Genomic DNA, 72,089 nt, shown 5'->3' with positions numbered 1-72,089 from the left:
GTTAAAGGCTAGGTTTATCTATCCTATCTCTGATAGCCTATGGGTATCACATTTGGTCATAGTCCCTAAGGAAGGAGGAAAATGGAGGGTATGTGTTGATTATAGAGCCCTAAACTTAGCAACAAGAAAATATCATTTTCCATTACCATTTGTGGATCAGGTATTGGATTCCTTGGCTGGTAAAAGATATTTTTCATTCCTTGATGGATTCAATGGTTACAATCAGATTCAGATAGCCTTGGAGGATCAAGAGAAGACAACATTCACTTGTCCTTGGGGCACACATGCATATTCTGTTCTTCCTTTTGGGTTGTGTAATGCTCCAGCCACTTTTCAAAGAGCAGTGATCAATATCTTTTCTGATATTTCTCAAGACATTATGGAAATCTATATGGATGACTTTACAACTTATGGTTCTGAATTTGAACAAGCATTAGGGAACCTGAAAAAAGTTTTGCAGCGATGTGAAGACTATAGTTTGTCATTAAATAGTGAGAAATGCTTCATCATGATGCAAGAAGGAATAGTCCTTGGTCATCATATCTCTGTAAAAGGAATATAGGTGGAACCATCAAAGATTGAAGTCATTCAGAATATCAATGCCCCTGTGAAGCAAAAAGATGTAAGAAGTTTCCTTGGTCATGTTGGATACTACAAAAGGTTTATCAAGGATTTCAGCAAAATTGCAAGTCCCTTATATTCACTACTTACCAAGGATATAGAATTTAAATGGACCTCAGCATGCAATGAAGCTTTCTTAAAGCTTAAGCATGCCTTGACTCAAGAACCAGTTCTTAAAGGTCCAAATTCATCTTTACCATTCCAAATCCATACCGATGCATCTGATTATGCAATAGGGGCAGTCTTAGGACAGAAGATTGACAAATTGGAAAATGCAATATATTATATTAGCAAGAACTTACAGGGACCTGAGTTGAATTACACAGTCACTGAAAAGGAAATGTTAGTTGTTATATATGCACTCAACAAATCCAAGCACTATATCACGGGATATCCTATATTTGTGCATACAAATCATACTGCAATAAGATATCTCATGAATAAGCCTTTAATAACTGGTAGATTGGCTTGCTAGTTGTTATTGATGTAGGAATTTGATATCACGGTTGTTGATAAGCTAGAGAAGTCTAATGTGGTTACAAACTATCTTTCAAGATCAGTTACAAGAAAATTCTACAGTGATAGATGATGCTTTTCTAGATGAACATTTATTTCTTATCCAAGCTCATACTCCCTGGTATGTTGATATTGCCAATTATTTAGTTGCTGCTAAAATGCCAATTCATTTCTCTCCTAAGGAAAGAAGATTGTTAGTTGGAAAAAGTTTTAACTTCTCATGGATTGTTGATTGTTTGTTTTATATTGGGCCTGACCAAGTCATAAGAAGATGTGTGAGAGAAGATGAAACATATGATATCCCGCATGCATGTCATGATGAGCCATGTGGAGGACATTTTGCTGCCAAAAGAACAACACTAAAATTACTAAATATAGGATACTATTGGCCCACATTACACAAGGATGCAACACAATATACAAGGAAATGTGACAGATGCCAATGTATGGGAAGACCTACAAAATCTAATGAAATGCCATTATGTCCACAAATATTAGTAGCACCATTTGATAAATGGGGTTTAGATTTTGTTGGCCCAATTTATCCACCTTCTAATGGCAAATCCTACATTTTGGTATGTACAGACTATGTAACAAAATGGGTGGAAGCTCATGCCATGACACATGCAAGAGACAATAAGGTGGTTGAGTTTCTTTATGAAGAGATATTTGCAAGATATGGAGTACCAAGAGAGATTGTCTCGGACCAAGGACCTCAATTTACTTCAACATTAATAGTAGCTTTGGTCAATGAATATAATATAAGGCACAAAAAATCTACTCCATATCATACACAAGCTAATGGATAGGTAGAAGTTACAAATAGGGAGCTTGAGGTTATTCTTACCAAAACAATATCTATTCATAAAAAAGACTGGTCTCATAGGCTTTCAAAAGCAATTTGGGCATACAGAACAACTTGGAAAACACCAATTGGTTTTACACTTTTTGAGATGGTTTATGGAAAAATAGTAATGATGCCTATTAAATTCGAGCATAAAACTTTGAGGATAGATTTACAATTAAATATGACATTGTCTACAACACAGAAAGAAAGTATTTAGCAATTGAATACTCTGGATGAATGGAGGAAAATAGTTGTCCAGCAGACATAACTAATTCAAAATCATAGAGCAAAGTGGCATGATAAGTATATAAGAGAAAAGAAGTTTAAAGCAGGTGACTGGGCACTGCTATATGATTCAAGATATAAAGATGCTACGGGGAAGTTGCAAACCAAGTGGTTAGGTCCATATGAGATAGAAGAAGTTTTCAATAATGGAGCAGTTCGTTTGACCATAATTGATCCTATTCAGTTTAAGCTTTTAGTGAATGGTCACCGACTGCATCAGTATCATAAGCCGACCACTAAAGAGGAGTTCCTGCAACAATTTGACCAAAAGGATGAAACAAAGGTTCCTGTAGCAACTAACAAGGTTCCTGCAGCCACTACCAAGGATCCTGCAGCCACTACCAAGCATCCTGCGGCAACTGATCAACTTCCTGCTAAAATCGAGCAAAGTAATAATAGTGAAGTTCCTGCAGCCACTGCAATGAATATGCTTGTTGCTTCATAATTCTTCTCGCATCATTTCACAATAAATATTTTCATATCTTATGGGAATATTTTTCTTCGTAAATAAAATTCCATCCACGTCATTCCATCCCGCTTTCTTATCTATCATTTCACTTCATTTTGTCGTCATTTTTCGTACGATTGTAGGTATGTGCATATTGTGTTTTGTTTTAGTTACGCATTTATTATTTCATTATGATTATTCCTTTTTAAAAAATCCGCTACACTCCCCGAAATCTCATCAGCTTGTGTGGACACGTGCTAGGTTAAGTTGGGGGGTGCTTTATGATTCGGTTTCCAAAGTTATTGATTATTCATCCTTTTTGGTACTTAGAATTTATTGCATGCCATTATTGTTTATCAAGTTACTATTTCACGCAAGCAAATAATAAATTTCGCCGCCAGAATTGAAATGTTATGGAAATTTCAATTTAGCAAGTCTGTCGGATATTTTGGTTCTCTGTTTCTCAATTGCATAGTGTTCAATACTAGCAGAGTAAGAGATCGGTTGTGATCTAATCCACCATGAGCCAATAGTTCATGAGGTGTTGCTGCAGGATGCTCTTTGTGAGCATCATTTTAGACACCATGGCTGGCTAGATTACTTCTTGAAAATCAGAGACTTTAATGAAGAAATAGCTGTAGAATTTATACATTCCTTCAATGAAGGAGAAGCTATGGTTAAAGGCTTAAGGGTTATTGCAATGGAGCAATGAATAGCAGAAGTAACAGGGTTACTGCAGGAAGGGAAACTATTTCCAAAATCAAAAGACGCAAGGAGCGCCAGAGCAGAGTTCACAATTCCCACAGATGGACCTCTAATGGTGGACGAGCAAGGAACTAGAAGGGTTTCCCTGCCAGCAAAGTGGCCTCAGGTAGCTTTGTATGTTATGAAATACATTACTTGTGAAGGGAGATATTCAAATTTACATTCACCACATTTAAAATTACTTAGTCATTTACGGCATGGCCGGGGGGTGAATGTCCCTAATTTTTTGTACCACCTCATTTCTACAAGTGCTAAGGAGACACGAAAAAATGGAAATTGTTTCGTTAGCCATCATGGATTGGTTAAACTGCTTGTAGAACGTTCCCTTAGAGATGTTTCACAGATGGTGTATGTGGAAAAAGCAGGTCAATAGAACTTAAAATGTGAAAAATGAAGCCCAAAGAGACTTGTCCACACACCCACAGGACTTCTTGGTGCAAGCTATGGAGTCATGAAGGATGACTCAGCTTCCCAAGGTTGGTTCCATGGTTCTCTATCTCACAAGGTCCCTCAAACCAATTTCTCTGCTCTCAGATCACTGAGCAGAGTGGTTTAGGGATGACAAATGTAAGAATGAGGGATGCTTTGATTGATTTTAACATGAAAATGCAACCTATCTATGCATGATCCTACAAATGAAATGAACTAGATTATAAGATGACAAGATTAGTAATGATACTATCCTAACATGATATACTAGTTATGTGTATAAACTATTGATAAAAGAAGCAATCTAAAAAGATTATTAGATTAATTCATATTTGCAAAGAGAGACTAGATGTGTTAAAAATTGAGCATAAGTATGATACTAAGAGCTTGCATATATGAAAATGGAGGAATGAGAGCTCTATTTATAGCAAAAATAGGGCAATGGATGGCCAAGATTGAAAGAGTTAATCAAGGGTTGAGTTTGAAAGTTGCTCAATCCATGTTCACAATTTTCACCAATGAAATGGTGACAATTAGTAACATAGGGTTGGATGAGAGGAGATGTAAGAAGCATTAAATGCTTGAGAAGACCTCGTGGTTACCTTAGGGGGTAAGGGTTAAGGTTAGGTTAGGATTACCCATTGGATAAAGCTTTTACCCAAAGGATAAACTCTTGTGCAAAGGATTAAGGAATAACCATGGTAAAAGCAATAAATGCTTGATGAGACCCTTGGGTTACATGGAGGTTGAGTTTAGAGAAAGTCTTTAATCATGTTGGAGAGTTGAGTTAACCATTAATGGTTTGGAAGACTTTCAAAGTTAAGTTGTTGAAGCCTTCAATGGTTTTCAAATACTTTGAGGGTTTGAGAAGTGACTTCCCCTTGCTTAGGGATGTGACAATATTTAGGAGATGGGTTAGGCTAATTTAGAAGTGATTAGAAGAGTCTAGAAGGGGGTTAGGAATAGGGTTTAGGAGGCAAGCGGGAGATGTAGGATTTTACAAGTGGGTGGAGAAATAATAGGATTTAATTGAAATAAAGTTAATTTAATTCAATTTGGTTGCAATTTGGGAAATTGAATAAGTTAGATTTATTCAATTTAGGGTAAACTATTTAATTAAATTTGAATTTAATTAAAAAGTGGATAGAAGGGATTTAATTGAATAAAATGATTTATCCCATTAAATGGTAAAAGAGGTTTAGTGAATTTAATTTAAATAAATTGAGTAATTTACTTAATTAAATAGAGGAATGTGAGTGATTCAATTAAATTCGATTTAATTAAATAGAGGAATGAACATAAAATATTCATTTAGGAATATGGTCATTTTTATATGTCTACAGATGGAATGGGGAGTATTTGAGGATATACTATAGTTTAGGGTTGCAGATGCCCCTGTTGTAGAGAATCCACCGGCTGAAGAAGAAAATGTTTCAGAACCCTCTTCTCCTGTAGTTGCTGCAGAGGATGATTTGCTTGTTGCTAAAGGAGCTGCGGTTATTGTGGAGGAAGAGATGGTCAAAATGAAGGTGGAACAACCCTCTACCTCTCTTCAAACAAAGTCACCAATTTCTAGGAGAAAAGGAAAGGAATTGGAAAGGAATAAAACAGATGAAGAACCCGTGATGCTGCCGCAGGCAACTCAAATTTCTCCTACAGCAAAGAGACGTAGGACAAAAAGAAAAACTCTTGCAGCAACTGAAACCATTCCTACAGCCACTCCAAAAGTTTATGTAAGAAGAACATGGAGTAGGACCCAGAAGGCTCATCCAGCAGGTGATCCAAAAGAGGTTATTGCAGTGGAAACATCAGAAGAAGGAAGCCCCACCAATATCGAATTACAAGAAGAAGGAAGCCTTGCGGATGCTGAAATCCAAGTAGAAGCTGATGAAGATAGATTGACAAATCTTGCTTTTGTGGCTCAACAACTTGAGGAGGTTAATGAAGAAATTGGTGGAGACACTTCACATCATTTTGAGGAAACTATTGAAGAGAATCAAGAGCAGTTTGAAGAAACTGTTGGAGATATTTCACAGCAACCTGAAGAAATAATTGGAGAGATTCCAGAATAGTTTGAAGAAACTGGTGGAGACACTTCACATCAGTTTGAGGAATTTATTGAAGAAATCCCATGACCTAAGGTAACACCTATGGGACCTCCTTCATCCCTAAGCAAATTATCCATTGCTTTAACATTTTATAGACAATGGGAAATAGAGAGGGCTAGGTTGCAAGGGATTATTGATAAACAGCAAAAATAAATTGAAAAGAGGGATAGCAAAGTTGAGGAATTAGAGGCTAAAGTTGAAACAATTGCTAGTATGGTCCCCGAATTGATGCGATGTAGGGCACCTCCAAGGGTTTATTCTGTGCATTTGAAGGAGCGGTATTTAAATTTCAAATTGAACCGCATTGTTAGGGATCTTAGCCCCTCTTTAGAAACCCCTGAAGAGTTCTTTTATGCTTACCAAACCCCTCCACCAGCTGTGAAGAATTTGCTATGTGAATTCTATTTACATAACTATGTTGTATCCTCAAATAGTGAGCGGAACCCTTATTATATATTGGGGATATCCATATCAAAGCTTTAATGCCATGGATCCAGAATGAGATCAACATGGGGACACAAGCCAGAGCACATAAGGATTTAGAGTTTGACTGTCCATTGTCATTAAGGAAAGAATCAAAAGAACCAAGAGTTCTTTATTATGAATGACATAAATTACTGGTGAGGGATGATGTGAGAAAACTAGTGCTTCCAATGAGAGAAGAAATCTATCAGGCATATGAACATCTAGTTCAGACCGACAGAGCAACTGCAATAGATGTGTTAACTCAATGTTGGAATAACTTACCAGATCAATTAAAGCAGAGGGAACCTTATTCATTGGAAAATTTTCAAGCAGCTATGCAAAGAGCCCCCAGATATATACAGCTAGGCAGAGAGAAAACCAACAACTGGCTACCACTAATCTTTCAGCCTCCTATTCTCATGTGGCCACTATTGGGATGTCAGCCTACAGATCAACCCTATGATGCACTCATAGAAGAATCATACAGATGGTCCAAGATGGAAAAAATGAAGGGATTTTATTGGAATTTGGCTTCAGGAGGGACAGGTCAAGGCACCATTGGTGATTTGAGAGTTAGAGCAAGAGTCAGAAATTTTCCTTTTGCTATAGGATCAGCAGGCTCTTAAAGTTGGGGGGCATGATGAGTTGATACTTTGTTATATTTTTATCCTCAGAACTCTTGAGTTTTTGTTATCTTTTGGTTTCCATAGTAGTAGTAATGTATTGGAAGTTGACTATATGTATTTCATATGTTAAACTTGAACTTATTAAATCATGTTCTACCTTTGTCAGTCTATTCCTGCAGCCAAGTCATTTATTCCCGCAACCATGTGATTTATTCATGTAGCCATGCGGATTATTTAGGGTAATATCATATGTGAATTAATATATGTGTTAATTAAATAAAATGCGTATGTATGTCCTTGTATGTTATTTCTGTTGTAGTGCAGGTAATAAATGATACCACAGTGGATGTTCTCCTATCGCGCCTGATGAAGGAAAGGATACGTATGAGATAACTGAAGATCAAACTATTGAGGACCTGAGCAAGTGCAAGGTACGGCATAAGTGGAGTAGTCAAGCAACATCACCAATGTCTAACTTTAGAGGGTATTGAATTTGCAAATACCTTCACAACATGTAAGACTGTGGTATGGTTTAGATCCACGTTTCCTGCAACGTAGCTCCAATTATCTTCTTTATCAGTCAATCATCTGCCTCTTCTTCTAGGCGTGATTTGTGTGGTCTTTTGTAGTTAATTTCTTTTTAACAAAGAGCTCTTCTTCTTCCCAAGAGCTAGATAGAAAAGGAGAAGAATAGAGCAGAGAATTTTTTATAGTCATTCTTGAGTTTCTTTCTAAAACTATGTAATCACTTTCAGAAAAGGATGAATAAAAGTTATGTTATTCTGATATGTTAAGAGTTGTTTTTCAGAAATCCTGGTATCACTCATCCAAGGGGGCCCACTTGGCGAGTGATCCCGTGTGTTTATTAAAATTTGTTTTCTTTCTTTAGCAGCAGTAGAAGTTCTTGCATTGATTGTCCCTGCAGCCACTGGAAACAGATCCATTGATTGTTCCTACAGCCAAACCAGAACAAAGTAATTCCTATTTATCCATATAGAATTTATCCAGCGGTGCTTTTAAGAATTTATGCAGAATTCTTCATGTAGCCTTTTACCTTTTTCCACATAATGTTAGTTGCTACAGTAATGCAGAATAGCTATTACAAGAACTTAGTACATATATAGTGCAGACCCATTTCAAGTACTACGTCCCTGGGTTAACAATCAAATGAACACTAGCTATGGAAATAGTGACTTTACCAAATGAATGTTCAAACTTCGGATTGAGACTTCAATTAGAGTTATTATTCTTATTGTTGGGGTGAACACCACCCATAGGGAAAAGCAAGTGTGCAAAAGAAGAGACCAGATGGAAGAGATGCACAAATTGGACAACCCAGGATCCATTCTCAAGGAAGGAGAAATGGAGATGCCAAACCAGTAAGATCTCCCCATGCATGGCAGAATGAGTTTGTAAGTTATATGCCATCCTTTACTGGTTATTGCTATACATGTAATAATTATGACCATAGGGCAGAGGAATGTAGAAGGAGATCTAGAAGGAATGATCTAGGATCTCATAGACATCATGCATATGAGAAAATGGTATCCAGAAGTAGATACATGCATGTCCCCTCTCTTGGTTATGCTAGAAAGAATCCATTCGTTGTTTCTAGTAAAGTAAATTTTGTATGTTATAATTGTAATGGATATGGCCATAGAGAGTTTAAATGTAGGAAGAGGCACCTGTAGTCACATGGAGGCCGGTATAGCAACTATGCTCTGCAGAAAAGTGGATACAAAGCATGTGGAAGTCAAAGACCTACATGGAACCAAAGGAGAAATGTCCCTGCAAGAGCAAGAGGTCCACCGGTTTCAGTTGCTAGACAAAACAACATGACCAAGAGAAGATGGTCAAACCGGTATGTTAAGAGATTCCCCAATCATGAAGATGGGATTAATGTTGTGTGCTACTATAGCACCACTTCCGGTTGTGATGCAGAATCCAGAACTGAAAGGACCCATCAATAGAAGAAGGAAAGACCTGCTCCCAAGATGGAAAATGGGAAGAAGAATGAGACCAAGCAGGTATGGAGGAAGAAAACCATGGACCGACACTGTGCATTCATCGCACATGTGATATATCCTAAGGCTTAGAGGAGATGTGGGACCTCAGGGGGAGTAGCACATTGAATTTATCATTCACCCCCTCAGTGAAGAAGGAAACATGGAAGGAAAAACTGCTATTGGTATGAAGGAAGAAAATAAGAAGATAAGTGTGTGTGCAGAGGCTGCCCTAACTACACACCTACAGGTGAATGTTGGATCACTATTGTTGTGTCAAAGTATGATGAGATAATAGTTGAAATCAGATACAAAGTGACACAAAGGTCAAGAGTCATGGGAAGATGCTCCCGTAGTGATAGGGGACCGGTACAAGAAACTGGTATGTGGAGTTCATGTCTCGGGTGGTATTGGAAAAGACCTGAATGACATATGTTGGCCCAATGGTTGATCATGCAGGCATGCATGTATTTGGGCTAACCGATTTAATTTATGGCATGATGATGTCATTTGTATGACATTGTGAAGATCCAGGATCATGTCATAGGTTGTGGTGAAATAATGGAACTAAAAGATCATCAGATGATCATTGTTGTACAACTCAACCAATACATGAAGATGATTGGATCCCCCAACATTAGACCTCACCAGAGTTGAGAAACTAAGATATATGACTCAGGGGGAGTTCAAGTGGTTATGATGCAATAATAGCATGCTTGAACTTGAAAGGGTAAATGCACTGATTTCTCAAACTGCATATCATGGAAATTACAGTAGGAATACCCAGGAGAGTTTCATTGTTATGGGTATCTACTTGTCTTTTAGCTACTTGTATTGATAGTATGATTACACTTGATTCTAAAGAAATTTGGGATCAAATGAGAGGTGATGCAGTTTGACCAACAAGAGAGCAGTGTTCCCTTACCCATCCCTCTGTAATTGAGTATTTTAACAAATGGTATAAAATTTGCATGCTCAATTAGTGTCAGTTGATGTTTGAGTCCATCTCAAGTGATGTAACTTGAGAAGATGTAACAATAGGTATCAAAGGAGGAGAGACATCTAGTAAAGAAAACACGGGAGAAAGAACTATGTCAGTGCCTAGTAAATGCAAGGAGGAATGTTACCCTGACAGTGCCCTTTGGCATTGTTGTCAAAGGGGGAGAAGGATTATGTAGTATGTCGAATACTACATGAGTTGACATCAATGCCAAAGGGGGAGATTGTTGGCATTAGGTCATTGATGTCAACCGGTATGGGATAACTATCGGTATGAAGGATGTATGTGCAACACTGTTAAGGAGGAGTACAGGTTGAGATACCTTTGATATCACCTTGTGTTGCAGGACACCGGTAAGGTAAGGAAGAGAATGCCATTAAGAGGAATGATCACTAAGGTCACTGGTACACAAGTCAGTGCCTGACTTGTGTGGCCTTGAGTTGCAGGACACAGGTAAGGTGAGGAAGAGAATGTCATTCAGAGGAATGATCACTAAGGTCACAGGTATACAAGTTAGTGCCTGACTTGTGTGGATGAGATGAATAGGTTACCAGTACAGTGTTTCATTGGTAAGGAAAGGATGTCAACCAATAAGTGATGTGTTGGCATGAGGGAGTCAGTTTGAACAGGTGTGTAGTTGCCAATCGACAAAGCTCATGACCAGTGTACAAGCATGATAGGCAAGGTGCTTGAGCAGTTGTTTATGATGAAGAGACATAATGCTATCAAAATCACATCAACATGGGAGGAGAAGGATGAACAGGTCATCAGTATATTGTAAGGTTGCAGAACAACAAGACTCCCACCGGATGAAGATGCAGTCATCATAAGAAGCAATGACTGATAGTGAATGTACCCACTCCAGAACACATGTGCCTATTTGAAGGTTTGCCACACAAACAGGAAAGCCACATGAGTGCACTGCATGATGTAGATGACAAGGACTCACTCTCACCGATAAGAGAAACCTATCTCCTATTATGCATAGTGTACATCATAGTTCCATGAGATAAGGTAGATGAGACATAGGCAGGTGTTTGAAGGCTCACACCGGATCTACCGGTGAATCAAAAGAAGGTCTTAAGTGCATAAAATCAGGGATATGCACAAGACTGTCTAAGAAGGCATGTGGAGATGTTGGTGCAGATGATGGGTGATGAGTTTGTCACTTTGACAAACCGGTTGAGACATGGTCAAAGCTGATCAGGGAGAAGGAAAGGTTGAACAGATGTAGTTAGAGGATAATGGCCTGACTGAAGATGAAGTTTGTTGAAAGTTGATGACATGGTGTCATCAAGAGGGGTTTACCGGTATGAATGTTCACGAGTAATATGGATAAGGTGCAGATGCAAAAGACTCCCCAACTGATGAAGATGTGCATAAGATAGGTTAGCAAGAGTGTTGCTCGATTGAGTAGTTCACCGGAAGAGAAGTAGAGTGCAAGGTGGATGACAGACCGACTTGAGGGTTTAACCGGCAGGGTTAGTAAACCGACAAAAGAGAAGAACCGATTGAGTGTTTGGTTGGTCATTCCTGAACTGACACACCGATCCAAGCTGGAAGTTGGTCGACTTGGATGCCACAAGGAGATGAAGTGGAAAGCATGAAAAAGGTCAGTGGAGTATCATGTAGAGATAGGTGTCTCTACTATTGTGCATTCAATATGGATCCTGTGATTTGTGGATCGGATCAGAAGAGTGTGGCTCGAGGAAGAATGAGCGACAGAGACAAACCAAGGAGTTGGTGGCGCTTGGATCAAAGCAAGTAAATCAATTTGTGAGAAGACCTCGAGAAGGAAACAACAAAGGTACTAATGGTGTCTTTGAGAGATGCTGGTTGAGATACTGGGCTAACTTTTCTATATTTGGAAAATGTGTATTGGAAGGCACAACCATGGTGGAGATGTACAGTTGGCTATTTGGTAGATCAGATCGGACAAGATCTGATTGGATTTGGTTTGCCTCGAGGTTGATGAGGAAACCCTAACCACCCAATGTTTGAATTGGTTTTTGATGGGAAAACCAGCTTATAAATATGCAAGCCAAAATTAGAGAGGGTTGTCGCTAGATGAGAGAGTGTTGTTGTTGAAGAAAGGAAGATAGTGTTGCTGAAAAGTGATTAAGTGTTACTTTTGCATGTGAGAGTAGAGAAGCGTGAGGGAGAACCAATTTGAAGTGTTCAACTGGTAGCAGTGCAGAACCGGTAGTGTTCATACTAGTAGAGCAGAAGTGAAGGAAGCTGCAGAGAAGGCAGACATAGAACTGAGAGTATAGTACCAATAAAGGCAGTGAGGAGAAAATCTAGTAGACCAGAACAGAGGAGAGGTGAACCGTAAGAGTTTACCGGCAAGCAAAACAACAAATGAGAGCAACAGAAATGTGAACCGATGCAACAAAGAAGGTTTCTCACCGACAGAGAGAGGTATAAGAGATGGTTACAAGATTCACTTGTATTAGTAGTATTAATTTTGTATTTGAAGTTATCTTTGTGAACACTGAGTTATAGCTTGGTGCAGGGGTTTTAGTTCCTTTGGGTTGTGGACCATATATAAGCTAGGGGTTGGTGCCTTAAATCAGGGATTGTAGCTCCTTGGGTTGTAGCCCTAAACATTTTAACAAAGTTTTGATTGTGAGGCTGGATTGGAGGAGTAGACTCCAGCAACATTGCTCACTGAGGTTTTTTCCCATCTTGGGTTTTCCTCGTACATGCTAGTGTTATGTGATGGCCCTTTGTGTGTGATTTCATTTGTGTTGGTCTCCCCACTAACCGATGAGTCTGCATTAAGTTAGATCTGATAACCGATATGTTCACATAGTCAGTTAAAGGGAAAAAGTTTGAGAACCACTGATTCACCCCCCTCTCAGTGGTGCATTGTGTCTAACAATAACGCAAAAAGAAAACCAAGTTAGGTGACTCTGGTATGATTGTAAGAAAGGTTAAGGAATCCATCCTTAAGAAAGGTAACCTTAAACCCATCTCTAAATATTATGAGTTGTTAGATGATGTTGGAAAGAGAACCTTAGAGGAAGCAACTATTGAATATCTAAATAAGTACAATAGGGCTCTCATTGAGATAATGTCAAAGATTCCTAGGAGTTTGTATGATATTCTAGACACGAGGAAAGAAACAACTAGGATATAAGAAGAAAGGATAAGAGACAATGTGCTAGTCCAACTCTGTCTGGTGATAGCTAAGATAGAAGTTGACAAAATTCTCGAGGAGAATAAGGAGAAATTTAGGAGCAAGAAAAGAGTGAACAAGATAACTATTAGTAAGAATGATGAACAACATCAATAAATTTCCACAATCCATTTGACTGAGTGTATGCTTCTGGATTCGATTGTGTGAGAATTTTTGCATCAATGTTTCGGATCACACTCTGCGATCCATCATCAGGATGATAGAGAGCATAAGGATAAATGGATAAGATTGCAAACCAAGACAAACTAAAAAGGAGAGAGAGAGAGAGAGAGAGAGAGAGAGAGAGAGAGAGAGAGAGAGAGAGAGAGAGAGAGAGAGAGAGAGAGAGAGAGAGAGAGAGAGAGAGAGAGCATGATTAGGACAAGTGTCAACTCAAGAGATGGGAGGAAAATGAATGAAATAAGATAAAGAAGAAAATTCATCATGCACTCAAAGATCTCAAACTTGTCCTTTTTGGGTTCTTTCTTGGAAAATGTGCAAATTAGTTGAATTTTTTATGGTTCAAGTGAAATTTTTTGACATTGAGAGGATGTCTATTATTGTATCAGCCTATTTTTTTCCTTTTTTCATAGTGTGTCATGGATCCAACTCATATTTCTCCCTTTACTCCATTCAACTACTATGGATGGAAAAAACAAATAGACATTCACCCCAAGCACCAGAGGTTATACATAGTGACCATGGATACAATTGTTGAGACTACAATTGTTGTTGAGAAGAGAAAGTGGTTCAATAGGTGTGATGAAGCTTTTAAAACATTAAGCATATCTATTTATCTAGATATTTTCTTTCATGTTTAGTCTTGAACCACACCTAATCAAATCTAAACAATAGCGGAGTCCTTATTTGGGAAGTAAGATGCATTGACAGGTTTCAAGTTGGAGAATGAGATTATTGGCTTTAACCTTAATGATTTTGATAGCATCCATGACTTCTTCACTAAACTCACATCTCTTAGATTGCAATTAAAGCAATGCAACATTGAGAAGGAGGACTCTCAGTTGATTCTCTCCATCCTTGCCAAAGCTTGGTCCCAATTATTCAATTTTTGTTTGTACATTTTATGCCACCAAAGGTGCTCTTGGTACTCGTTACACCATGCCTTCACTTGATGAGTTTGCTTCTCAACTCACATAAGAGAAAATCAAGTTGGTTCAAATGGTTTGATTGAAGTCTTCCAAATCACAAGCTCTTGTTGCTTCTCAGAGCACCATAGATTAGAAGGTTTCACATGGTAAAGGCAAAAAACAATTTAAACACAAGGATTCCATGTAACATGAGCAACCTAATGACACACAATCACATGATTCTTCAGATTCTTCTTCCTATTCTAAGATGTCATCATCGAAGAAGCATAAGTCAAAGTGTACATATTGCACTAAGTCATGACATGATGAGCATAAGTGTTATGCAAAGAAGATTGATAAGTTGGCACATCTTTTTATAGAAGGCACAATATTCAACCATTTCCATCTAGTGCATCTTCTTCTACCACTTCAAGATCTAAACATTATAGGTCTTATTTTATGGCATGTGGTGAAGATGAGATTAAGGGCCATGCTCTCTTTGCATTGACACATTCTTAGTCCTTTGGGTGAATTCTTGATTTAGGAGCCTCGCATCATATGACATCATTAGAGTGTATATTCTCTTCTTTTGAGCATTGTTCATTTCTATAGATATTCATAGGTAATAACACTTACATAAGTGTCAATGGGGGTGGTTCTATTGAGGTTGATGCTGGCACATTTAGTAATGTTCTTTGTGTCCCTACAGTATCTTCCAATCTCCTTTCCATTTTCTAGATTACTTACAGTGGTACATGCAAGACAATTGAGTTCACCTTTGATTCAATGCTCATTAGTGATCTGCACAGTAGAGAGCTTGTTACAATTGGCAGTGTTGATCATACATCTTGATTGTATGTGTTCTCTGATTTTTCTCCCATTGAGCATGCAATTCCATTGACTAGTCCTAACTCTCATGCATCAACAGTGGATCAAAAATCTAAGAGATTTGGTCACTTGAACCTATGTGTGATTTTGTCATCCATAGTGGTTCCCGAGACTTGTGTTGATCCTCCTCCACTTCCTGCTTCTTTAGAGATAAGTTTAGTTTAGTAGGTTGATTGTTCCCTTCCAATTTTAGTAGTGGGATGAGTACTTGCCAACTATTGTAGGGTTATTTGATACATCTCACACTCCAAAAATTAGGGACATGATTGAGAATATTCAATTCCTCCTTGATGGCAACTTGAGCATTCCTTTCATCTCGTCTTCAATGCCTCCAGAGATTGTTCATCACGTATCTTTATAGTTGTTTGGATTTGCTTCACTTGATTTGGCATCTTTTGATTTAGGCAGTTCGACACGCGATAAATCTTCCATAGCATCATGACACTATTCCCTCCACATTCTATCATGGAGTTGTTTTAGCCTTGGCCACTTGATTTGTTTCTTCGTAAGGGGAGGAATGTGGTTTTATGCTCTTGGATCTTCATAAACATTTGTCCTCGAGCCTTCATCTTCGACATTGGAGCTTCCCTCTTATGGGGGAAATCTTGATTGTACTTGCGTAATCGATTTAGTACTTGGAGAGACATCTTGAGTCCTTTATGCTTTTCACATGTACTTTCTTTTTTCATTTCTTTTTCTCTCTTTTGGAGAGGAGTTTTTTCCCGCTAGGTTTTCTCCTTTTATCTAGTTGTGAGAATCACATTGCTTTGCATTGGTTTGTGTTGTTATTATTTACTAAGTTGTCATTAGTTTTATGTCCAAAGTCATCTTATATATTCTAGTCGATTATTACTACCGAAATATTCAGTCGGTAAGCACTAAAGCAGTCGGTTACAGAAGAAAGGAGTCATAGAGTTAAGTATACACCGAGTTGTCTACCAAGTAACCTTCTATGTTTACCGAGCAGTAAAGAAGGTATACCGAGTAATCTGAACCGAGTGGAAACGTGTTACTAGATTCAATGAACCTGGACACATTTGTGGAAACGTATTACAAGAATCGAGGAACAGGGAACTGTTATCACATAGGAAATTGCACTTCAAGATTTTGTATGATTTTGAGGAAGTTTATCTAATAGAATAAGTTCTATGGTTATTCATTCAATGAATCTTGTTTTGTAAGGTTGAAGCATGAACCGATCATCGTCCCAAAGATCTATTTATATAGAGTGATTTGAGAATCAAATATGAGAGACATGTGTGACAAAAGAGTTAGAAAGGAAAATCATAAGAGGACACATCGAGTTGTGACTGTTATGACTGACAGAGATATTAAGAGGTCACCAAGAGAGTCTTCAGAGAATAGTTTTAGGGATAGAGTAAACAAAAGGGTTTACTGAGTTGTTTTATCAATTATCGAGGTATGCTATAAGCAAGGTAATTTCATATTGAGCACATAGAATTTGCTATAACATTTCAGATGTAAAGTTGCAGATATTTGTAAAGATTTTATTGAATCATTTGAGTTGTAATAGAAACCTCTAACAGGGTAAAAGACTCTAACAAAGTCTATAAATTGTAAAGCCTTTAACCAGGTGCAACATTTTTGTGTAAGTGTTGTAAAATCCTTAGCAAGGTAGATTTGAAAGATCTTGATACTCCTAACAGGGTAAGCTATCAGAAATAGCTAAACATGTAGCTCTAACCGAGCAACCTTTATTATTGCAGTAGTGAAGTTATGGGTGCCATCCCCACTGCAGTTTTTCTCTCTAACAAAGAGTTTCTGCGTAACCAAAATATTTGTGTCATGGAGTGAAATGTGTATGAATGTCATTTCTATATTTATGTGTTAGCTTTATATTATGAGATCAGTAGTTTACAATTTATGTTTATCAGTAAGATTGTTTTTGAAGATGTTTTTAAGTATTGATTCACCCCTCCCCTCTTAGTACATTAGCTTTCCTAGTTGGACCTAACAATTGGTATCAGAGCTTCAATCTTGGAAAAGGGTTTAACAGCCTAAAGAGAAAGATCTTATCAATGGAAGGCTATAAACAATCTCGAAGAATTGTGAATCTTCAAGAAGAATTGGATCATGCTAATCAAGTGATTGTAGATATGCAGAGACAAATTCAAAGATCTCTGAAAGTCAGAAGAAGGTTTTTTGATGATTTACAGGACTCACAAGAGTTGGTGGAGCAAATTGAGACATCATCTGAGAATAGTATATAAGAAGACCCTGAAGAAATTATTGGTGAACTGAAAGAAAAGAACAAAGCACTGACTAAACAATTGAAAACAATAAAAAGAGAACATGAGCATTTCATCACACAGATGACTGAAAATCTTGATGCATTAAGAATAGTTAAGGGTAACATAAGAGACATGGAAAGGGAAAAACAAAAGCTAGAAGCATTGGTGTCTAAAAAGAATGATGAAATTACAAGAATGATTGTAATTCAACATAATCTTTCTGATCAATTGGGTTATGCACATCATGAAGCAAATCTAAAAGAAAATGAGAATCAAGCATTGAAACTTGAATTATCAAGATTGACCAATGAACTTGAAGCAGAGAAGAAATCAAAAGAAACACTAAAGAAAAGTCATGAAACATCAAAGATATTGGATGAGCAACTAAATATAAGAAGACCCAACAAAGATGCAGGACTCAATTACAAAGAAAAAAACCTTACCGAGAAAGGGATCAACACCACCGAGAGAGGGGAATCATCAAAGCAAACTGGAAACAAGGAGAATATCAAAGGAAAGAAGCCTATCTGCAACTACCGTGGTAAACAAGGACATACTGCCAACATGTGCCAAATCAGAAAAGGTAAGCAACCGAATGTCATTAGGTCTGATGTTTATTGTTACAATTGCAACAAGTATGGTCACACATCTAAACAATGTAGGACAAAGTCTGCTAGCAATTTTCAGAAGGCAAAATTCAAGGGTTTTGCAAAAACTGCAATAGATATGGACACAGTACCGAGAAGTGTTGGTTTAAGTAGAAAAACTATATGAGGTCTTCACACCGAGAAAATACTAGAAACTACCGAACTCACACAGATCTTAACCGATAGTATACTGCAGTACCATGGGATTACAATACAAGGATATGGTGTGAATGTTGTGGAAGATATGGACATATAAGTGCCAACTGCATAATAAGGTTTGGAATGATCAACCGAAGATCATGGAGAAATCCAGGAATGACATGCTTTCATTGTCATAAAGTTGGACACGTGGCTAAGGACTACAGAGATCAACCCAGAGGAGATAATGAGAAGATAAAAATCAAATTACAGAAAATCTGGAAGAGAAAGGAAATTGAGTCAAAAAATGAAGAAAATGAAGATAGCACCTTACCTACCGAGTTAGGTGCATCTCCTTTGAATTAATCAACAAAGGTACAAAGGGACTGCATTATCTCAAGGTTAGATCCTAACAGTTTCTATTTTATCATGCACTTAATCTCAAAATCTGCATAGCTAAGATGCATTAGCAAGTTTGAAATTCTATCTAGTATTTTGGAGTACCAGAGAAGTCGGTAAATGCAGGAAGCCTGTCTAAGTCGGTAAAAGCATAAAAGGAAGTTATTTGGTTTAGTGGAACTGAGTGCATTTAATATTTTCTTACCTAGCTGCACAAAGCCCAATAAGGTAAAATGTGTACTTAAAGTTATTCGCGCGGTCATTTTACACTTACGAGTTATCAAGAGCAGAGCTAAGCGATTCAAAGGCGATCAAACATCTCCCGAGCAAATTTCAAGGTATTTATACAACATTCTCAACGCATTTGCGAGATAGTTAACCATTCAACATCAGTTGTGAACATCTGTATTATATTTACTAAGTTGAAAGCATTTTCTGGTTAGTTAAAACCCTAAACTCTTTCATTAGTAGAAATCCAAGTTTGTGATGGCTCCTAAGGTGCAGAAACCTGTTGTAGTTGAGACTATCGAGAAGCCCTCACTGAAATATTCCTTACCTCCCAAAGTTGCTTCTGAACCCGATGAGAAAATTGCATTTTCTCTTATTCTGGATAGGGTTCTATTAGTTGAAGATGTCAGATTCTACACTAAGTGTCGTGTTGAAGAGCTAGGTCATACCGAGATCAAGGATATGTATGATGAGTTATGTACCGATGGAATCCTAGACAGCAAGTATGAACATATCAAAGTCAAGGGATTGATCGAAGCCCTAACCTACCCCCAAGTTTTCAAACCCCAATGGGTTAAATTTGTTTTGAGTAGAGTTCATGATGACTTTATGTGGTTAGAGGAGCAATCGTTCAAAATCAACAAGGAAATCATTCACATAATAACCGAATACCCTATATATGACCATGCCCGAGCACAGAAAATGATTTCACATAAGGAATTGATATCTTTAACCAGAGTTAAGTTTGATTGCAGAGGTCTTAAATTGAATAATGTTACAGATGCAGGGCTAAAATTTGCAATTAGAGTCATAGGTTATTGTTTCTTTCAATCGGCAAGAGAATACAGTGTACCATGTGCAGCCGTAGATTTGGCCTACAAGATAGTGAAAAAGGGTATGAAGATTGATCTATGTGAAGTATTGCTGAAAAACTTATTTGAAAATCTCAACACTATAAGGAAACCTAAGAAGAATAACTCGGCAAACACACTAAAGTTTGGGTCACTCTTAGTGTGCATGTTTTTCTATTTTCAAAAATTATTCCCATCAGTCGGTAACATAGTTTGGGAATTACACCGACCAATCACCCATCAAATAAATGACTTTATCAATCAGTTAGGTGATAACTTCAATGAAATTATGGATGATTACTTCAGCAAATTTCAAGAAAAGATGCATAACAGGTACAAAATTCCACCTCAGTTAGTGGAAAAATATAAGGATGATATATGTTTTGAAGTGGACACCGACTGCTGTTATATCAATGCAGTAGAGCCTAGGACTCAATCTCTATCGGCCATGGGTTATGAGATGGATTTTGATATTTCTCAACAACAAATAGATGCCCTTTTGACACTTACAAGGCATGATACCAAGATCAGGTATGGAACCTACGAAGAGGTTAAAGAAAAAGTGAAAATGAGCATAGTTGTACCGAAGGCTACAAGAAAAGCCACTAAAATGATCAAAGTGCTCACTGAGAAATTTGGAGAAGGTTCTACCTCCACTCCTAGCAAGAGTGATCAACTTGCAATTGAGGAAGAATCTGAGGCTCAAGAAGCAGCAATTACTCTGAGCACCGAGTTGCCAAAAGGCAAAATTTTGGAAAGGAAGAAACAGGATACAACAAAGGTATCACCGACTCCTCCAGTGAAGCGCCCCTACACTAGGTCATTTGCAGTATCTCCCGGTAAGAAGCAGAAAAATGTTGAAACACCTAAGGTAACAAGAACTTATAAGAAGTCAAATAGGAGACTCATTTTGAATAAAGAGTCAAGTGACACAGAATCTGAAGATGCAAGCAAATTTCAGATTGTTAAAAGCACCAAGGATGATGTTCATAGTGTGGACAATTTTTGTACAAATCTGAAACAATATGGTGGATTTGGGTCATTCAGATATGTAAAATATGACTCTAGAACTGAAGATGAGAAGAGGCAAATAGAAGAATCAGTAGTTTGCACACTTCTTAAATTCCGAGTAGTTCCCCTCGAAGTAACTGAATTTCTTCCTAAAACGTTGTATTCATAGATTGACACTAGGTGGCAATATGCAATGAACTCGGAGAAATGGGTTAGAGAAAGAGTTTTGGTACATCTCTTTCCAGATATGTCGATAGAAGACATAAGGAAACATTTGAAGAATTACAAGACTAACTTTCAAGTCAAGCAAAGGGCCTTGAAAATGATGAATGGTCTTTATCTCGAAGTTGAGAATGAAACCAAAGTCAAATGGCAATAAATATTTCGAATCAGGAATGTTGAGCATGAAGATGAAGTTGAAATAGTTGATATTACCGAGCAAGATCCTGCTGCAACTATTCAACTTGATGAGAATGTCATGGACGTTGAGGCACTGGAACAAGAGATGATGGAAGGAAATGCCTATGCCAAACTGGTATCAAGTGAATCGGTTTTGGAACAAGTCAAGTCCTATCTTCCAGTAACTCCACAAGTTTCAACCGAGAAACCTCAGGACACTAATCAAGGCAAAGAAGGTCAACAGTCTACAAAAGAAGAATCTACTTCTCAGGCCACCGGGGAACAAACTTCTCAAGAACCTGCATGCACTAAAATTGTTGCCACTGAGACCCCAAGCAACGATTCACCGAAGGACACATCAGAGGCTAAGGGAACCGACAAAAGTGTTGCCTCTATCGAGCAACCTACCGAGGGTGATCAAGCCTCCAAAGCTATTGTACTTGTTCAACCAGTGAAAGCCTCATCATCCAAAGAAAGGAAAGTGAAGAAGCATAGTTTCAAGGTAGATCTGTCAAAGCCTATTGTGTTGCCAAATGTTGACATCTCAAAACTAAAAGGGCAAGCACTTATTGAATTCAGAGAACTATGCAATGCCAAAGCAGAGAAAGAAAGACAAATGGCTATTTAGAAGAAGAACCAAGTACTTCAGAAGCTTAAAGCATTATTAACAGACATGCTACCTGAAGCTACCGTGAATGAAGATGCTGCCATCCATATGCAACTGGATGAATTACTCTCTAAATTAGAAGCATCAGGAGTAGACGCATATGAATACCTTAGCAAGTTGAAGGACAAAGAGCTAACTACCAAAATGATTGAAGAAGTGCAGAAAGCCATTACTATAGGTAAAGTCAAGCTTGTTGGACTCATTGTTGAGTTGACCCCTCAACTCAAACATATTCTTTATTTATTTCAAAAACTCTGTACATTTTCATTATTTATTAAGGATATCAAACATAAGACCGAAGTCATTGAACAAGAGATTTCAAATCTCTCCAATAAATTGACCACCGAGCCCAATTTTGTTCAGAATTTCTATACCAAGCTACAAATTCTTATGGCTCAATAGTTAGAACTTCGGAATGAAGAGCACAAAATAAGGATGGATATTATGACTCTTCAGACCTTATTTATTCCCCACTTATCATCAGTACAAGAGCAGATCAATCGGGCTACCCACCTATCCACTCAGCCAGAGGGAAGCACTTTAGATGGATTGATTTTACTATTAGATGATATTATAGCTCAAAATTCCCTAATGGACAGTGTCAAGGATGCACTCTCCACTGCTCTCACCGACGCCAGTACAAAATATAAATCTATTTTTGACCAGTTACCTCCACCTAATGGCAATTAGTTTTGATGTTTGTCAAAAAGGGGGAGTGTACCAATATAAGAGGGAGTGTACCGAGCATAACAGAGTAACCAAATGTATAGTTGAATTTGACAAGGGGAGCATAGAGCACACAATTGATCACAAGAGCATGCAAACTAAAGTTATGTACAGTATATTGATAAGGGGAGTATATATATATATATATATATTTGAGTATGTTACCATGTATTGACAATTGTATGTATTGTCATTTTAGTCAAATTTTGTAAGTATATAGATTTTGAGTTGTGACTTTGAAGGAGTTTTGTCAAACATACCAAACTAATGTCAAAAGGGGAGATTGTTATTATTTACTAAGTTGTCATTAGTTTTATGTTCAAAGTCATCTTATATATTCTAGTCGGTTATTACTACCGAAAAATTCAGTCAGTAAGCACTAAAGCAGTCGGTTACAGAAGAAAGGAGTCACAGAGTTAAGTATACACCGAGTTGTCTACCGAGTAACGTTCTATGTTTACCGAGCAGTAAAGAAGGTATATCGAGTAATCTGAACTAAGTAGAAACGTGTTACCAGATTCAATGAACCTGGACACATTTGTGGAAACGTGTTACAAGAATCGAGGAACAAGGAACCGTTATCACATAGGAAATTGCACTTCAAGATTTTGTATGATTTTGAGGAAGTTTATCTAATAGAATAAGTTCTATGGTTATTCATTCAATGAATCTTATTTTGTAAGTTCAAAGCATGAACCGATCATCGTCCCAAAGATCTATTTATATAGAGTGATTTGAGAATCAAATATGAGAGACATGTGTGACAAAAGAGTTAGAAAGGAAAATCATAAGAGGACACGTCGAGTTGTGACTGTTATGACTAATAGAGATATTAGGAGGTCATCGAGAGAGTCTTCAGAGAACAGTTTCAGGGACAGAGTAAACAGAAGGGTTTACCGAGTTGTTTTATCAATTACCGAGGTATGCTATAAGCAAGGTAATTTCATATTGAGCACATAGAATCTGTTATAACATTTCAGATGTAAAGTTGCAGATATTTGTAAAGATTTTATTGAATCATTTGAGTTGTAATAGAAACCTCTAACATGGTAAAAGACTCTAACAAAGTCTATAAATTGTAAAGCCTTTAACCAGGTGCAACATTTTTGTATAAGTGTTGTAAAATCCTTTAGCAAGGTAGATCTAAAAGATCTTGATACTCCTAACAGGGTAAGCTATCAGAAATAGCTAAACATGTAGCTCTAACCGAGCAACCTTTATTATTGTAGCAGTGAAGTTGTGGGTGCCATCCCCACCACAATTTTTCTCTCTAATAAAGAGTTTCTGCGTAACCAAAATATTTGTGTCATGGAGTGAAATGTGTATGAATGTGATTTCTATATTAATGTGTTAGCTTTATATTATGAGATCAACAGTTTACACTTTATGTTTATCAGTGAGATTGTTTTTGAAGAAAAGTTTTGAAGTACTGATTCACCCCTCCCCTCTCAGTACATTAGCTTTCCTAGTTGGACCTAACATGTACATGAATACCTAATCAATCCTTGTTGTCAGGATTCATTCATGCATGCATTTTGCATTCATTATTAGCTCTTTAGCTTATCCCTATGTTAATCTTAAGGGGGAGTGTTGGAGTAATTAGGACGTTTATCTAATTATTTATTAATTTGGTCCTCTAATTAGTTTTTCATTCAAGCTAAACTTAGGTGCTTTTTATTATCTAGAGTTTTCTTTTTTAGCTTTAGTTCAATCTATAGTTCAACTTTATTTAGCTCCTACTTTGCATTGCTTTAGTTATCCTATTTTTTTTATCAGTAAATAGGATATATTTCTATTAATCATTCAAAAATAAAAACATACATCATTTGATTTCAAAAACATACATCGAAAGTTTGCATTATCAACAATGTTTAAACCCTTAGGCCTGTAATGACTCCTCGATCGAGCTACCCACCCCTTAGCAAGTATCTAAATTACATTTAGATTTTCAAAAAAGAAACATAAAAAAAGTCATAAACAACTCCCTATCATGGGGCAAGTATGATCTCCTTGTCTTTCCTGGTGGGTACCATGGTTTGGTTCTTTTCTGTATCCTTGCCTACAATGTCATTATCTTGCTCCTTAGGGGGGAATCCTATCCATAGCGTCCACTTAGGTTGTCTCTTCCACTCCTTCCCTGGCTAGCCTTGCTTGCGTTTGGTTGAAGTGGAACTTTCTGAGTGGGAGGGCTTGGATTCCATGCTTCCCCATTTTTCCATCTCCATTCTCAATTCTTGTTTCTCCCACGACCTTGAAAACTCCTTTACACCATGCAAGCCAATCTCCATCACAACTCGCCTTTCCTCTTTGTTGCAGTTAGCACTCCAAAAAAAGTATGGGTGCAATAGGGGTTCGAAATCACTTGCATGCATCCATACACCATTTAGGCATACAAACCCGACACCATCTCTGGTCATGCGAAGGAAGCTATCTAGCCATCTGTACCATCCCTCTCTCACACATCCCTGAATCAACCATTCTGCATCCTCCTTACTTTCTAATTCCAAGTACCATGCAAAAAACATGGATGCAACTTCAACGTTCATTTGATACTTGAATTTTCCCTTCAGATACTTGTCGCCAAACAAAATCTTCACTCGCGTGAGGAATGTGTGTTCCTCAAAGAGGAAGATGTTTAACAATCTCTCATCTGAAATTGGCCCCCAAAAAGCCATCATGGGCCCCGAAGCTTTGAAAGAGAAGTTTGGTTCCATGTTCTCTGCTTTGCTCGCTTATTGTTTGAAATGAAGAGGTTGTATCAATGAAATCCTGTTAGCTTCTGCCTATGGCTTAGGCAAGAAGCTAAACCCACCAACCTCGCGTACTCTCAAGGATAATAACTACACTGCCCTCTCGAAGCAAGCCAGAATTAAGGGAGGGATATGATGGCTTCCTTCACATGTGAGGGTAGGTGTATAATGTCGTCACATTTTTCTCTTGCCACCCCAAATTGAACTATCTCGCCCTTTCTTGCCATAATGAGCCAACTTTATATCAACCCACTTCTAAGATGACCGTCCTTTTGTCCTTCACATTAATGCCATCTACTTCCCATCTTTTCATGGCAACTTACCATTCAAGCATCTATCCGTTGGGATGGCATATCTCCCCTTTAATTTCGCCAACTTGGAGTTCAAATGCTCGGTCGGCACATTTATCTGCTTCTTGGTTCCCTACTCTTAAAGTGTGGGATACATTGAAGTCCTGGACTTCGCTAAGGATGCTTCTTACCCATTTCACCTCCCTGTCAATCCTCCAATTTAGGGTTTCACTTTGAATTAGAGCTTGTGTTATGACTTGTGAATCACCATCCAAATGGATCTTCTCCACCCGTAGTCTTTTGCCAAGATGGATTTCCACTAAAGCAGCTTTCATGTCCGCTTCATTATTGGTGCCTTGAGGTAGACGTAGTGCACCTTTGGCCAGAGTCACCCTGTTACTATCTCTAGCAATGCATCTCGCACTTGATGGGCCCGGGTTTCCCTACGACGCCTTGTCGAAATTGATCTTAACCCATCTCGGCTCCGGTGGTAACCAGATGCAGTCAAGGTAGGGAGATCTAATGGAGGACATCCCCGCCTTGTAGCCTAAACACAAACACCATGCAAGATACATCAGTAATTGGTAACACAACATAGATAAAGCAGAAAGAGCAACTAGTAACGCCACAAAATACATAATCGGTAAATAGTATGAATAATTCTTATAATAGTTTAACGAATTACATATGCCACATGCTGGACCACAGCCCAGGATTACAAAACACTCTTACAACTTAGATCTATGATCCACAAATCATCATCCGGTAACAACTTCCACTATTCTACACTGATCCGGACCTCAGCCATCCCGACTTCAGTCCTACAAGACCAGAATCTCTCCAAACACTACATCTTGCTCGATCTCTATTTTCTCTAATCTCTATCCTTTGTCTTCCGTTCTGAAATGAATTTCTAAAATTTCCCTTTATACCATCTGCAAGCATTAACAACTCGATCAAGTCAGCCAAAGACCAACCGGTTCATGATGAAATGTGTAAACAATAACATGTCTGCCCAAATCACCAAGAACATCACAAAAAATGTTGAAAACTTCACGTGGTCCTCCGGGAACATCGAATAAGGCTCAAGCAACATCGATCAACGATCCGCAAGTCACAAGAATCAACCACAACCCAATTTGGCTTCGCTCCACACACTGCAAGATGAACCAGTAAGAACACACAAATACCAGACCAATTCGAGAATCAATATCTCATCGGAACCAAATCCAAATGCCATGAATCTCGAATATGATAAAGACAATGAACTAGGGTGATAAATCCAAATCCACAACACTAAATTCTCAAACATGAAGAAATGCTACGATCTCCAAGAAATTCCACAGTTAACTGCTCCAATCGGTTTGAACTACTCCGGTGCTCATGCATCAAAGTAGTAGAAATTGTTCTAGAAAGAGGAGGATTATCGCTCAATGACCCATTAACGGGTGGGAATTTAATGAGGGGCCAATGGGCCTGAATGCTACTATCCCAACTATCATATGGAAATTTGCTTTCACTTGTTTTCCTTGTCACAGTATTAACCAATTTTGAAATGGATCTTTCAATTCGATTCCATATAGGCGATCTTCACTCTCCTTAGCTTCCTAAAAAATCTAGTGATTACGCTCTTTCGAAACCTCCCATAGAAGTGTTGATGGAGCAATATACCAAATACTAGAATAAGTTGACTTGTGGTTAAGATATCTCTAGCCTTGAAGCCATGATTTGAGATTAGTATTGATAGGAGTGCGCCATCCTAATCACTCCAACAACTTCATCCAACATTCTCGCACAATTGGACAATGCAGTGATAGATGCTCACAAGTTTCCTCCTACTTACACATGATACATCTAAAGGGGCCTTTAAAATCTAATTTGTTTGGACATTCACCCGTCAGAATCCTGCCTCTTGCTGCAAGCCATATGAATGATCCATCTTCCGGTAAGCAGTTTGCATTCCAACACACATGAGTTGGCCAATTCTCATCTCTTAGATCCATGTCCACCATGCTATATCCTAATTTGACTGAATATTTTCCACTTTTCGAGCCTCACCAGATTAGCTTGTCTTCCTCTTCTATTAGTTTGATAGGCCTACTTTCCAAATTTCTTTGAATCTAATCATAGACTCCTCATCCATATCCAATTACCTCAGATTGTGTCATGTCCAACTTATCAGCCCCTGTTCCTCTTTTGGTATCACATAATCCGCCACCTTGGATCCCCACCTTTGAACAACCACATTCTTAATTGCTTGTAGGGATTCATCACTGTCTAACACCAGATGACCCTCCTAGGAATCCTCCCAAAAATTTGCTCACATTCCATTACCAATTCTCCAAGATAGATGATTGGTTATGATAGAGTGACAATCCAAAAGAAAATTCCATATGGAAGATCCTTTACAAGGATTTCTAATTGTTAGAATATGATTTTCCTCCTAGTTGTCAAGGTACTTATGAGTAAGTATCTTAACCCATTTCTAGTTTGGTTGAGTGTACATCATCCATACTAATTTTTCCCCCATTGCTAGATTCACTAGGTTCCATGTTCTTATACATGCACCTCATGTTTGTTTATTCCTGCAAATTTTGTTCTATGCTAATAGGAGAATCTTTTCCTGCTCTTCAGTGTCGCTCCAAAAGAACCAACGCATTCCCTTCTCAATTGTCTTGATTATCTTAGTCAGAATTCTCAAGCATGATATTGAATACAATGAGATGGCCAAAATCACCACTTTTAACCTTACTATTATGCCTATTGACGATAGCCACTTTCCTTTCTAGCTCTCCATATTATGCATGCAACTTTCTACTAAATTATTACAAAATGAGGACTTGTTTTCACCTTCAAACAAAGGCATTCCTAAAAATTTTCTCGGAAATCCTCCCAATTAAATACCCAATGGTCTTGACCCTTTGCACTTTTCTAGGAGTGTTGAAACAATAGACGCCAAATTTATGCCAATTCACCTCTTGGCTTGAGATTTGCAATATTTATTCAACATTGCCTTAATAACATTTGATTCTCACACTAATGACTCTCCCAATAGCAGGGTGTCATCCACAAATTGAGTGTGGGTGACAACTTCAGTTCTCCTGGCTATGTAGATACCCTTCCAACGACCAACCAATCTACTTTTATTTATCATTCCGCCTAAGGCATTTGCCATGACGATAAAGAGAGAGGGTGAAAGAGGATATCCTTGTTTGATACCTCTTGATGATGGGAAGAATCCTTGGGGGGACCTGTTGACTAGGACCAAGAATCGGGGGATTTCCATACAGCTTCCAACCCATCCAATCCAATTTGGATGAAAGCCAAATTTATCCATCAACTTGAGAAGAAAAGGTCTTCGAACATGATCATAAGCCTTTTTGATGTCTATTTTGACCAACATTCTATTTGTCTTTGTTTGTTGCATTGAATGAATAGCTTCATGGGCTATTATGATACCTTCAAGTATGGATCTACCAAGCATGAATCCACTCTTCTCTTTTGAGATGATAGTCATGAGTATGGCTTTTAGTCTGTTCACCATAACCTTTGCAATGATTTATACATAGTGTTGCATGAGGAAATTGGCCTTAAGTCATCAAAGGTTTGCAAAACTTCCTTCTTTGGGATAAGCACAATCATGGTATTATTTAACTCCTTGGAAATGCATTTCCCAACTCTCATCTCCTCCACCACCTCCCACAAGTCCACCTTCAAAATATCCCAAAAGTATTGAAAGAAGAGGGGTGGGAATCCATCTGGGCCTGGTGCTTTGTCCCCATCCATTGAGAAATTTGTCTTCTTGACTTCTTCTAAAGAAACCTTTCTTGTGAGGAATTCATTTTGCTACACACTTACCAGGTTTGGGATGACATCTAGCTCTGTTTCTGCATCCATTGGTTCTCCATCTTTGTTTTCTAATAGGAGTTCCATGAAGAAATTGACTACCTCATTGTTGATTTCTTTGCTCTTTGTTAAGGTTCTACCGTCTTTGCTTCGTATCTCTAGAATTTTATTGAAACTTCTTTTCATTTTCACTGACTTGTGAAAGAAGCTTGTACTGCAATCCCCATCCTTGAGCCAACATTCTCTAGATTTCTGCCTCCAGTGTATTTCCTCCCTAGCAAGAATCTCTGATAGTTTTTGATGCAATTCCTTTTCCTTTTGAAATTTTGTCGCTGACATTCCCTGCTTCATTACCTGATCATTTAGCTTCATTAACTCATCGTCAATTTTACTCTTGTCTGCAAAAATATTCCCAAAATGAACTCTATTCCATTCTTTGAGTTTCTCTTTGACCAATTTTAGTTTTTGGGTTACTTTGATGGCAGAAGTTTCCCTTGCACTTGGAGCCTCATTCCACCACATGTTTATTAGTTTGTAGATGCTCTCATCTCTTAACCACATCTTCTCGAATTTGAAGGGGCATCTAATTGGAACAGAGTCATGTTGAAGGATAAGAGAGATAGGGAAGTGGTTTGACCCAGGAGATGGGAGGATGGACACTTCCCAATATGTTTGTAAATTATGCCAATTCCCAGATAGGAGAAAATGGTCCAATTTATGGGATATAAATTGGGCTCCACCTTGCTTGTTTGTTCACATCAACACACATTTCTAAATTCGGGATCTATAAAATTATTTTTTGTGACGAAGTTATTGGAATTCCCCTGTGATTTGTTATAACCCCCCACTCCTCCCATTTTCTTCGCTAGGTTTTTGATAGCATTGAAATTGCCTCCCACAATCACCAAATCATTACTTAAGATAATTAAAAATAAAAGATGTGAGACCATACCTCCTCTTTTTCCTTGATTGCAATAGGGCCATAGCCATTGATCACAAGAAAGGATCACCTTTTAATAACTGATGTGATCTTGATGCCTAACCAATATTTATGCTGTGCTGCCTTCCACCATTTGTGCTTTCCATAGAGTGAGGATCCTACTAGACATGCCCTCTACCTCCACAGACACCCCCTCCCATCCTTGCCATGGGAATTTCATACTTTTGAGGTCATTACCTTTTAATTTGGTTTCTTGGAGAATAACTATATCCGGTTTCGCCTGGTCAATTCCCCAATTGACCATGCATCTCTTGTCAGGGGCGTTGAGGCCCCTGACATTCCAACATAGGACCTCCATTGCTCTCTAGGAAGGGGCCCTCCCTTTGCGGATCTTAATTTTCTTTGTCCCATGGCATTGCCAACAATAATGAGAAGTTATTGCTTAGTCTTCTTCCCTCTCCTTTTCTTCTCCCCGTTCTTTGTTTTTTCAATCATAGATTCAGATTGCTCTATTGTTCACCTCTCCCTAATATCTTCCTCCTCTTCAACATCAAAGGGGTCTTCTTCCTCCCTATTAGAATGATGGGGGGACTCAAAACATAGTCATCTCGGTGATCCTCCTCTTACCGTTGTCTTAAAGTTCTCATCTCTTGGGGAGTCAACGTTTCTTGATTTCCTCTTTCCTAGCACTGTCATCTCTGGCCTGGCTCACTTCAGGGGTGATCTTCTCTGATAAAACTTGCACATAGTTATCATCTGGTTACCCTCATGTGAGACTCCCATTAAACATGTCTTTGTCACGTGACCTTCTTACCTTGTATTGGCTATAATCAGTCCCATATTATTCGTTCACTCCAAACTTGCCAAAATTTCCTCTGAAAATGGGTGTGGCTATCCAGGATCATTAACACTAGTTCCTTCCTTCTCCTTTTCACCGACAAGAGTGATATCAACATTCCTTTTCTCAACCTCTTCCTTGACATTTTGATCCCCATTAATCTCCTCTGTGTTTTCCTTAATCCCATTCGCTTCCATATCTTCTACCAGTGGATGGGTTGTGCCCAACTCATGTTACGTAGGCTCCAAGTTGTTGTGTGGGTCTTCCTTCCATGCAACTTTTGAGGGTGCATCTATTGACCTCCCTACTTTTCTAACTTTTTGTTTACCCTTCTCTCCTTTTCTACACTCATCCGTTTGTGACCCTCTTTACGACATACCTTACAGTGTTCCATGTTGGCTTCAATCTCCACCTTCTGGATCCAAATGCCCTCATTTGAGATTAGTTCTAACTCTTGTGGTAAAGGGGAAATTGGTCTCCACTGGATGTAGATTCTAGTATAAATACTGGAATCGAGTGGTCTATTTCTTCGTCTGATTTGATAAACTTTCTTAGTTTATCACCAATTCCTTGTAGCGTTTCTTCTTCCTAGTATTCCCTTGGCAGGTTGTAGAGGCATATCCACATTGGTACTTCTTCTAATTTTTCCTTTAAGGGGTCAAATTTTGGCTCCCAGTTTATTAGACAAGCCCCTATTCCTCCCATCATGTATGGACCTCCGTTTAGTATAGATTCCTTGGAGGATCCATCTCTACAGACAATCAGAAAGAAACCATTTGGGAGAAATTTTACCACGATGCCTTGACTCCATGTTTCCTCACACCACCACATTACTTTGGGCAGAGCTGGCCATTTCCCAATCCACTTGATGAAAAAAGCCCTTTCTCTAAAAAATCAAACTACATATCTCCATCCATCATCTTCAATGCATACGAAAATGTGTTTCCCCACCCTTGTTTGCAAATTTTTTACTTTAGGACTTTCAACACGTTTATCCTCCCTGGAATGCCAGATCTGTCTCCAAGATTGACCCTCATTCAACCCTCTGTCGTCTTTCCTCTCCACCTTCCCCTCTGTCCACTCATGTCATGATTGTCGTCTAATGATTTTCGGTTGCTTCAAGCTCCTCTCTGCATAGCTAGAGGGGGGAAACTGATCCTCCCAAACCTTTTTCGTGGGCCTCCATGGCAAAGATCTCCCTTTCTGCAGACCTCTCCCTCACCCCCTGAAAATACGACCGTTGCACTCTTCAACTCTCCATTTCAGAATTTTGTTATAGTTTTCTATTCAGTTATCCTATTTTTAATGATTAGGGCACTCTCTTGTTTTCTATAAAGCAATTAATTAATTCATTGTAATTGAATCTCCAATATTCTTGTGTGCAATAATATAGATTTTTTTGGTTTTTATTGAGCATATAATCTTTGCTTGATCTCTTTTGTGTGATAGGTTTTTTTCTTGTAGACGATTCTTGATTCTTATGGTTTAATCATCAACTTCTAGAGCCCACTCCAACCTCATATTTTTTCAAATTTATTTGATTCAAATTGAAAAAAATTAGATTTAACAAATGTACATAATAAATATCAATTAGAAGACACATAGCAAATATCAAACTAGTATATCTATATTTAAAAAATATATGTAAAATATGCGGAGAGATATCTTAGGATATGTGTAAAATAAATATTCTTCTAAAATACTAAGCACCAAAAATACAATTCCATTAAAGTCCTGCATGCAAAACGCTGTGAATCTAGTTGGAGACAAGTGGCGAGGGTTCTATGTTATTGGGAGTAATAGAATAACACCTCCACAAAAGCTGAGAAATGACATATTTCATGCATTCACCCGTCATTTGCATGTCAAATTGTTTCAAAAATGATTTTTTATTTACGGACATTTTGATGTCATTGTAAATGCCTCTTGACATAATGAAAAGATATATGTAGACATGAATAATATAATATTTCTAATTAAATATATCACACTAAATATAAATAAGAAAAATAATTATATAATTATATTAAAACTTTTCTTAAAAAACTCTTTTAAAATATTTAAATCTTACTTAACACTAGGCTTAAAAAGCCGGCTTTTCCATTAGTCATGTTTCCCCGCACAACCTCGCCGGGACTTTCAAACGCGTTTCCCACTCCTCCTTCGCCGCTCGGTTAACACAGAACTTGAGCATAGCCGTGCACAACTATTTTCTGTTTGAAGCCTTGATACTTCAGTTTGCTTGAAAATGGTGCGGGCGCTCAAGCTAGTTGACCACTTTTGCAAGCTTGCAGTTGAGTCTTCATCATCATCCAGGTAAATATTTACACTCAATGAACACCCCATAAGCATTGCATGTAATGGACCATGTATTACCCATTTATATGAAATGGGTTTCCATTGCCCTCGCTTTAGAGCATATTTTACCACTGCTGTAATCTGTGCTTGGGTAAAATCCAAACAAAATGATAATATTCTTCTCCACTTTTTACAAGTTATAGACCTAATGAACGTAACATAGAAAGATTGCTATGGTAGTAGTTCATCCTTTTTGCCTTTCAATATGATATGTTGTGCTCATTAGCGGGTTGTGAAAATTGATCTCTTACTTCAGCAAATTTGATTTGTCCCAAATTTATGCTGAGCCAAAATCTCAATAATCTTGTTCGCATGTTGAATCTGGACATTGAGATCATTAGTGAGTGCTCGAACAAATTATTCTCTAAAATATTACATTAGCTTTGTCGGGACATATGGGATCTGATTTTTCTAGTAGGTGAGCTTTTATTTTTCAGGCGGTAGAAAATTCCCTTGATATTCAAATCAAATAGGACAATGTTTGCTTTGCAACACACCTCTTCTTGATATTCTAAACGCGGAGGGCGCTTAGTCAATTTTTTTTTTTTCATATGCTTCAAAATGTTGCTTCTTATTTCTAGAATTTTATCTATATCTTTTTTCTCTTGGGATCATTTTTAATCACTACCCTTATTTTTACCAGTAATGTACTTAGATAGTACTTAGGGTTGTACCATGCACCAAGTATGACGCATTGACATCCCGGTGGTTCTGGTTATTTTATGCCTCTAGTTAAAATCTTCATTCATTGTAAGTCTCATTTGCATCTACCCGCAAAACTTGGTTACTGTCAGTGCTAAGGAAAATGACACATGGAGTGTAGCAACACACCAGAATTCTTTCAAAGCTAATGTTAAGAATGGTTGAAAAAAGTCTGGGTGCTTCTGGTATAATGACAAGGAAGGGCACTTTTGTAGAAGAGTGGTTTAACAAATTTTGGGTAAATTCAAGTGTGATACAGTTGTGAGTCTTAAGTATGCAGCATAAACTTATCCCGCATTAGAATGCAGGCCGAGCTTACCACTCACCATACAGAGAAGTGCTAAGCCAAAAAAAATAGACAAGGAATGCTGCGCAAACAAGAAATAATTTTGATGTATAGAAATATTGGCCATGTTTTGAGCTTGTTGATATTAATTTGCAAGTAAAATTATTTATATAGTGCAAATCTTTGCACCCATTACAAAGAGTTTAGTTTGTTTGAAGTTTTACAGATAAAATTTAGCAAGGCAACTGAAAGAAAGAATTTAACTTTGTTTAAAGTCTTACAGATAAAATTTAGCACTTTCAGTTGATATAATTTCAGCTTCTTTCTATTGTTTTAGTGTTGTTATAATTTTTTTTTAAATAACTTTTTAAGCAGCTGTCTCACAGCCTTCCCCCCACAGTCCTCAGGATCAGGGAATTATTTTTGCTGTTCTTATTCTTCTGTTTTGCTAAATACTTAGGAAGACTATCTATTAACATGAACATAATTGGAAGCATTGCTTGCAACAATTTGCATGATATTCTCCACTTTTAGGTCCAACACGTTGGAGTCTGCTGGGTCAAAAAGAAGTGGTATCATCCTCACACCAAGTTTATAGAAAGAAGAGATACATGGATTGCCCTGTACAAAAAGCTGGTGTCTAAATTACTCTAGCTACTACAGCCTTGAGGATCTCTGATGAAGAATATTTTTATGTGGAAAAAGAACACCTTACTAGGGTGTTAAAGGAGAAAGGATACAAACAAAAACTAGTTAACAAGGTGTTTGAAATGCAAGGGTGGAACGGAAACCTAAAAGTAAAGATGATAAGGATGTTTATTTAGAATGGAAACAAAAGGCTTTTCTACCCTACTTACAGAAAACAACAGACAAAATCACTAAAATCTTGAGATGAAAAGCTATAGAAGCCTTTTTCTTACCTATGAACATCCTGCAGAAACAGTTAGGCTGTGCAAACTGCAAAGGACAATTTTGACTCTAAAAAGAGTGGTGAAGTCTATAGGATAGAATACTTAATAGAAGACCACACAATGGGGAAATGGGTAGGCCCATCTATACAAGAGTCACAGAACTTGATCAAGAGAAAAAGCATGATATCATGGAAAGATCAGCGTTGGCTGAACATTCACTCACAATACAATATGATATTTACATGATTAATGCAAAAGTTTTGGCTCGAGAGAATCATTATGTGAAGCCTATTTACTAGAAACGCGACGGGAGACTTCTGTTTCGCGTTTCGAGGGCCAAAACGGGTTTCCTGTTACAGACGGCCGTTTTGAAGCGGTGATTTTCGTTTTTCCAGCAGTTCCCGATAAAATTTAAACAAAAGATTAGACATTTTTATCTTTTCCCCAACTTGGAGGTGGAGTTTACATTAGTTTATAAATGCCAATAAAGCTCAAGCTGGAGTTTATAACTGCCAATAAAGCCCGAGCTGGAGTTTACATTAATTTACAATTTTTGTACGACAAGTTAAACTATTACACACTTAGTTTTCTCCTGGTGGTTTTATTATACTCATTGTGTGAAGTGTTTTATACAAATTATTTTAAAATGAAAGAATGAAATCAAATATTTTTTAAGAATGTTCAAATTTTTTATAGAGATGTGTTTTATAATCTTTATTTTTAAAATTAATTTTGTTATATTTTACAAATATATCTATACACACATCTGTACATATATACGTACTTATATATAAAATCCGTTTCTTATACGCAACCTTTTAAAATTTCGTTTCTCGTCACGTTGCAGTTGCCGTTGCGTTTCTCATTTCTCGTTTCTGGTAACATAGATGTGAAGAGACACTACACTTTTGAGTAGCTATAGAAATAATGTAACAGGATAGCTATATTAATGGGGATTATATATAGATGGTTGGTGATTCTTAGAGGTCCCTAATGCATAATCTTAACCTTAGGCTTACACATAATAATAAATAAACCTATTTTTAATTTTCCGTCAATGAGTTCTAAATGGTTGACTATCCTCTAAAAACCGTAGAACTTATTACATCTTGTATTTAAGAAAGACCAAGTGTAATTGAAAATAACATATTGTTGATCTTATAATTTCTTGAAGAGGGTTCTTGAACAATATTCAAACATTGGAATGATACAGTGTTGTATCGAGACATATACTATTATGTTCACCTGTGAAAATCTCAAATCTTTAATTAGCACAGCAATTGAAATTTGATCTGATTGGGTGTTTTGAAATGCTTCTGCTACAATTGCTTTTCATTACAGGGTAATGAAATGATATCTTAGTAAACCAGCATCAACAGATGGAAAACCGTTCCTTTAATAATTTATTAGAATGGAAAAAATCTGGTTACAGACGAGCATTGTGCTGTATAAAAATGTATGCATCACAAACAGGTCAAGTAACTGGTACTGATGTTGGTATCATTTATAAAATAACATTCGTAGTTTTGGAGTGTCCTGTAGCCAGGAGACCATTGTCCAGACTTGATAATTAGGAGTTTCCATGTGTAATAGATATTTCTGACAATTTATTCTGCTCTAACACGTGCAATCATCCTCTGTGTCGCACATATTCATGTTTTCCTTTGTGTTTTCAGTGGTCTGTTGGTCAACATGCCAATGTTGGTTAAAGATAGCTTCTCAAAACCACGTACTATTTCTTCAGTTCCGAGCATTTCCACTTCTGGTGAGCCTCTCCCTTTTTCAGTTAGTTGCTGTTTCTTTAGTATTAGTTCTATCTGATCTGTAAGTTTTATGATGTGGTCCAGAATTGGATGATTGTGAATTGAAAAATAAATCTCATTTCTCAGGACAACTTGGCCGAATTTTTGCTAATCACACATTTTACAAGGGCAAAGCTGCACTACGTATGGAGCCAGTAGCACCAGAGTTCTGTCCCTTGAATGCAGGAGGGGATGTGGGTTGTTTCATACAAATTTCAGCATGTTTTTATAATTTAATATTTATAACAGCTATTTTCTTGGTTGAAAGTTTTTAATTTACAATTGATAGAGTTTCTCTGTGTTTTTTTATTGCTGCACCATAAAGTCTGGGGCTCTTAAAATCTCAAGAGCAGGCACTCTTATGCTTGAATTTGCTCATTCTGTTGGAGAACGAAAATATGATTGGAATAAGAAGCAGGTACGGTTCCTTATGCTTATTGTAGTCTGGGGCAATTTTTCTGTTTTCATTTAGAGTTTGATTTATCCCACTTCTTCCCTTTAACACAGTTGTATATTCTAGTTGAAATACTTGTCCTTCATTCTTAAACATACGTATTGCTAATTTTATTAGTTTTAGAATTTTTACATCAGAGTTGTTAAATAACATTTGGACCCTCTGATTTGGCAGTTTTGTGCTTGGCCCTGATTTTATTTTTTTATGTTTCCGAGATATCTTGAAATTTGTTATGCTACAGGTTAAGGGTAAATGCTTTTTCTTTAGATATTGACATAAGGCAATCTTTGCATATATGATCTTGCCATCTTGCAGATGTTTGCTTTATCAGTGACTGAGCTTGGATGCTTAATAAGTCTGAGTCCAAATGAGTCGTGCGAATTCTTCCATGACCCTTTGATGGGTAAAAGGTAAAGAAACTCCAATAAGACTTGTGGATCCTGTCTTGACATTTGGAATTAAAAGATTCTATATCATATGAACCGGTTTTACAGAAATAAATATTAATCAGATTTATGGATCCTGTCTTGACTTTTGGAATCAAAAGATGTACCTTATGAACTGGGAATACATAAATAACTACTAGCTTGCAAACCATGTTCTCTCAATTTGCTTCCTCCAGGTCATTAGTTTGTCATAAATCTAGTTTAATTCTCTCCTATAATCATGATTATTCATCTCCAAGGTTATAATTTTCATCAGTATTTGAATGATGCACAGTGGTTCAGGTAAAATACAGAAAGTCTTGCAGCTGACACCGCGTCCAAATGCCTCAGATGCTTCAGGATATTTCATTAGATTAAGTAAGTTTTTCCACATTTTCAACTTTCAAGCCTGAAGTAGATATGTGCTTTTGGTTGAACTGGGGGGGGGCGCATGGACTGATTGATTGGTATCATTTTTAATTGAAAGGATGTTCATATGAATAGCTGGTCTTATCAATGCTTAGGTTTCAAAGTAAGCTTAGCACGTGGTAGGTCCTCATACCTAGTGAGTACTTTCTTATATACCACCTTTTAGAGTAAAATGAAAATTTCAATGTTTTTAACTTGGGTATAGTCATAAAGTGAGCACTTTTGGACATTCACTTTGAAAGCTCTCTTCTTTTAATCTATGTTACCAGATCCACTTGTAGATTGGTTCGATCCAAGTGCGGTTCAAATTGGATTCATGATGTGGTTCAATTTACTTGTGGGTATGGACAAGATGTCGTAGAATGGGGTGGGTTCATTTTGGACGAAACTGTGCAAGCGCAGGAAGGATCTGAGGGAATTTCACTTTAACTTGACATTGTTAAACAGATTTCAAACCCTAAAATTTTCGAAAACATTACAAACACCAAGACAAATTTGTATTAGCTCATTGCTATGGCAAAAAACAAATACTATTCCAAAAGGCTAAACTTTTATTTTCCCCTTGTTGATTTAACAAAGGGAGTTGAAAATTGATCTTTGAAGGTTCTACAATGGCTACATTACCCTTCCTAAGTATTTGCAAATGTCCATCTATTGCCAAGAAGATCATAAAATAATATTTTCTGGAAGAGGTAAGTTTTGTCATTTTTTCCCCTTCATTTATGTTGTATAAACACTAAAGAAACTCTTTGCTTTGTTTTTCTTTAGTTTTTCTATGAAAGTATCACTAAGCTTAAAATTTTGAAAAAGCTAGGTTTCCTATGATATTTTGTATTTTTAATATTTTATTTGTTTTGAATGCTTATTTATAAAATTTCTTGCCATAGGAATTACAATTGCAGCTAGCTCTGGCTCCACAAGCCAATCTAAATTCAAAGCAGATCCAAGTTCTCTATGGAAGTCTATGAAATTCAAAACTCAGCAAACTTCAAAGGAATCGTAAAAATTCTTTCTCATTCATGCAAAATTTGCCCTAATATTTTTTAATAGTCTTTGTCCTCTCTTGGCACCTCTCACGACTATCTCACTCCCACCAGACAATGGATCAATAGAGATTTTCCTTTAGAATGAAGGATGACATGGCTCAAAGACTTGTGATAACTGCAGTTAAGGATATGACAACTACAACAATAGCACTCCACACCTAGCTAGGCGACAAGGACCAACAAATCCACCATAAAATAGACAAGAGACAACAATAATGGCACCCCTCAAAAGACCCCTAGGGCTCTTTGGTTTCTAACCTCGATAATTGCTCAATTCAAATTTCAAGCCTAGAGGGGAGTGAGCGAGGGCTTCAATATTTAGATTGCAATTTTTAGGTTTTGTTTTTGATAAATTTTTTGTTTTCTAAATAAAATTTAATATCTCAATATTTTATTTTTTTATCATTGAGGAATTGTTTTTTATTCAATATATTAAAATTAGATTTTTAATTATTATGTGTTTATTATTTATATATTAATAACATTGAGTTTTTTTTAAACATATTTTAGTTATAATGTTTTTGAATATTCAAATTTAATATAATATTATTTTATTTTTGTAGATTTATAACTTTTATTTAGACGACGGATTTAATCACAATCTTTTTTTTTAAATTTTTTCTCCTTATCGAATTTCATTTGAATTTTAGTGTTGCCGAACATGAACTTGAACTCAAACCTTGTGACATAGGTTGATATGAAACAGTCGGTTCTAGGTGATGGCGGGGTATCTGGATTTGCTAGGTGTGTGATGTTAGATATTCAATTTCATCTAGTTAGGTGAAAGTCCGTTTGTGTGGAATATGTGGACAAGAAATAAAAGCTTGCTTGGAAAGAATGGTGTACTTGTGCCATTGAGTAAGTGATATAACATATATTATGGAGCAAGAGCATGTAGATGAACTAATAGGTTGTAGAGCAAGTCATCTTTTAACAAAAATAAGATCAAAGAAAATGAAGCTCCTTATGGCTTCCATCTAATCCCAATGTTGTGGTAGAGAGCAACCCATTTTTGGCCTGTCTTGAAAGTGAAGAACCCACTACAAACAAAAGACCAAAGGCACTTATAGAAATTGCATTTCAAAATGAGACTCAAGACATTGCCAATCAACACATAGCAAGATGTACTTATGCAAATGAGTTGGCTTTTAATGTTCACTCACCATATTGGCAAGAAATGATGAAAAAAATTAATGAGGCTCTAAAAAGGTATAAGGGCTCAAGTTATGAGAAAGTGTGTGGCACCTTATTAGACATAGAGGTCAAGCATATAAAATATTCATTTAAGCTCAAAAGGGATTTATGGGCTTGGACAGGGGTGTTTATTGTTTTTGATAGGTGGAAGGATGCTAAAATTCAACCCGGTTAATGTCATAGTAGTGTCCACTAAAGGGGCAATGATTTTGAGAGCCATGAATTGTGGGGGTTAGGTGAAGGATGGCTCATTTATTGCAAATAATTCTAAAGTTGTTGAGTTGTTGGTTGAGGAACACTATTCACATATCTTTTGGACACTTTGTGTGGTACACTCTCTCAATCTTATGCTATAAAAGATTAGAATAAAATTGATTAGTTCAAAAAGTTGTATGTAGAGGCTTAAGGAGATCCAAATGTTCGTCACCAACCACTAAATGTCAGAAGGCATATGTAGATCATTTTCGACATTGAAGATATTGAGGGAAAGTGAATAAGTAGAAAATTATATATTTTAATTTCACTTTGGTTACTTGATTTTTTTTTAAAATTTAGTTAGTTAAGCCATAATTTGATTGTGTATTCTAATTTTTCTTTAGTCTGTGTCCAAAACAATCGTTTTTATACGACTTGTGAAAGTTCGAGAGACATTTTCTAGCATGTTCATTAGCCAAAACTGGACTCTATGGAGGCAGAATATACCGAGAGGGCAACAAATATTAAGCAAATGATCTTAATGTCTCTTTGGCGGAATTGTGTGAACAATCTCCTTAGTTTCACCATTCCTGTTTTGAGTATGATCTTTTATATTGACATGGACAAACCTTGCTTGGGAGAGATATATGATTGCATCAACTCAGTGATTGAGAAGATGAAGACCATTGTAAATGTGAAAGAGCAAGCCCTCAAAGAAACTTTTTTCAAATATGTGCACACAATTATTGAAGAATGATGAAACACAGCGATTGACTCACTAAATCCTTTTGCCTTTATCGAGTCCCAAATACTATTGTGCTGCGATTCTTTTTGTACCAATGAGGATTGCTCCATATAGAGATTTTAAAGTCATTGAAGGTACAAGGCAGCATTTTGTAGATTTTTCCTTGATTCTGATTTGCAAGATGTAGTCATGAGTGAGTTCATTGATTTTATACACTCAAATGGTCAAAGTATTGGGGCTTTTCATGATAAGTTCAAGAAGGATGCTCACAGCTGGTGGTACTTCCATGGGAACAATTCCAACACCTACAACCCCTTGCCATCAAATTTTTATTGCATTTTTAATGAATTTTTATTTTTTGATCTTTAAAGTTTCATTTATAGTTTATTATTATTTTTTTATAATATATAACTTTATCTCTCTATTTTGTCTTCATATGTTGCTAGTTCATCTACATTTGAAAGGAATTAGAACACATACTCTTTCGTCCGCTCAATGTATGTGCATTCCAACTTGCGATCCTTTTGTACAAACAACAAGAGGGGACATGAATTTGTGGAATGTAGAGCTGACTTGGATGTTTCCACTTTCCAACAAATTGCATTTGAGGAGTTGAAGAGCAAGCACACACTTTTAGTGCGAGTGGGAGTGGTACAGCTTGTGGTTCTTCAAATGTTCCTACATCATTTGATGTCAATGATGATGATAATATTGATGATTTAGAAAATCCATTTGATGTCGAAGACTAATTATTTAACTTTATATTATTATTTTCATATTGAACTTGAAGTTTGAACAATGAAGGTTTATAACATTTATCATTTATGTTTCAAATGGCTTTGTTGTTTATATGATGCTATGTTGTATTCTAATCTTAATTCCTGCTTTTAGGCTGCATATTTATGATTTTTACATTTTTTTGTATGGATGAACCCAAAACAAACCTAACCCAAACTTTTTTTTGGCTATATCCATGAATCCAAGCTAGGATCTGTACCAGAATTGTAAACTTAGCTTTTTATTAATGAAAAAGAGAATATTCACAATTGTGTATTGCAAATATGGGCAGAGACAAATAAGGCAAAATAATTATAAACAATATAATGTGTTCTTCCCATTCAATCAATACAACTTACATATATATAGGATAGTCTACTCCTGTATTCAAAGAGAGATTATCTCCACAAATCCCTATTTAGTTGTGATTGTTTTTCACGTAACAATACACAACTCAAATCATATGAGTTGTTAAAACAACTCCAAACCATAATATATATTACTGTTAATATAACAATAATATTACTAAATACTAACTTTTACATGATAATAATTATTTACAATTATTATTTACCCATATACATGGAGCACTAACTCATATTTTCTAACATTCCTCCCCTTAGTGTGAACATGGTAGAAAAACATTCACACACTCTTCTGCAGTATGCTCACCCTTGTGGCATGCCCATTCTTGTGGCTCATGACCTTGATACAAAAGAAAGTCTGTCTCCTTCAATGGTTTTAAACAGGCTTACCACAAACCTTGATATGAACAAGAACCCATCAACTGTCAACCTCATGTGGTTTTCTGGATCCTCCCACAAACCCTTTCAAGATCCATGAACTGACTTACTCTGGTGCTTTTGTTCGCCACTATGCTTGTACATCATGGAAGTTATATAGAAATCAATATACATATCACAAATATGAAAAACCCATACTATAAAAGGTTTCACATTTCATTCCATAAGAACACAATGGTCTTAATTGTAGCCATTGTTATTGATCACTGCCACTCGATTTCGAACATCATAGACAACCACCACTGCCACTGTTAGCTACCCTTGACTTTAGTCATTTTGGCACGAAATGGGAATGGAACATTGGTTATTATTTCCCCCCACAATGTGAAATCTCCACTTATTTCACACAACCATGAACACTGAAAAGCAAATCATATCATGATGCATATTACTGTCTGAATCTTGCTGTCTAGATCTTGTTGCACATGATCACCATTGCCAATGAATGTATTCATTGAGCGATCATCTTCCAATGAAGTACGACAATCAGAGGATCACCATAGTTAGAGGACCTCTACAGTCATCTGCTCTCCAATACAATCATTTTTCAGCATTCACACACCATACTATAAAGCTGAAAGAAAACACATTGTATATTGTACATTTGTCACCAAAGTTGATAAGCGGCCCCATCATTGGTGACTGACGAGAGGATGCTGATTGTACTCCTTCCTCCGTTGCCTCCATCCTCCAATGATTTGCTACTTAGCAAAATTGACTTTGAAGCTCAATTTTATAAAACCCACCCTCAAGTTGAATGTTGCGTACAAGTGATAATGCATCCAGTAACAATTGAGGCAATTTTATTTTTCATAATTTTTCACACTTCTACATTCAAACATACAACAATTGAAACTCATGAAAAAAGATCCTACTCAATGTGACGTTGACCAGAAGAAAAAATACTCATAGCTATCAATGTGCAGTGGCCGATGTAGATAAGAGCAATGGTCCTTCAAAACAAGGATCTGATCACTGCAAAGCAAATTTATCTGCCAGACAATTTTCTCTACATATAAAAATCTAGCTTGCCTTATGATTCCAAGGATGTCCTGCAATAAACTAGTTAACATCAAGGTATAAAGCCAACTTGTCCCTTGTGATCACATCACATGGTAATGCCCAACCAAGAAACAAGATTTGCGGGATGTACATGGATGAACGGGTCGCCAATAATTGATCAATGCCGCGAGTTGTTGTCCGTGCAAAAACAAAAGCCATTAATGAATGCAAATCATTGGAGAAATGAAGTGAAGTCTGAATCACGGTCAATGCGAGATCGAGACACAGATCCACTCTACTCTTCCATTGCATCGATGAAATTGGTCCCTATAGAATGACTTATGTCAATCAAATGCCAATGACAAGGATGTCAATTCCCGCAACAAATCAAACTCATCAAGGATAAGTATGAGTTGTGCCAATCAAATCTAACAACGAGCCGGAATAAGAGATGAAACATTCATCAAATGTTGCCCGCTAATCACAAGGCCAACCATGTACATGTCATTCAATGCAAGATTTGATCGAAGTCCTAAACAACTAGCAATGAATGATCCACAGAGATTTGAAGGCACGGACCTAAGGTAGCACGCCTCAAACACCTGATCAAATCACAGGCTTTGTGCAAGGCAATGCTATTCTTTATGGGCTCTTCAACCACATATTCTCCTAGAGGTGAATGACAATAATGTCATGCTCCCTCCTTGATCGTTATATATAACTTGAATAAAGTAATTAATCAATATGATAATTATCAACAAAAGATTATTTTCTAATTAATATTCGTTAATATTTATTATTAAAGATTAATATTCATTAATATTTATTATTAATGTGATGAACCTTATAAAGGTTGACATTCACATTAAAGAATTATCCACAAATATTATTAATAATATGGTATTATTAATATGTGCATTACATATTAATTTTTAATAGAATTATTTACAATTATTTATTATAATGTTTTTACATAATTGCTCTTACAAGATGCTTTTACACACCCTTACATTGTAATATCCCCAACATTAACCTTGCATCAATTTTGTAAGTCTCATTGATAGCGGTGGAATAGAAGCTTCGGAAGGGGCCAACGATTTATCAACCAATGAAGATGGAAGATTGGTCAACCGTGTTAATACCGTAAATGGAGAAAATAGAATAAATCAATGTTAAGGCAGTGATCATGATAATTGTTATCATTGGTGTGCAGTATTGATAGAGTGTACTATGGAAGGCACGAGTTGAGTGAATAATAACAATGATTATAATATCAAGTGATGCGATTCATACTACTGAGTCACCATATGGTGATATGCATAAGGGGACAATAACATGAAAGGAGGAAGGGGCTTAAACCAAGGTTGATAAATAGATTGGAGTGATGATTAACAACAATTCTTATATGTTATTGACCATAATAAGAATGAGAAATAACAAGTCGAAAGAGTCATTAAGACAACTAGCTAGTAATGTCGGGTAAGACAAGGATACCAAGCTACCGATTATACACTAATTGATATTGGTCTACTAGTGAATAAGACTGATCACTACGGTGTGATTAGCATAAAAAGAATCAAACTACCTTAAGTGCAACTAATCATAAGGAGATATGATTAAGGAAAGACACGTCCTTTTTGAGGCAACCATTCCCACATATAAGAAGTAGTTCAAATAAATTCCAGCAGCATCGAAGGAGTTTATTGCTTATTTCCTACCCAGTTTGGGATCCCTCAGATTGCGCATTGTTTCGGCATGCAAAAAGGGTTGGACAAGGAACAAGATTCAAAATCAGGGAGTGAAGATTTTATTCTAATATTAAGGCCAAAACTTGGTGCAAACGGCATCACAAGAACATCGCATAAGCAAGAAGAATACAGATTTGATCGGATACTTCTTATAAGTCAAACAATAAGTTTCGACACTTGAAAGACCCCTATATTCAAGATCAACATACATTCTCATATTCAGATTGCTTTAATATTAAACGATCGCCCTATAATTACAAACCGATATCTATTTGTAATTATCTTGCACATATTGTCTTAAGCCTTGCAGATATAAGGTTTATATCATAGTTTTAAGACTCGTGGACTCGCCACGGACTCGCGAGTCGACTCACCAAGGACTCGCGAGGCGAGTCCTTTGCTTAGACTCGTGAGTCTTTCGCAAGGACTCACACGTGTCTTTTGCTCGGACTCGCGAGTCTTTCGCAAGGACTTGTGCGGCCCAGTTTACACGCCCTAAAACCAATAAAACTCAGTTTTTTTTAATTTTTTCAACTCATTTGGCATTTTTGATTGGTTATAGCAGGTTTGTAGGGTTTGAAGGAGGAGAGGGAAGAAGATAAAATCAACTATATTAGGAGAAATACAAAGAGGAAGATGTAGTCTTCTCTTTGGTTTGTTCATTGTTGTTTTTCACATTTGGAGTTGGACATATCATTATATGTAATTTTGTGGACATTTATAAACTTATGCTGCTATTATACATTTTAGAGTTGAAACTATGAGTATGAATGATGAAATTTCAAATATTGCGTGTTTGTAGATCATATGACATGTGTAATGTTTCAATTATGGCTCTTATGTTCTCCAAATGCATTAATTTCTTTATGTTTTTTTTTGCCGAGTCCTTGCTGAGTCTTTTATGAGTCCGAGTCCGAGTCCAAATTTTTGGTTTGCCGAGTCCGTGGCAAGTCCGAGTTTTAAAACTTTGGTTTATATAGTCAATATTTCTTTGATCAAAGATAATCCCCATCATATAGAAATACCATCATCAAACTTGAGAATCATATCCGAATATAATCCTTACAGTGTGATGTCCCCATTCAGGACTCACCTTGATTTAGACCTGAAAGAACATTTCTAACTTAATGTGAGAATTGCAATACATTTATACATATAATTTCATTAATTCTAAAGACACTTTACTATAATATTTAACTCATAATGCTAAGGATAGTTTTTGGAAAATAGAACTTATCTTGATAAGTTTCCAACATCCCCTCTAAACCATGTGTTGACTCTTGTTGTTGATCATGTTTTACTGCAGCTTTTATCCGATTGACATCCCACGATTAGTAGCGAATGGGAAAAAACACAAATAATTTTCCCAAACAAAAATCTTCAATCTTCAACATGTTGTTGACTCCTCTTAGACCATCCTTGGCCTGTTGGTAATGCTGACTGTTCAAATCACAATCAATAATCTGCAGGGCTTAGGTGAGGTTGAAATAAAAACCACAACCAATATTCCGAAGTCTTCCCAGTGGGTCCCATTCCCTATAGTGGAGCTGTTGCTAAAAACATAATAATAATGGTGAAATTTCCAAACCTTTCCTAATTACTGCAAACACTGTTTTAGGATTCTTTTATTATAGGACTCTGAATAAGTATTGTGTGGAGCCCACAAAGCACTTTGACAAGCTTATTCTCTTATGAATAAACTGAATTTTCCATTAAAAATCCCCTTACTGTAATTCTGATATCCATGTCCGATCAGATAGTATTCCTAATTCTCTCCTTCTATATCCTTCATATAACCTTTCATAGAAAGATTGTGACTTTTCAATCTAACGTGCCTTTCCCTTAATACTTTTAATTAATCTTTGTCATATGTCTTTATTCAACTCACTTATATGTATTTCTTTTCCTTAATAAATTGTTGACTATTAAAGTGCTTACTTTGGTTCTTTGTACTCCTTTTAATTGCTGCATCTACATTAATCCTTATAGTCGTTGATCTGAAGTCTAGCTGTTGTATATCATCACATAGGGTGATCGGACTTTTTTTTTCATCGAGTATTAATAATTGATCCTCTTCTGTGATTATGATGTTTATTTGTATCTGGTAACTTCTTTAGGCTTAGTCGTTCTATTCTTTTCACTATTATCATATCAACATATTGACACCATATGAGTAATTACTACGTATTACGTATTGTTGCTTCCTTGCTGTATGCATCGTATTTTTCACTGTTATGTATACGGGTCACTGGTCTCTTGGAAGTGTTCTAACCATACATTTTAATCTGCTGACTTGTCAATATTTCAATGCTGCTGATCGTCCTTTATCACCTCATGCTCGCTAATATATAACATTCAGTCTGAAATGTATGTATTATTTATGAAGTCATATTGGCTTTAATTATACAGACCGCTGCATCAACATGTTATAATCGTTGTTTACAGTATGTCGCTGCATGTCTATGGTTTGTGAAATCAACCTTTCTTTAGTCAACTGATATATTTGTTTAATGAATGGTAGGTCGGTTCATGAAATCTCCTTCTTGGTCAGCTATCTCAGGCTCCTTGAGCGATGCCAAATCTGGATGTAATGTCCTAAGAACAATGATGTTACTGCCTGTGACTTCATAATAGTTCTGCCCCCCATTCTCTCACGATTCTCATTCTAATTTATATTTACATCTATCTAATGGAGAGATACATCTCCTTGAAGGGTGATGCCCCTCCAAATAAACAATTCATAATACTTCATAACAACCCATTTAATATATTCAACAAACCATGGCGATATTACTTAGTAATATAGGTCGCTGATAAGATTCTAAACATATTAATTCAGTTGACCTATCCATCCAATATTTGACGTCGTTTATTGCTAGTTGGTGGTCTTTGTTCCATTGGCTTGGTAAAGTGGGAGATACCAATTTTATCGTCGTCTTCTTGGAATTGCTTCTAAACTCCTTGTGATTAATTATTGTTTCTTATGGAGTCGCTAGCACATTATCTTAGAAAGAATCGCTGCATAGTGATGCATATTATGTATCTTTCTTTAGAGTCCAGACCTGTTCCATTTTATCATCATCATTAAGCCATAAATTATAAACAATGGTCTTTGTGCCATGTGATTTGGATGGGGACATCACATACAGATTAACCTTCATCGATATCAAGATCACAGATCTCTCCATTGTATAAGTCATTAAACTAAGAGTATTGATACTATACATATTTGCAGATCATATTCCTTACATACATTTGTGAATTGTAAACATGTTATAGATAGAAAGAAGTCTCTTACAGCCTGGATCATAATAAATTTGACAAAAAAACCTAAGAAATCAGGTAGGGGACATTACAGATAAATTGCCCTCCAATTACAAGCAACGTTGATGGAGCAGGAATGAACACGGCCCAATACGAGGTGAAATAGAATCTGTAACCTCAACCACCAGGCCTTCACCGAAAGAGATTGCCGCATTAGTAATTGATGGAATCCATGGCATCAAAAAATAATGAGGAGCTTGATGCAGACTTCTACATCCAAGGAAAGATACACGACCAACCCATTTTCAATACGGGTGTTTCAGAATCGTGGGTCAATACAACCTCTGAAGGAGGTGAGACTCCACCAATGCTAAATGCTTTGCGTTAGAAGATAATAACAGATCGACCCCTGGCAACAAATCTGCACAATATTCTTCTACACTCGCTCTGATACCATATTGCAAACATGGCAGAGATAAAGAAGGCAAAACAATTAAAAACAATATAATGTGTTCTTCCCATTCAATCAATAGTAATACAACTTACATATATATAGGAGAGTCTACTCTTATATTCAAGGAGAGATTATCTCCACAAATCTGTTGATTTTATGATCAGACTGATAACAAAGAACATAAAACAATAAATGCAATACACATAACACAGTAGTACCCTGGGAAAACCTCCCTCTTGGAGGTGAAAAACCCAGCAACAATTATCTCAGTTTATATTAAATCAAACACAGTAGCACAATTACAACATTCCCATGCTAGGGCAGACTTATCTGAAATGCTATGACCTTGACAATCCTTCAAATGCAGATCGCTGTCACTGTAACTTCATTCGGCAGCACTGAAGGATGTTCGCTCAGCTTGGAATACAAGTTCGCCAGCCTTTTGACAGATTCAGGAACCCTCGGTTATTTGCTGATTGCAGAGATAGGAAATTCGCTGATTATATAATTTGTTCTTCCCATTCAATCAATACAACTTACATATATATAGGAGAGTCTACTCTATATTCAAGGAGAGATCATCTCCACAAATCCCTATTTAGTTGCGATTGTTACTCACGTAACAATACACAACTCAAATCATATGAGTTGTTAAAACAATTCCAAACCATAATATATATTATTGTTAATATAACAATAATATTTCTAAATACTAACATTTACATGATAATGAATAATTATTATTTACCCATATACATGGAGCACTAACTCATATTTTCTAACATTGTGTATGCAAAAACGTTTTTTTTTTGGAATTGCCATTCCTCCAAATTGGCCTGCATAAGCTAGATGGAGCTTTTTGCTGCTAATTTTTAGCATTAGGATTTCTTTCCCATGTATGAACTGTGATGGCCTATAAAAAGTATGCAAATTGATACTCTTCTTCTCTCTTGTATATTGAAAAGATTTAAGAAACCGATGAGACCATTTTACTGCAGTACTAAAACAATGGCTGTGAGTTTGGCATCAAATTGGGTTTATAATGGCTTCTCAGAAAGCAGATCTTATTATTTTATCAAAATATCGCATCCTCAATTCTCTAGCAGGCAGCCATAATAATCTCTAAATGTCTTATAAAACAAATCTTTTTCATTATATGACAATACTTGCTCCATATACTCGATTTCAGTGACAGTTTTGTATCAGCATGTGGTGAAATGAGCTGAAGGACCGTTTGATTTAAGGTATTTTTCTTCAATTATTTTCACATGAACTGAGAATAAAATTATAAATAGGTTTTAAATGACAACTCCATAACATAAATGAGCGTGGACCTTTTTCAGAGGATATGATAGCCTCCATCTGGAATCTACAAGTTATTAAACTGAAAGTTTTAAAATGTTAATGGGATTATGTTGAGCTGCAAAACGGATTTCTGGACAAATTGGAAAAGATCCAATGAAAAGCTTACACATACGTTGGGAATATTCTTAATGTCTAAATATTTTCCCTCTGGTCTGCAGCTAAATTTAGCTCACTTCACTGGATTTAATATTTGTTTGATTGATTATATATTTAATATTCTTGATCCTTTATGTCACGTGGTCTAGTTATTCATCCTAACCAGGTGATATTTCTTGCTTTTTCTAGAAAATAGCTTCAAGATTCAATTAACCATACAAGCATTTTACAAAAGAAGGCATAAAGCAGATCTTTAAAACTGCCAATAATGTGTTTCATTTACGTTTTTAAGTGTAGTATTCCATATGTAATGAAAAGAAAATATTTACAACATGCTATGCAAAACACAAACACAGAAATGATTTAGGAATCTTCCAATTTTCAACGATAGATTCAATAAGAGAATAGAATACAACTGTATGAAAAATGGATGCTTAAATAGTCATAATTTTTTTTTGGGTATTGTAGAAGATTTGAAACTCCGACTTTGCCATTAAACAAAGCATGAAAAATGGGTGCTTAAATGGTCATATAATTAATGATGTGTCAGATGAGTTGACCTACATAAGACTCTACATGCTGATTTTCATGCTTGCATACTCCATAAATTATGGACAACAAAGGGCCTGATGTTAGGGGCTAGTGAGTAGCTGCACATATGTCATGGAACAGTCTTTGTGAAGTCTTTGATGAAATTACTTCAAATGTTTCAAGTTTAAAGATTGCAATTCCTACATGATAGAAGGACGAATCTGTAGGAAGAAATAAATAATTTTAATATGAAATAGATAGGTTGAGCCAATTTGCAACAGTTGTGAAGAGTGAAGACATGCCATATTGTACAGGTTAGGGAAAGTCACAAATTAAGATAAAGAGTTATTGTCTATAAATTGAACTCTGAATGATGAAGTGATGAATGCTATTGTGTATATTATTTCCTTATTTTTGTAAGTTCATTGTATTCTCAACCTTGTGATGCAATTAAGTCTATTAATTTTTTTTTCTTAGACTACAAGATTAGTTTATTCTTGGTCATTCTGCCTAGGTTTAAGCTGGCTCTGCTTAGAGGGATTTACATGCACTCTAATATCCTCCCACTAATCACTACTTATAGGGCCTTGAGAATATGGCAACCCAATTGTCTCCCTTTTTAGAAAGATCGGAATGAAAGATATCCAATAGAAAGGTGACATTACCAACATTTTTCCTTATTGGTATCTTTCCCAGTCCAAATGATGAAGAGTGAAAATATTCAAGCCAACCATGATCTGATCCAATTACAATTACTATGCTCTCTTGTAGCCATGATCTGACCCGTGGCGAATCATCATACTCTTAGCTGTGCTATAGCTATTATCATGTCCACAGTCAAGTACCATTCCCCCATATTTGTTGTAGCTATGATCTGACCTTTAGCCAATCACCATGTTCCCAGCTCTTCTGTTATTATGATCCCACCTGTGATCAATCATCATGCTCCTAGCTCTGCCATATTATGATCCTATCTGCGACTAATCCCTATGCTTTTATCTCTATTGCAGCTGTGCTATGAGTGACAGCCACACCTTCCCACCAGCAAGGTGCATATGCTCCCAAAGCAACACAAGCTAATGATGTTTTGAAGTGAAATACCAAAAGTATGTCACATATAAGAGTACTAGTGATAGGCAAAATATGTTGTTTGATTTTGTATTGATGTTGACGTAGTCTTGGCAACAATTTCTTCTTTCCTCCTACTCTACTTCTAGTCATCAACTGTCTACTGTCTATTGATCAACTATTAACCTTTACAAATGGGAAGGCTAGTCCTTTTATAGCTCTTCCATTACAAATGAATGACTCTGATTGATTCTTAAATTAACAACCAAGATGTAATAATAAAACCCTAATTAGAGTTAGTTACAATTAAATCCCTCTGACCAATGAGATCATTACAACATTCTGAATACATGACATCCATTGAATTTGGACCAATGAGAAAATAAGAGTTGTTATATTGAAGTTTGTGCCCCTCACATGTATAGTTGTCATTTTGGAATAAGTTAGGTTCAATGAATTTGGACAAGTTGATGTGTCATAACTTGATTAGGTTGATGATGACTGGATGCCAACTCAACATGCACAACTTGTAGATCATCACAAAGAAGTGTCCCACCTTGAGCAATATCTCTTGATACTCGACATTATCAAGTCCGATGTGATGAACATGGGACATATTCCCAAATTGCAGTATCATGATCAAGCCTCTAGATTTGATTAACTTTTTTGGAACTATCTGCTCAAGAGATGCATTCACTGATATTCATCTTCTTCTGTTGCCATCTTCATGATGTCAAGGTTTGATCCTCATGTGTAGTCATAGCTTTGTCTTCCATGTGCACTTGTTACTTGTGCATAATGCCCTTCTCTTGTTTTACTGACCTTGATCTTGGATTTCCGGAGGAAATTCAAGATTGTTAGAACATTTCCCCCTCATTATCATTGTGAGGTCTTCTTCATGTCTTGAGCTTAATCTTGTCTTCACATTTTTTCTTTCTTCTCCATCTTGCATTCTTCATTCATGCTTGTGAGTCTCGACCTCCTCATTGCATTGTTGATTCTTGCATCATGTTATGATGTTCCTCTTCTTCATTTTGTGTGATCATTCCTGCAAGAAAGAGAAAACATCCTGAAACATGATAACGAATGAAAGTCTAAGTTAGTAAAATGCAAGGAATGGATATGAAAATGAACATTAGAATCTTGCATTCTTAACTCATGGTATGGACAAACATGTGTGAAAGTACACCCAGAATATCATCAATTCACAGCAATATTTACTTATAGAATTTTTTTATGTCTGGAAACACATGATTTTAGATCTGATCTGTGTGTGAATGACCTGGCTCCCCATTACTTTGCCCTTCCACGAATTGGAAAAACAATTTTAAGCCCTGAAAAGTTGTCGTTTCAGGCCTGGAAATGACATCTTCACTACTAATTTTTTTTTCTTAAGATTCACCTCCTCCACTTTGGAATTCATAACTTTCTATGCTCTACAATTCGGATTTGATTTCTGCTTATGAAATTACATTGGATTGTATTGAAATGATTGTTTTGGATAAAGATGGGAAAGCCATTTTCTAATGGGTTTCAAGGGATATGGCGTTCAAGGATAAAGATGGGAAAACCATTTTCTAATGGGGTTCAAGAGTATATGATAAAGGGTATGACTACATTATATTCAAATTTTAGATACACTTAACAGGAGGGGTGTTATGCACATTAGAAGAGGGTCCCTCTTATTAATGAGAATTCCCTGGTAACAATGCTTACTGGCCATGCTAGATAGCTCTTCCCAGGACTTGACTGCAATTAGGATCTTTTTCTTTTTTATCCATGACATTTTTATTGATTTGAATACACTCCACTGATATAAACCAATTAAATGAACATTATGAATGGTACCTTTTCTTATGTTACCTGAGTTTCATTCCTAATGATCGGATCTTACAGAGTATGATTTGATGAGAGTATTTAGTTTAACTGGGTATTTATAAAATTATATCTATGTTTGGACAAGAATGAGTTCTTTTATCAATTTAGGTGACTTCTTATATCTTTTATCATGAGATGTGAACTGAGTGCTGTTCAATTCCATATTTTTCTGGGGAGGGTAATGTATATGTTGATGCTAATATTTTAATGCAAAATTTGAATATACATATCCATTTTGCAGAGGTTTCTAACAAGATTGCGCAAATTGAGGAGCAGTTCAATATGCCCATTACAAAAGCTGAATTTACATTGATGCGGTCCGCGTTCAATGTATGTCTGTGTTGCTTTTTGAAACACTTAGTCTCTTTTCTTTAGATCATGTTAAAGATTATGAAGATGTTTAACGACAATCTCAATCCTGCAAATAACTTAGTGATTGTAGTTCTAATTACGGTGCTTTGTATTTGCAGTATGTATTGCCCTATTTCTTGGGCTGGCACGCATTTGCAAACTCCATCAGTATTAGGGAACAAGCATCCACTGCCTCTGGTTGATCTGGAACATCAGAAAGTTCCATCATAAATTACATAAACTTGATCAATCCACATTCATTGCTTTTGCTAAGTCTGAGATTGAAGTGAGTTCTGATTTAGGGTATTTAGCAGTGAGTAGATTTTGGAGTTGTGGAGTATCGTCCACAGCACAGCATGCTAGCTCAAATTCAATTATTGTATAGGAAGTCTTCTGAAAGCTTTTGAAGTTGGACTATTTTGAATTCTTAGCATACCAAGGCAATGTTTGGTAAGAAAAGCATTAATTGTCTGTAGATTGATGTCTGAAAAAATTACAAGAGTTATAGGTATCAAATTTTGCTTATGAGGGTGATGTTACCGTACTGGATGATCTGATTTTATTTGATTTGTGTCTTGAAGTTGAATGCATTTTTCACCTCTTGCATATATAAACTTTAAACACCAAACTAGGCTGGCATGCACTTGTAACCAAGAAATGGCTGCACCATAGGAAGACCAAGGACCATACTTAATATTTAGGGTGACATCCATTTAAATTACTCTTTTAATAATACATTGCTATAGCAAAATTGAGCCACTCTCATTTGAGAAATACGTAGGTAACAAATGGGGGATGCACACTTTGTGACCAACAAGTGGTGGAACCATACAAAGATCAAGTATCCGGCCTCAATGGTTATTGCGATGTTTGTATAAGTCACCAATATAACAGTACCTTGTTATAGGAAAATAGAGCCATGCTTCTTTGAGAGATACGGAAGTCACAAACAAAGGTTCATTCATTAGGCATGGAATATGTGCACTTCACTGGGTTTGGATTGATACTTTGAACCTTTCTCATACTTGGAGCTTACCCATAGGTTTCTAAAGATATTTGAATCCCAGTTATCATTGTAGCTGTACTCCATTCTTAACCTCCATTACAGCCTGATGTGTTGAAATTGAAATTAAATGATAAAGCTACAAATGGCCACAATTGCATAGCTATTAATGATAGCTCTTGACCACACTTATAGGAAGGGTTTGGAAAAATGACTTATTGTACTTAGACATTGTGTGTACTTACTGTTGCTTTTGGGGTCCCTCATATGATCTCGATAGTGAACTTTTTCCTGGATTTGACAGTGGGTTCACAAGATAAGCATATATGCTCTCAATTTTCATATTATACCTATAACCAATAAATCTTGGATGTTTTTAGTTATGGAAGGAATGGTAGTTATAACAGTAGTGTGCCCTTCCTCATTATTATTTTTATATTGTATTTTGATCTCATTTGTCTTTTCCTCAATGATTAGGCTAGAAACTACACTCAGTTATTTGGTTGTGCAGCCATCACTCTCCCCTTGTTAAAAGTTTTTTTAATCCATTCTACATTACTTGTACTTGGCCTTGGAACCTTTACCTCCATGGTTGCAATTTCTTTACTAGGCTAAGTTGGTGGAATAGGAAGTGTAAGAATAGGAGATTTGAGAACTTAAAGAACTTCCTCTGGATGAATAGGAATTAGAGTCGAGTAACTACCGTTGCTTCAAAAATTAGAGAACTGCTTACATAAATAAATAAATGAGACTTCACCTTTCGTTTAGTAACTTGTTTCAATTTTTTAGCCTTAAATTCCTTCATGTTCACTTTCAGCTTTCAGCTTTCTCTTCTGATCTCCAATACTAATAGCTACCCCCCTCATAATAGGAGCTGGCTCTATACTTGCATGTAGTTGTCTGAACCTATTTTTTCTGGTTTAAATAACTTAGTATCCAAGAATTATCTAGATCCATCCATCACTACCTTATTCATCCAATCCTTGGTAATTACATCCTTAACTGACCAATTCACTAGTGACGATGTTTTGATATAATTCCAACAAATCTTTTCGTACTTTCTCAGATGTGAATTCCATTAGTTGATCTAAGGTCATTCTATGAGCTTCATATTTTTTAAGGCTGTTTGCCCAAAATTCTCAATATTAGGCACATGTGCAACTCTTTTTTTTCTCTTAACCATTTTATCTTTGGAATAAAATTTAATGTTAAAACTACATAAATTTGCGCCCATGCTTCTCTATATCTATGATATTCATGCATTTGTATTGCCCAATATATATCAAAAAACTTAGCACCTAGTTTGTGTTTCTTCTTGCAAATTGTAGAATGATTAACAGCTACCTACAATACTCCATCAATAGGATTTGTTCAATTGGGCACAATGGAAGCTTGTCCACCGCATTAAAAAAATTAATTCAAGAGAAAAATCATGGTAAAAATATCAACTCCCTTAAAGTGCTTCAACTCTTCTTTATAATCTAGTTGTGGATGTTACAAGAAATATCATCTTGTTTGTACTTTTTCTAACCATCTAAAATAATTAGTTTGCATTAAATATTAGATTATATATGGCACCATATAGAAATTTTAGTGTTAGATTTATCAGCTAAGAATGAATGTTGTTAATAAGATGATTTCAATCAATGTGTTCCTTTCCTTATTTAAGAAGGTTGATAATGTAAAACCTCTAGTTCTCGAAAGTCCTTGCTTCTACTTACAGAGAACGATAATCATAAGGCTAAGCTTTGACCTAAAACAATATGGTATAGCATCTTCAACAAACGAGTAGTCCTTTATGTTCTTCAAGCCATTTTTGTGCAATCTCTCTTTGATGATTTTGTACATTATTTTCCCACTAAAGCTCACATTCTTGTAAATCAATCAATTGATTCTCTTCATAGGGTTGGAGTCTAAATATTGCATCAAGGTTTTCAACATTTAAATTACAAACAATGTGATTGAAAAAAAACAAAAAAAGACAATCATTCTAGTACTTGGTCATTATAATGACCATAGGATATCAACAATTCAAGGGACTGAATAGTGAGAAGATAAGTTGTAGCTTGTCAAAAGCCCACTTTCTACTATTTTAGTAGTTGAATTGGTCCTTGTGCCAACTCTTTAATCCTTACTTAATCAAGTATGCTCATATGACCAAGCATTATATATCAAACATGAAATGAGTTATTTGACAAGTGTGTTCTAGGCTCTAAGACATCTTTGTGCGATACTAATTTTGAAGTTGACTTAGAATTTATAGAAAACTAAAAGAGTGATCTTGTTGTAAAATTACTTAAAAAAACAGATTTTAAATTATCAACATATGTTTTTTTTTTCTAAAGGGTGATACGATATGCGTGTTAAAATTAGACTTCTATACGTGCAATAGAAAAGTCACAACTATTTTCTGCTTGAAAAATAAAACAAAGAATCAATTGTAATTTGGAAAGACAGGAAGAATGTTTAAATACTATGTTGTAAGGTTCTCTCCCTGGTAAGCTAGGTACTAGTCTGGTTCGAACTTGGTCTTGGGCTAGGTCTAGTTTTGGTTTTGGTTCATTATTATTATTTTGATATTGAGTTTGGAGTATATGATGCTATGATTACAAGTTTATGGTAGCTTTGTTGTTTATATGATGTCATGTGATATTTTAATCTTAATTTATGCTTCTAGGTTGCATGCATGCACATGCATATGCATGTGCACGTACGCACATAGACACACACATATACGTGTATATATGTGCGTGTACATGCTCACATATATACATGCATATACATGTACACAAACATGTACATGTGTGTGTAATTTTTACATTGTCTTGTATTAACAAATCTAAAACCCAAAATTTTGAAATGGACGCTCCCACTCTCTCTAGCGGTTGGTGCTCCTTTGCTTCATGTGACTTGCCTTTGCTCTCGCCTGTGCCTCCTGCCTCCCCTCCTGTTGATGCTCTTGTGGCTCTATCGGTTCCTTCCCCTGCTTTGTTGGCCTCTGCGCTTGGACGGTCTCTGCCAGGTGGGGCTTTGGTTGGGTCCTCGGACTTGTCGAGCCTTCCTCTTGTCGGTGCTTTCAACCTCATGACTTTGTTCTCCCTCCTCCTGTACAACATTTGGTTGTTGATGGAGGCTCTTTTTCATCTTCACCCACGCCCTCTGCGCGAGGTTTTCGTGTTGGGTCCCCCACGGCTGGTGTGTCTGACCCAGTTTTGGATTTGGATGCCCTTTTTGTTGTCACTGGTGATGCTCGGGGTGATGATGCTCTGTCCAAACCCTTTGCTGGAAAGAGTAGCTTTGCCTGTGTGGCTAAATCTGCTACCCAACCTTTTAAGGGGGGTTCGTCCTCTTCCTTGTGCCAAGACCTCTCTTGTTGTGGTCTGTGGCTAGGAGGTTATGGAGAATGTTGATTTCTATCAACAGAACGCTTTGGTCTATAGATTTACTGGGTTTTGGCCTTCTCTCCCGAACCTTCATCACTGGGTGGGTGATTCTTGGAAGCCTCTTGTTTCTTTTGGCATTGAGCTCTTCCCTTGTGCTAAGGGGTTTATTTGTTGCTTCCTTTACCTCTACTCATGATCGTGATTTGATTTTGGGTAAGCTATGGACTTTGGGGGATCACTCTCTCTCTATTAAGCTCTGGACTCCTTTCAACCCTGTTGGTACAAATAATTATTCATCTTGGATATTATTACACCTTACTTAAGTTTACTTAGGAAATGCATTTCATAGTAGGTTGGGTATGAGACACTTGGGCGTTTGTGCCATATTGGGATAGTGTGTGTAGGAGAATTTCCACCTTTTGTGGTCTTATTTTGTTGTTACATTCCACATTCAGTGGGTGATCCACCTCATGTGGAATATTATATTGTTTCTCCTACCTACCCACACCTATTTCCTACCTACCCTTGTTTCTTATTGAGCCACATGTCATGTTTGTATGCTCACATATCCATATAGCCTTGCCTATATAAGCAGGCTCATATTTATTGTATGTAACGATTGATGATCCAGTTGATCAGTATTTTCATCTTGATAGAATACAGTTTATTCCTATCATCTATTTTGTTCTCTCTTATTTGTGCTTTCCATTGCCTCTAGATCTTGGCAAAATCTCACATGGTATCAGTGCCATTAGAGTGCCATTGGTTTGCCAATTGAGAGAAATTTGGGGTTTTGCATTTTGGAGCTTTCTATTGCAGGTTATTATTCGAGCTTGTTGTGTCAGATCTGAGGTCACCATTGGATTGAGGAGGCTCGAAAAAGTAAGAATCGCCTTTTATTTCGTCCAAATTTGACATCTGAAGCCAAATTTAGCCGTTTGAAGGTGGAGGGTGGTGACTTGTCCCGGCACCGATCTGCAATTTTGGAGCATTTTTGCCCAAATCTGTCATCGCCATTGCGCTTAGAAGGCCCAAAAACCTCAAGATCGACTATCAGTCGAAGTCGGCCTCCGTTACCCCGAGTTGAAAAAATCTCCCCTCCTAGCCCGTCGTACGGACTTGCAGGTACGGGTCTGAAATTTAAAAAAAATAAATTTTTTTTTCCATTTTTTTTTAAATTTTTCAGAAAATAAAAAATAAAAAAAATTTAAATTTTATCAAAAAGGGAGGGGGTGTTTTTTTTTGTTTTCGTTTTTTAAAGGCGAATTTTTTTTATTTTGGGGTACCGCAGTACTGCGGGTAACCGTAGTGTACCTGCGAGCCCCTCTCCGTGTGGGGGGTAATTAATTTTGCTTTTTAACCTTTTTTTTAATAAATAAAAAAAAAATCACTTTTTTCTTATTAAGTTAAATAAGTTTTTTTTTAATAACAAAAAAAAAAACTTTTTAATAAAACTTTTTTTTTGATCTTAAATAAATTTTTATTAAAGTTTTTTTTCATTTCATTTTTTTCAAAAAAAATGTCTATCGCCTTTTTAAATTTTTTTTCTTTATTTTTTAATAAAGTTTTTTTTTGGGGGCATAATAATTGTTTTTTCTAGATTTTTAAAATCTTTTAAAAACACAAATATCATTTAATAAGTCAAATTGGGAACACTTTTTTTCTTATCACTTCATACCTATCTTGCAGTGCTTCCAACCGGCAGTCAAAGGGGGGAGTTGATTTGCTCCTTTATATCTCTTGGCCACATCCTAATCGGAGACGTCTTTTTCTGCAGTATTCTACAGGGCTTCTTGGTGGCATCATTTTCGTGTTTCCAGATTTGCTCTATCATGTTGTATGCTTTTGCATGAGCAATGTTGTACTCGCACTATCATAAAGTGTCACACCTCTTTATATCTTGTCATTGTTGACTATTTGATGTAATCCTCTTGTACACGTAGATTAGGAATATCTTGTGAGACTTGGTGCATGGCTCCGGTTGAGATTTAGATTGTACACATTTGTGCATGGCTCCCGTGAGACTTGGATTGTACTAGTATTTCTGCCATTTATGAGTATCCAGATGATGCTCAAAGTGGGTTGTCTCCATGCCTGATCTTCATTTTGTTGCAGCGAGTGATTCATCGTCATCGACTTGGTATCTGGTTTTGTCACACTTTGACATTATTGGTGCAGCATTGGCTCTCTTTCTTCCTTATGGGGAGGTATTTTGGTCATCATCATTGACCATCTTTGCAGGAGATTCGACATTGAGGGAGGGCTTCATGGTCTCTTCTTCTTCTTTCTTATGGGGGAACATATCTTTTGTTCTTCTCATTCATCATTGAGAGCATTGTGTGCTTTCATCATCTCTCTTTTCCCATTGGGTTTTTCTCTCTTTCTCCGTTTATGGGAGATTGCATTTGCATTTTGTACATGGGTACCTATCATGGCCTAGTAGCCGGGACCCATCTTGCATTGCTTAGTTGCATTGTAGACTTTAGTGCATTCCCCTAAGTTGCACTTAAGGGGGGGTGTTGGTGTAAATAATTATTCATCTTGGATATTATTACACCTTACTTAAGTTTACATAGGAAATGCATTTCATAGTAGTTTGGGTATGAGACACTTGGGCGTTTGTGCCACATTGGGATAGTGTGTGTAGGAGAATTTCCACCTTTTGTGGTCTTATTTTGTTGTTACATTTCACATTCAGTGGGTGATCCACCTCATGTGGAATATTATATTGTTTCTCCTACCTACCCACACCTATTTCCTACCTACCCTTGTTTTTTATTGAGCCACATGTCATGTTTGTATGCTCACATATCCATATAGCCTTGCCTATATAAGTAGACTCATATTCATTGTATGTAACGATTGATGATCCAGTTGATCAGTATTTTCATCTTGATAGAATACAGTTTATTCCTATCATCTATTTTGTTCTCTCTTATTTGTGCTTTCCATTGCCTCTAGATCTTGGCAAAAATCTCACAAACCCCCTTATTGAATCTCTCTCTGTTTGTTCGGTTTGGGCCCGCCTCCCCAATCTCCCCCTCCATTTTTCGAAACCTTCTTGTTTTGAGGCCATCAGTAACTCCATTGGCAACTTCTTGAAGGTTGATGATGCCACGTTCTCCATGGGTCATTCTACCTTTGCTCGCCTATTAATTGATGTTGACATATCTCTGGCCCTCCTCCCCAGGGATGTGGTTCTTATGGTTGGGGATAGGCCATGGACTCAACCGCTGGATTATGAGGGGCTCCCTTTTCGCTGTCAAAGATGCTTCTCAACGGGTCACCTTGCTTCAGACTATTCTCTCTCTCGTCGCAAAGGTGCTGCTACTTGGTGGAAGGATGCTACGGAAGACAACTTGACGATTAATGCTTCAGATTCTGTTTCGGTTGATTGAGGTACCCCTTACTGCTGATGAAGCCTTGGTTGATGTTACTGTTGTTGCGGACCCTTCTGCCCCCTTGGTTCCTACACCCGTTGCTCCTACTCCCGACGGTTCTTTTCTTGTTGCTGCTCTGCTACAACAGCCTGTTGTCGCTCTGCAACAACAGTTTGGCTGTGACTCTGCGGGGTCTTCCCCGCTTGATTCTTCTTTGAAATTTCCTAATGATAGTGTTGCCTAGACGGTTGTTTTTCGTAGACGAAAAGGAGAATCTAACCCCCTTTCCCAACCCTCCCTTGTCAAGTTTCAGGTTTTTCTCCCCTCTTGATTTGGGGTGGGTTGTTGATGGTTTGATAGGTTGGTTTGGCCTGTCCGACTTTGTTCTTTTTAAGTTTGTACCTGTGCTTAGTCTGTTTAAATTTGATAGCCTTTGACTATGTAAAGGGTCAACACCCTAGTTAATGCTGCTTCTTTAATAAAAAACAAATCTAAAACCCATTTTCAAATTTTGTCGAACAGACAAATAGGAATCTCAAACCTAAATTTGAATCTAAACCCAAACCGACAACCTAGCTTAAATAGGCCATAAAAGCTTGAACCCTTGATTTTTTTCTTAATAGAGGCCAACTAGTATAGGATGACACAATTGTTAAAGCAATTTTTTATTTAATTCTATGCTAACTTGATTGGGTTGACTTGTTTCAAGTGATTAGTTTTGACCTGACTTTGATTGGCACCTTTCAATGGTGCTCTTTCTAATATTGTCATGAATTTGTATACTCTTTGCTAGTTTTTAACTTTGGGGTAGAGTTTTAACTTTTTTTAGATTGGTATTGACACGTAAAAGCATTCCATTTAGACTTAGTTGATGCATTTTCTTCTTGGAATGGTTTCCTTATAACTTTTGACACCTTGATCGCCATTTTGGATTGGCTTTATCACTCATATGCAACACCTCCAAGTTTTTGAGCACTCATTGTTGGGTGTACTGATGTCATTGCCACCTCGAAGCATGATTTCGTGTTGTCATTTCCACCTAAAACTTATGCTAAGAATGAATTTTTTCTATAATTTTTTATGGGCTTGGAATTATGTTGGCAATTCCACACGAAAAGTGTGCTAGATAAGTTTACTTAATAATTTCCCCTTCTTGGGATTTCTGTAATGTAGAATTGTATCTTCGTAGGCGTAAGTTATACTTCCCCAACACTCGCTGCTACCATGGGAAAACTTGATCTTTGCATTTACCTTTCTATTATTTCTTCTTTTTAGGCATCAAATTCAGCAGGTTAAATTATTTGTACTTAAATATTCTTCATATATAAACTTCTTTTCCCTAGGAGAAGGTTTTGGGAATCCATAGTTTTATAATGACACAATTGTTTTTGGATAGATTGCTTGCAATTATATTTTATCTTTCAAATTATCACTATTAATCAAATCTCAAAGATTGAAACTTTTTCCTTGTGCTAATGTGTTATATGACAAGATGACAATGCAACTAGAAAACATGGGTGTCTATAAATTGCATAACTAAGAGCTATTATTTTATATTAATGCATATTCAAATGGGTCACTAATGTCCTGCATACTGCTAAATTATTGGTGATACGAGGATTTAGCTCTCAATCATTAAGGGCCCTGTTATCTTTCTAGTTATAGCATATAACTCATGGGTTCGTTGGGTTGTTTAGCTAATGCCAACAAGATTTCTTTTTAAGCTCAGTATTCAAATGTAATTTATTCTTGTTTGGATCACGACAGTGATAGGAATGACGAGTTCATGGGATATGTAACTTGGCTCAAGATTCAACTGGAGTATATATCATACCATCTTGTATGGCTAACAAGTTCGTTCAACTTCTTTCAGATAATTGGTGTCTAGAATGGTTATTTGTGATTATTGTTGATTCCACCAATCTTATTAGGCTCACAAATCCTTTGAATTGGACTTGTAAAGCTCTTAAAGTATTTAGTTTAGGGAATTGATTTGCCTTTTCAAGTGGTTTTTTGTTCTTGTGTACAAGATATACTTGTACAAGACATTTCAACCTGATAAGTGTCCCCTGAAAATTTTTCAGGTTAGAAGCTTTATTCTTTGTACGTAAAGGTAGTTTCAAATTTGCTACCCATCATGGAATGTATTTGAATCTTGTGATGTTTGACATTATCCATATCCCTTGTTTTCATTAACTAACACAAAAAGCTCAAAGTTGCTTTGCTCCAAAGAGGTCTACTAAAAAAGATGGCTTATCTGTATGCATTTTCATTGTGTGTTTGTAATTGTTACAAAATTGTGGCTAGAAAAATTAATTAATTAAAAACAAATAATTTGATGTAATCACTTAACTAACAAATTAGAAAAGAAAAAAGGCTCCCGTCATGTCTCCCGCCCAAGCATTTTCAAATGGCTCCCGTGACCCTATCGTTACGAATGGTGCAGCTGCTAGTGGTGTCGTTGCTGCTGTGGGTAGTGGTGGGGGTTGTTTCTTTGTGCCCTTTACCACTGCCTTCCCTCCCCTTTCTGTTGATGGGTCTGTGCGCAATGCTCCCCTGGTGGTGGGTTTTCATGCTGGTTCCCCCACGACTGGTGTCCTTGATCTAGTTTTGGATTTGGATGCCCTTGCTACTAATGCCCAGGTTAATAGGGACTCTCCTCAAATTGGTGGTGCTCCTGACGACCCTCCTGCGGGTGCTAATGCTTTACCCAAACCTTCTTTTGCTGGGAACCATAACTTTGCTTCTGTGGCCAAATCTATTGTCCATCCTTCCAAGGGGGTTTGTCCTCTTCCTTGTGCCAAGACTTCCCCTATTGTGGTATGTGGCCAAGAGGTTGTGGAGAATATCGATTTCTACCAATGCAGTGCTTTGGTTTGCAAATTTGTTGGGTTTTGGCCTTCTCTTCCAGACCTTCATCTTTGGGTGAGTGATTTGTGGAAGCCTTTAGTTCCTCATGGCATTGAGCTTTTCCCTTGTGCTAAAGGCTTTTTTGTTGCTTCTTTTACCTCTACTCTTGACTGTGATTTGGTTCTGGGAAAGTTGTGGTCTTGGGGGGATCACTCTCTCTCTATTAAGCCTTGGTCTTCTTCCTTCAACCCCCGTACTGAATCTCTCTCTATTCGTCCGATTTGGGTCCGCTTCCCCAATATCCCCCTCCATTTCTGGGAGCCTTCTTGCTTTGAGGCCATCGGTAACTCCATTGGCAACTTCTTGAAGGTTGATGGTGACACGATCTCCATGGGTCATTCTACCTTTACTCGCCTATTAATTGATGTTTACATATCTCTGGCCCTCCCCAGGGATGTGGTTCTTATGGTTGGGGATAGGCCATGGGCTCAACCACTGGATTATGAGGGCCTCCCCTTTCGTTGCCAAAGATGCTTCTCAATGGCCCACTTAGCTTCAAACTGCTCTCTCTCTCTCTCTCTCTCTCTCTCTCTCTCTCTGCTACTTGGTGGAAGGATGCTACTGAAGATCACTTGATAATTAATGCTTCTGACTTTGTCTCGGTTGAATCCTCTTGAGATGAGGAGTCCCTTACTGCTGATGATGCCTTTGCTGATGTTATTGCTATTGTAGACTCTTCTATCCCCTTGGCTCCTACATCCATTGCTCCTTCTCCTCAGCTTCTCTCTTCACCTGGCGATTATGTTCTTCTTCCGCAGTAGTCTGCTGCTGTTCTGCAACAACAGTCTACTAGTGTTCTGCTACAACAGTCTCGCGGTGACTCTGCGGGGTCTTCCCTGCCTGATTTTTCTTTGAATATTCCTAATGATAGTGTTTTCTGGATGGTTGTTTGTCACAAGTGGAAGGGAAAATCTACCCCCCTTCCCCAGCTTCCCCTTCGTCAAGTTTTGGGTTCCTCTTGAGTTGGGTTGGGTTGTTGAAGGTTTGACAGGTTGGTTTGTTTGGCCTATCCAACTTTGTTTGTTTGGGGTTTGTCTGTTTAAATTTGATAGCTTGTTGGCTTTGTAAAGGGTCAACGCCCTAGTTAATGCTACTTTATTTATCAAAAACAAATTAGACAAGAGGCCCTTAACCATCCTCGTTTCATTAGGAGAGTTGTTCGCAAGGTGAACAAAATTGAAGTCTGAAACATTTCGTAAGGGTTGAAATCATTGCAACTTTGAATATATTATATTCACATTATTTTTTGCAAATTTCTTTTATGTGCATTTGAATATGACTGACCTCTTCTAATTGCATCACCATTAGGGTCAATATTGAATAAAAAATAGTGTCCATACACTACATTCATGACTTGAAATTTAACTTTTCTAGACTGTTGTATGACAGATTAGATGGTAGTGATAGTGTGTTTAAGTGTAGGCACTAATTGGGAACCTACATTGTCATCTAAGCTATAATAGATGTGTACTAGGGATCAAGTTGGAGTGCATTAAGGTTCAAATATTTCTTAACAGTCAAATTTAAAACTTCTGTGATGACGGATTCTTAGAGAAATAAGTCAAAGAAGTTTTATTATGAGGAGGGAAAAAAATCTTGTTAAATTATATTGTATGTGTATGAGAGGATTTAAGTTTGATTTTAATTAGTCCATGAAAAATGACAAAGTTAAATTAGGAACCATAATATCGAATTGTTGCCTACATCTAGATGTTGGAGAAACCTCTAATTGCAATATCAAAACATCACAACATCACAATCACAAGCACTTCTAATCACTAATCGGTAGAGTACTTTGACATATACATGGGAGGTCATAGGCTCACCATATCATTTCATGACTCCATATTAAATATGTAGGATGTTAGAATCATCATTTATCAATTTATTAGTGAATAAATTCATAAGAAATATTATAGTGTTTAGATAAACAATCATAATTAGCTCGACCAATGTTTTTGATAATAAAAGCAATGTTAATCGAGGGGCTGACCCTTAACATAGTTAGAGACTCTCAACAACAGATCAACGATAAACGAGGGTGTTGAGCCTTAATAGAACCCATAAGTAGTAAAAAGAAACTACAAAATAGGGTTACAAACCTCGAAGAAACCAAGGTCAAACATGTGAAAAGAACCTATCAAACCCACAACAACCCAAAACCTAGCTCAAGAATGGTGGGAATCATTCGAGCCAAGACAAAAAGAGATTGGGGGAGAGGGAAAGGATTTCCCTTCTGCCTTCGACAAACCATGGCGCAGGCAATACTATCATTAAGACCATCAAAAGAAGGATTGGGCGGGGAGAGCCCCGTAGAGTTACAATTAGCACCGACAACAACTACTACAACATAACAATAGTAGGCTACTGTAGTGGAGTAACATCAGGAGTAGATTCGGCAGGAGTGGATCAATGTTGTAGAACAACAACAACAGGTGTAGGATCCTCAGGGCCAGAGGAGGCCAAGTCCGTAGCACTGAGAGGTTTAGCAGGAGCTTCAATAGCAGTAAGAGGCACAACCTCAATCCGAGCGGAGTCATCATCCTCCTGTGAGGATTCATCAAAATCAGCAACATTAACTGTCAAGTGATCAACCATAGCATCCTTCCACCAAGTAGTAGAGCCTATGTGACGAGAGAGAGAACAATTTGAAGCTAAGTGAACCATAGAGAAACACCTTTGACAACGAAAGGGAAGGCCCTCATAATCCAACGATTGAGTCCAAGGCCTGTCCTCAACCATCAAAACCACATCCCCAAGGAGAGGCTTGGAAATGTCAATGTCAATTAAAATGCGGGCAAAGGTAGAATGACCCATGGAAGACATGACATCACCAATCTTTAAAAAACGACCAATAGAGTTACCAATGGCCTCAAAATAGGAGTGCTCCCAAAAATGAAGAGGAAGATTAGGTAGGCAAACCCAAACCACTCGACCAATGTTATGAAGAGCGGCTTGATTCTACTATTAAAATTTTTATGGTTATAAATAAATCACCTGCCACTTTTCAAAGAGCCAATTTTATCTAAAATATAAAATGAAAATAAAATCACTCTTAAATTTTATATCATTACTTGAATAAAAAGCTTAAACCTTCAATGTGTATGACTCGTTGTTTAATTTTATTTTCAAAACAAATCAATTATAAATATTTTGAAGTTACATATTCAAATAATCATAATTGTTCTTCAGTCTTTGGAAGGAACTTGTTGGCCTGCAACCCTTGTTAGTAGAGAAACTAGATCAATACCTAGAGTGTTAGTCATTTGATATGAAGGATGACCTAGTTGATATTGATTACAAGATTGATATGATTAATAATTACCTTACCAAAAGTAAGGTTTCATAAGGTTACTATCAAGCTTCATTTATATATTTATGCTTTATTTTTTCTACACAATTTAAATTAATCAACATACCATACACATGTAAAAAATTAAATGAATCAAAGGGAAGGGGGATATATACATGGACCTCTTAGATAAAATAAATTTATTTATACCCTTTTATCATCTTACATATTGTAAGAACACTTGAACACCTATACCTCTATATATAAGGCTCCTTTTTGACATTGTTTTTGATGTAGTGAAGGATCAATAATTGACATAAAGGTAGTAAATATTCACACACTTATAACACGTAGAATATTAAATACAAAGATATAATATTTATTACTTTCTATTGCTCATTACAATTTTCTTAATTAAAATATTATGCTACAACAACACTTCTTGTAGCTTGCTTCTCATACTCACTTATAATAGGGTTTAAAACAAAACAAAATTTTCATTATAATACCTCTTCAATTATGGGGTTCACAACACATTTCAGTAATATATTGTATAGAGTTAATTTCCCTTTCTTCAATATAGTTTTCTTGCTCTAGATTGTCTCCTTCTCTCATATGAATGTAGGCACATATCTTATCTCTAGTTGATTCCCTCACTTTAGGGAATAATCATTCTATCCTTCCTTTGTGCTTTTGATCAACTTCCCAATTTTTTTAATCAAGAGATCCTTCCTCCCTCTAGCAGTCTTAATTTTATATATTTCTCTTAAGAATCATCGAGCTACCATCATGCTCCCCATTATGAACAACAAATGACCAAGGGAAATGATATAGAACTTGACACATATTTTGAAGAGAACAACTACACAACTTTTTTATTGTAACCATTTATTACAAAGAAACATAATTAATCTATACCAAAGGGAAGATTAGTGGCCAATAAAAAGGCCATACCAAATTGTAAAACAACCCTCGTCAACTAAAAGGATCAATTGTCATAATGATATTGGATAATAAAAGATAGGCAAATGTTAGATACAAAGTCAAACTATCAAACAAATTCAATTTAAAAAAGAGAAGAAGTCCTAATAATCAAAATAAAATTGTTGTTATCTAAATTGAAATAAAAACCCACGGGAATCATATAAGAAAAATGATACATGACCTAACAGTTATAAGGTGTACATGAGATGAAAGGATTAGTCGAGATACAATAGGGAGCAACCACAACGTCATAGTGACCCCCCAAAAAAATAGTTATCCGAAAGAAGAATGTGAAAGGAATGATCAAAGGAAACATCACTCATAGTAAATCGTAAGATCCTCTTAATTAAATACAACATGTCATGTATAACTAAAGATCTCTAGTTTGAGTAGATTGATTTTAGCAATAAAAATGAAAAGGATTAAAACAATACTAACATTATACCACCAAGAGCATAATGGTATGAAATTTAGTGGATGAGTTGGAATTTTAAAATATAAGCTTATTCAATTATATTGCTAGAGGAAGCAATAATCATTAATTTGACCGAATTAAAACATGATTCAATCTAAATAGTTGAAATAAACTTTTTTTTCTCCTATCTCCATCAAGTGACAAGATTAAATAGTTAAATGTAGACTTCTTGAAGCTAAAACCAAGTAGTCATCTTCTATAAAAAATTTAATTTATCTACAATATAATAACTCAATCCTATAATAAAATAACATAAAATCCACCTATAGTAGTTGCTAAAGTTTTTCAAATAAAATTATGGTGAACCTACTTACAAACTCGTTAAAGATACCATAATGCATTCTGCAAATGATATTAAACTTCCCATAAATATTTTGTAGGGCAAAGAAAAGATTGATGCCCCTTCCAAACCTTCTTGTATCACCTCTTGAGAAGCATATAAGCGTGTTATTTTTCTTTTTAGCTAAGAATTGAGTTGTTCTATGTAAACAAAATGGAGGACAAGGTTTGAGTGATTTGCAAACCTGATAATAAACAATTTGTTTATTTTCCAAGTAATACCTTGCATGGCTTGAAAATGCGGACAAGGTTAGGACAAATAAGAAAGTGTAACTTAACTAGCTTGCAGGAAGATAAAATTCAGGATAGACCTCCACTTGTTAAAAATGGAAAATTTTTCTAACAAATAGAAACTTTGTTGCTCATATGAACAATGATGATAAGATATCTAGGTTGCAGGGCTTTAAGAATCTCCTTATTAAAGATATTGCAACCTTAAGAGAAGACAAAAATGTTCCTCCCTCTTTCCTAACTTTGAAATTATGACTAGATAATTAAGGTTAATACTTAATTTTTCATATGGATGAAAAACTCTTAATAAGCAGGAAATGATTGAAGAGATAATTTTGATAATTGATAGTTCATTTTTAAAAGATATTATTAGTTAAGATCTAACTAACCAATTTATTTTCATGCAAACAAGTAGATGTAGGATGTGCACTACCCTTAGAAGGGAGGGAGAGTATCATCGAGGAGCGGGTCACAAATATTAGAAATGAGCTTTGACAATGAGTCTCGGGTCTAGTTAATCAGACATACATCTTGAGCATCTCGGCCTTGGTAGAGTAAGGTCCTTATCACCCTACTGATGTTGACCTAAGTAAGTTTGTCAGCCTTATTCTATCAGGTAGTTAGATATCAGTAGTTCGAGATTATTCTCTTGATGATAGATATTTTATTATTGTTTCTCTCTTTTGATTTTGGCTTAGTGAGGATATATATTTGTGTGTGTGTACATACATACATACATGCATATATATATATATGTATGTGTATGTATGTATGTATGTATGTATGTATGTATACATATACATATACATATACATATATATGTATATATGTGTGTAGATATATATATTGCTTACACATACACACATATCACTTCTATATATTGCGCACGTGCGCGCGCACAGACACACAGACACACACACACACACACACATATATACATATATACATGTGTGTAT

The 72,089-nt window shown here is 36.6% G+C and overlaps 1 protein-coding gene across 2 annotated transcripts; it reads left to right on the top strand.

Annotated features, from left to right (window-relative positions):
* Window positions 1-33,353: 33,353 nt before the first annotated feature.
* Window positions 33,354-55,661, top strand: LOC131036508 (single-stranded DNA-binding protein WHY1, chloroplastic). 2 transcript variants are annotated; one of them, XM_057968412.2, is made up of 8 exons: window positions 33,354-33,568; window positions 37,186-37,295; window positions 37,399-37,505; window positions 37,637-37,729; window positions 38,081-38,175; window positions 38,486-38,568; window positions 55,027-55,115; window positions 55,256-55,661. In XM_057968412.2, the coding sequence occupies exons 1-8, from the start codon at window positions 33,501-33,503 to the stop codon at window positions 55,337-55,339; spliced, it is 729 nt and encodes a 242-aa protein (XP_057824395.1). In that variant the 5' UTR covers window positions 33,354-33,500; the 3' UTR covers window positions 55,340-55,661. The 2 variants fall into 2 exon arrangements, with proteins under 2 accessions (XP_057824395.1, XP_057824396.1); XM_057968413.2 differs by having other exon boundaries at window positions 33,355-33,568; window positions 37,186-37,274.
* The last annotated feature ends 16,428 nt before the right edge of the window (window positions 55,662-72,089 follow it).

Source organism: Cryptomeria japonica, chromosome 5, assembly GCF_030272615.1.
Source record: "Cryptomeria japonica chromosome 5, Sugi_1.0, whole genome shotgun sequence".
NCBI classification, from domain to species: domain Eukaryota; kingdom Viridiplantae; phylum Streptophyta; class Pinopsida; order Cupressales; family Cupressaceae; genus Cryptomeria; species Cryptomeria japonica.
Note: the sequence above shows the minus strand (reverse complement) of the source record. Positions and strands in the feature narration are given on the sequence as shown.

Coding starts and splice junctions, on each gene's coding strand:
- LOC131036508 (XM_057968412.2), top strand. CDS start 33,501: ATGGTGCGGGCGCTCAAGCTAGTTGACCACTTTTGCAAGCTTGCAGTT. Junction 33,569..37,185: donor GAGTCTTCATCATCATCCAG/GTAAATATTTAC, acceptor TTGTGTTTTCAG/TGGTCTGTTGGTCAACATGC. Junction 38,176..38,485: donor GACCCTTTGATGGGTAAAAG/GTAAAGAAACTC, acceptor AATGATGCACAG/TGGTTCAGGTAAAATACAGA.